Source organism: Hordeum vulgare, chromosome 2H, assembly GCF_904849725.1.
Source record: "Hordeum vulgare subsp. vulgare chromosome 2H, MorexV3_pseudomolecules_assembly, whole genome shotgun sequence".
NCBI classification, from domain to species: domain Eukaryota; kingdom Viridiplantae; phylum Streptophyta; class Magnoliopsida; order Poales; family Poaceae; genus Hordeum; species Hordeum vulgare.
The window spans coordinates 306,788,651-306,860,739 of NC_058519.1; the positions used below are offsets into that span (position 1 = coordinate 306,788,651).

At 48.4% G+C, this 72,089-nt stretch overlaps 1 protein-coding gene across 2 annotated transcripts; it reads right to left on the bottom strand.

Annotated features, from left to right (window-relative positions):
* Window positions 1-10,958: 10,958 nt before the first annotated feature.
* LOC123426145 (mediator of RNA polymerase II transcription subunit 33A) lies at window positions 10,959-35,082 on the bottom strand. 2 transcript variants are annotated; one of them, XM_045109919.1, is made up of 12 exons: window positions 34,624-35,082; window positions 33,640-33,750; window positions 19,675-20,019; window positions 18,392-18,702; window positions 18,197-18,288; window positions 17,788-18,118; window positions 17,488-17,698; window positions 14,162-14,276; window positions 13,605-13,766; window positions 12,828-13,500; window positions 12,472-12,678; window positions 10,959-12,340 (listed from the first exon to the last, which is right to left on the bottom strand). In XM_045109919.1, the coding sequence occupies exons 1-12, from the start codon at window positions 34,914-34,916 to the stop codon at window positions 11,226-11,228; spliced, it is 3,966 nt and encodes a 1,321-aa protein (XP_044965854.1). In that variant the 5' UTR covers window positions 34,917-35,082; the 3' UTR covers window positions 10,959-11,225. The 2 variants fall into 2 exon arrangements, with proteins under 2 accessions (XP_044965854.1, XP_044965855.1); XM_045109920.1 differs by lacking the exon at window positions 13,605-13,766.
* Between the last annotated feature and the right edge of the window lie 37,007 nt (window positions 35,083-72,089).

Sequence of the window (72,089 nt, forward strand, 5' to 3'; positions counted from 1 at the left end):
ATCGCCTCCAGATCATGTTGGAGATCATCCTCTGGCCATAGCTCCTTGTCGATCTTGCTTACAGCCACCCTCAGTTGCGTGATGTACTTCTCCACCTTCATCAGTCGGGAGTTCACACGGAACATATCCAGAGCCGGGTCGTCACCGAGTGGAGTATTGATAGGGTCAAGCGAGGGCTCGACCTCCTCAGTTTCCTTCCCCAAGTCCTGACAGAACTCTGTGAGGGAGAAATTTCAAGGTCAACATCGAAATAGCAAACAATCAATCACAACATTCACTCGACAAGACACTTACCAGTGAGTAACCCCGGCATCTTGGTGGCAAAATCTCCCACATATTTTTCTTGAGCATTCGCCATCTTGCTCATGTCCTTCAACTGGTTCATGCACTTGTACCGCTCTTTCTCCACCTCCGCCTGCAAACCCTTACTGGTTGCCTAGGCTTGCACCAACGCATTGTCCTTCTCCTCTAGTGTTTTCTTCAAAGCAACTACATCATTTGTAGCCACCTCCAAGTTCGTGGCCAGTTGAGTCTTCTCTGCGGTCAAGGTAGCATATGCAGAACCTACTTCACAAGCTTTCTGAAGCGATCACAAGACAAAAATCAGTCGACGCATAACTCACTTCCGAGTGATATACGGCCAAAATTATTTCACTTCCGAGTGATAAAGGCTTAATTCGATTGAAGAAAAATGTATGATTCCGATCAGACCCCTGCCGGTGCAAGCACTTGAGAGCGGTCTCGGGGACTACACCTAGTGGGTTCACTCGGCGTGACCCCACTAGTTTATCACTCGACCACGTCAGAGATTTGGATTTTGTCCGGAAAAAATCAATTCCGTCCGAAATTTGCCCATCTCGTTTGGGCCCGGTAATAGTTCAAACCGGTCAAAAAATTCGGCCTCATTTGAATTTTCCAACCGGCCCATAGTCCAAAAAGGCCCGCATGTATCCCCAGTCGTATAAATGCTGCAACCGAGCATCCCTAACCCTAACTTCCGTTGTTTTCTCCACCCCTGTTCGTCTTTGCGGGGGCTGTATGTCTGCATGCCTCCTCCTCCATCGCTCAACCTCCTCCTCCTGCTCCTCTAGCGATTCACCTCCTCGCAATCTCCTTCTTCTCCAGCCCAGCACCTCCTCATGCTCTACTCCCCGTTCTTTTTTCCCATGGAGGGTAAGGCCGCGGTCGTGATTAGGCATTTTTCTTTGGCTGGCTCATGGAGCACGATAGCGGCAGATTGTTGGCCTACTGGATTTTTAATGTAATGTTCAAATCTGGTCTATAATATTTTGATGCATGCATTGTATGATTTTTGCACTGTTTTTCTTAATTTGGTCAAATTTTTGTTAAGATTTGTTCAAAATTTAAATTTTTATTAGTCATTTTCGCCCGAAAATTTCTGAAATAAATCCGAAAATCCGAATTTCGCCCAGCCCCGGTAAATTTTGCAAAACGAAATCCAAAACCTTGGACCAGGTATGTCCTGACGAGCCAAAAAGATTGTACATTCAAGTGCTTAAGACTATTATCATTCACTAGCGATTAATAATAGTCTCGGGGACTACACCTAATGGGTGCATTCAGCGTGCCCCCACTGGATTCAACACTCAACCAGATCCGCTCTGGCTGACCGCAATCAACAAAAAGAATGTCTCTACTGATTAAGACCCCTGCCAGTGCAAGCACTCGACAGTGGTCTCGGGGACTACACCCAGTGGGTTCACTTGGAGTGACCCCACTTGAACAAAGATAACACAAGGACATTTCTACAAAACACCCACTGGGTGTGAGTCGGAATTCAAACTTACTGTCGCACTTACTCAGACGTTTTCTCGGAGCACCACGCTGTTGTTATACACCGAGACGATGGCGTCATAGGCTCCTTTGGCTTATTGTGTCATCAGCTCCGCCTGGATCATAGCTTCCTTTGAGGCACCGGTCTGGTCCTCAGGGATACAGCGCGTGGTATAAACAGTCGTGGGTGACAACAACCCTGAGGTTGCAGCAGAAACAACTGGAGTGCCCGACTGTAACCCAGTCGGCGTTGTGGTGACAACGACCGAACTAACAGGCGGAGCACTCACCACATGCATCTCCACCACGGGCACGTCAGACACAATAGGTACCACCTTAGCAGCAGGCTTCCTTTTATCATTGTCATCCAGTTGGATGACCTCTGTAGGCGGCGCGACTGGCAGACGGAAATGCCAGAGGTTACAGCCAGAAAATCATACACATGTAGGAATAACACAGAGCGAAAAATTAGTAATACCTAGATGTGAAGTGGTTGCGTTCGCGGTATCAACCTCCATGGGGTCTCCCCCCCCCCCCACGGTGGCGACGTCACAGAGGTAGCAGCTCTGTCAACGCAATTCCACTCGGTCATCACCAACCAGAAAAGTTCACTCGGATTAGATGGGAAGATTAAATACTTATGCAGAGGCGACTGGCACACCGATCCTCATTCTAGGCACAGCCTTCCGAGGTTTGGGTCCGCTGGGCTTGGATACCTTTGCAGGCTGCTCCACTGGTTCGCCAGATGTTCCCCTGACACGTTTGGCACTCCTTCCACTCGACGCCAAAGGTTTGCTCGGAGTGCCCGTAGGGTCATGACGTTGTTTGGACCGGGGCTCGTGGAGAGAAGGGGACGAGTCTTCCTCTTCGCTCACCTCCGACTCCTCCTCCTCAATCTTCTCACTGTCTTTGACATATTCTTCGCTCTCCGCGCTGTCCTCCATGCTCCCCTCCTTGATGTCGAGTGCATTGTCGTTCGGGACCGGAGAGTGCAAATTCGTCCATGCCTGCAAGATGCAACTCACAAGTTCAGTCGGCAAGGAAATCGCAAGCACTCGGTCGTAATGCAAATATATTCAACAGAGCAGAGCTAACCTTATTTGTCCACGGGTTTTGAGCAGAGAAGGGAAGGACTCTCTTCGCCCCCATTGGATTGCCGCAAGGGCCGGCTATTCCGCGGATCCACTTCGCTACCGTGTCTTCATCCACTTCCTCAGGATGAGACCGAGTGGAGTCCTCCGGGCCAGTGTAATGCCACATAGTGTGGTCCCGAGCCTGGAGGGGCTGGATGCGTCTTCCAAGGAAGGTCCCCAACAGATCCATCCCTGTCACTTCGTTGCAGACTAGACCAATCAGCGCCTTGACTAAGGGCTCCACCTGAGCTTTCTCCTCCTTCGTCGACATCAACGCCCTCGGAGCACTCGCTCGCTCTAAAGTAAAGGGTGGAAGTCCACTACATATTTGGGCAAGCGACGTCGCTACAATAGAACCAAGTGGCTTGCCAGTTGGGGACTGACTCGGGGAAAGTCATAGCAGGATAACTACTTTTGGCTCTCTTTTGAAGTCCTAAACCCCCCACACAACTGGATGACATGGGTCTTATCATCAGTCGGATTGACCTTCTTCACCGACTGAGAACGTATAGTGAAGATAGATTTAAAAAGTCCCCAATGGGGAGGACTGATACGTCCATTTTGTATCATGCTTTCATGTTGATATTTATTGCTTTTTGGGCTGTTATATTACTTGTGGTACCATATTTATGCCTTTTCTCTCTTATTTTGTAAGGTTTATTTGAAGAGGGAGAATTCAGGCAGCTGGAATTCTGGACTGGAAAAGGAGCAAATCCTAGTCCACTATTCTGCACATCTCCAAATGCCTTGAAAATTTACGTGGATTTTTTCTGGAATATATTAAAAATACTGGGCGAAAGAACTACCAGAGGTGGGTCACCAGGGCCCCACAAGCTTGCCCACCGCCACCCCCCTGGTGGCGCAGGGCGGGCTTGTGGGCTACCTGAAGGCCCACTAGCCCCCCTCTTTTGCTATATGAAGCGTCCTGGTCTGGAAAAAATCATAGGGGAGCTTTTTCGTGGTTTTGCCGCCGCCACGAGGCGGAACTTGAGCAGATCCAATCTAGAGCTCCGGCAGGATGATCCTGCCGGGGAAACTTCCCTCCCGGAGGGGGAAATCGTCGCCATCGTCATCACCAACACTCCTCTCGTCGGAGGGGAGGCATCTTCATCAACATCTTCATCAGCACCATCTCCTCTCCAATCCCTAGTTCATCTCTTGTAACCAAGCCTCGTCTTTTGTAGTTGCGGATGCTTGCGAGAGAGCTTAATCATAAGTGGGATGCTTGTCCAAGTAAGGGCAGTACCCAAGCGTCGGTCCACCCACATATCAAACTATCAAAGTAACGAACGTGAATCATATGAACATGATGAAACTAGCATGACAGAAATTCCCGTGTGTCCTCGGGAGCGTTTTCCCTCCTATAAGACTTTGTTCAGGCTTGTCCCTTGCTGCAAAAGGGATTGGGCCACTTGCTGCACCGTTGCTACTACTTGTTACTTGTTACTCTTTGCTTGCTACGTTTCACCTCGCTACACAATCACTTGTTACCGCTACTTTCAGTGCTTGCAGTTATTACCTTGCTGAAATCCGTTTATCACAGCCTTCTGCTCCTCGTTGGGTTCGACACTCTTACTTATCGAAAGGACTACGATTGATCCCCTATACTTGTGGGTCATCAAGGACACCCCAAGAAACACTCGCATAATGTGACAAAGGCAGAAAGGTGGGCAATGGCATTCGGAGGGAAGTGATGCAAATGCGCCCCGAACAAATTCAAGAACCCCCGAATGAAAGGATGAGGTGGAAGGAGAAACCTCTTTTGACGTGGGTCAAGAGGAGGGCCCGCTCTCCCTCGCACGACTCGGACTCGATCACATCACCAGGAAGCCTCCAAGACTTGTCCGCCAGCATACCATGCTCGACGAGATTGAGGAGGTCCTCCTTCCGCACAGTGGATCAGAGGAAATCACCCTGGCTCCAGCCCGGCGGCAGAGCCTCCTTCCTGGGCTTGGCGGCACCCTTCTTCTTCGCCTTCTCCAGCTTACTTGTTTGTCCTTTCGTCATGGCTGCAGCGTCGAGATTGGCTCCTCTGAGCTGCGCGGGTGGCTAATGAGAAGGAAGAGCAGAGAAGGAGGCGATGTTATTCCGAACCCTAGCGTCGGCGGCTTTTATAACCAACTGATTGGGTCTCTAGCAAGTGGGCCCTCAACTTATCCCCTCACTGGCCACCGCGAGATACGTGGCGGAGATAGGGGCGCGAGAATCGAGGCGGCGCGACCCACTTGATTGCGACGACATCATCGCCGCATAGCGCACGGCAACCAAAGTTTTCAAATCCCGAAAAATCCGAAGCTTACAGGGGTGACTGGTCACATCAGAAGATCCCATCAAACGCGCAGATTCACGGGTTCACTCGGAAACATAAATTCACTCAAACATTTCATTCCAAGAAGAGTTTATCAAGACGAATGACGAAGATTTCAATCGACATCCAATTCAGCAAAACTTTGAGGGGCATTCAAATTCAGTCTGCTATATCAAGATTTACACCTACACCTTCACCACTCGAACCTCGATCCATTCGGGGGCTAATGATGGGGTTATAGCCCTAGGGTAGGGTCATAGGTCTGACCTATAAGTCCTACCCAAGGGCACCTCATTATTAGCTTGAAGATCCCTAGATATCTACCGACTGGATTAAGACAACCTCTTGTCCACTCGGTAGGGAACAACTCGGAGGATTATCTTACACTCGACGACTAGATTCCACTCGGTGAAGACCAGAAGCCAGACGACATCGAAGGCCAGAAGTCGCCCCAGGGAGGCTAACGGACATACATTGGACTACTGTAGTTATTGCCATTAATAGCATACGTTACCTGTAACGTATGCATTTATTCTCACTTATTGCACCCTTGAAGGCTGGACACTTATGAGGGGCAGCGCACTCTATATAAGCCACCCCTCCCTTGTGGCACAAGGGTTCGCATTCTGTAACACCTATATTCCACTCGACACTAAGCTCCAGAGCACTGAGACGTAGGGCTATTACCTCCACCGCAGAGGGGCCTGAACTCATGCAACCTTGCCGTAGCTAGGACTCTGCCCTCTACTTTCGTACCCTGCTCATCTACTGTCAGGCTTTTCCCACGTCACTCATCATCCTCCCCTTTTTGAAAATAAAGTCGTTCTCGGCGCTGCTTAATCTGAAATGTGGCTAACAAAAGATACAAGGTGTACATGTTGTATATGTATATGTCATCCATTTTTACTTCCCTTTGTTTTTGCACATATGACACATGTATACATGAGTATCTTTCATAGGTTATGAAAAATAATGCCAAAATATTATCACAAGAAGTAGAACACATGAAAATATTGCAACTTAGTTTACACATATAAGTGAAGCTCTTATTTATATCAAAATGTTGACAATGTCATCACTAAACCATACCAACACTGGTGAAGAAAATTAAATTATTTCATATCTACTTGCTACAACAGGCTGAAATAAGCAAAGATGCAACATGTAATTTGACATAGAATCATCACCAAGATTGGAGGTCATATCAAAATAATTAAACATTGGCACAATTATTTTCAAACATATTTGATAAAAAATTGATTTATTCCCTTGTTCACATGGTTCTTTCTCAACAATAGTTGGTTCAATGGGTGCACTCAGAATTGTTGATATTGTAGTTGTTTGATCACACGGCAAAGTCAAATCATTAACGTAGTTCTCTAAAATAGGTGGTGTGATCAAAGTAATAGGTGGCTCATCACAGGGTGCATTCAAATTGACAAGACATTCATCATACTCATGTGGAGGTGGAAGATCAGTACCTTTGTCATTAACGGTTATGATCAACTCAGGTGATGTAGGCACTCTCGATGGTGATGTGCCGCATGGTGAAGGTGATGTAGTCGTCACAACGATTAATGTGGATGTCATAGTAAGCCTAGTAGTGGAAGGAACAATCATATCAACTCTTGGAATAAGCACCATGCACTCTTTCTCCTTTTGGGCAACACATCGTTTTATTTCCTGTTCAGCTTTGCAAGCAAGACGAAACAAACGATCCATAGGATAACACTTTTCATGAATTAGTATCTCCTGAATATCATGGTTTACTCCTCCCCAAAATCTATCCATAATATCTTCTTCACTTTCTTCTAAAGAGGAATGCAACAAGGTTGTTTGTAAATCATCATAATATTTTGTTACGGTGTCACTACCTTGTTTTAAATGTTGTAACTTTTTAATCATGTCACGAGTATAATAAGCAGGAACGAATGTGTGTCTCATGGCAAGTTTCAAATCATCCCAAGTAGTAGGTATATAATCAGGGTGTAACCGACAATTTCCACTCCACCAAACTGAAGCATAACCGGTGAAAGAACCAACCGCAACCTTAACTTTCTTATGTTCAGCAAAATTATGGGAAGCAAATATATCATTTATTTCAAATTCCCATTCAATATATAAAGCGGGTCTAAAACGTCCATTAAATGATGGTATAGAAACATTAACCTGATCATGTGCATTTGGATCTCTGTGCACCTCTCGGAACGTTTGTTTTGGTGGCACGTCTCCCACGATCGAAAAAGCCCATGGATTGACAACTCTGGATCTTTTCATGACTAGTACAAAAAACAAAATTCAAAAATATTGTTCCTATGAACTACTGGGAAGTGGTGGTGGTGGTGGTGTGTCTCAAATCCGTTAAGCCAATCTCAAATTTTTACCAATTCTTACTCAGCATCAGGTGGTGATCGGCAATCGGTGCAGTCAAAACTCTCAAAGCTTGGATAAAGCGATTGACAGGAAGCGTCAAACACACGATGTAGATGTATGTGGAGCTGGGAAGGCTTATAATATATGATAGCAAAAGATTACCAATAATCAATTCAGATATGCAATGTTGAATAAACGCTCAACGACGGTACTGTGTTGGTCCTAGGCTAGACCGAGTACCTCTCGATAGGAAGATATAAGTGAAGATCACAATGACAATAAAGATAGTGATGATAAATGACAAATTGTGTTCCTGGCGTTCGGAGGGCAAAAAGTCCTATCTAGAAACCAATTTTGAGGTGATAATTGTGAACTAGCTAGATGAACTATTCCGATACGGCTCGTCGATAGCTCAAATTTGAGTACTCGTGGAGGCAAAACGGACTTCGTATGAGGAAGATATGCATGTTTTACCGAACACTGCACAAAAAAGTTTTCGATCCGAATTCACATACGGGATTGACTCTAGATAGATCCGAAATTTGTATTATTTTCTCTTCTCTCTTTTTTTTCTCTCACTTTTTTATATTTTTTTCTCTCTCTATTTTTCTCTCACTTTTTTTTCTTTTTTTCTCTTCTCTCGAACAACCAATTAGGATGCAGATTAGATCAAGCGCAGATGCGAATGACCTCAACTATGACAATGACAATGAACAATTGGAGCACGTGGTAAATATTGATGGATGGTGGTGGGCGACAACGGAAGGGATGACGGCGGCATGGTGGTGGTATATGGCAGCAGCGATGAAGATGGTGCGGCGGCGGCGTGACAACTTGTGAACAGAACTCAAAACTCTAAAAGACTAGACGCTAAGACCAGCAACTTGACACGACGATGCAACCGATAATTCAACTATGCAAGCACTAAAAAGAAAATTGCAAAGGCTCACACTGGCGTGGACAAAGGATGACTAGATCTAACTCTTTTTTGTGGTTTTTTCTTGGGTAATAGGTAAGAAAAATAAATCTAAACTAGGGATAACTGGAAATTCTCACCGAGCAACCTGAAAACTAATACCACTTGATAGAGGGCAAGACTGTCCCGATCTTTCGGTGAGATGATAATTATCGATTTGGTGGAGGCGACTTTGACGATCCGACTACAAGCGTGCACGACGTTGCGCCTTAGCAATCGCTAAACCAATCTCCAAGAGGTTATTGACCACGCCGGAGCACGATCAACCTAACCACGAAGGTCTATTCCTGCAAGCAATCGAAGAAAAAGCAAGAATATGATATTGCAATCTGAATATTGCGAATATAGTTGACGTACTGATAAGGGTGGGGATCCGAAAGCGGTCTTAGTCTAGTCGTTGGAAACAAACGAAGTACACGAAGTTGCAATGGCTAACTTTTAACTAAACAAATCCCAAGCAAAAAACTACTAGGTTGATCTACTTATATAGGAGCAAGGGGTGGCGGCCAAGGAGGTGGGAGGACATCCCAAGGCAGCCTAAAACTAACCCTAGTTCGTACAAGGCCTATGGGCCCAAGTGGAGGTGGTGCAACACCTTTGGACTTGTTGTTTGACTCGGATTCTGGTGCAATGTCATATTGTTTGGTCGATATCTCCACGCTCCGGACGAATTTAAAGGTGATTCCAATTGGGCTGGAAAGCACATAAAATCTACTTTGCAGCCTAAAAAGAATCACCCAATTCGAAGTTCGAGTGTAAAAGTTGAAGGCGTTTTGGTACAGGTATGTCTGTGCAGTCCGAATGTGAGTCCAGAACGTGAAAGACTTGGACTCTATCTTCTCTTGGGCTAAAAGTGACGTGAGAGAACTTCTTGAACAGCAACTAATTATTTCCTATGACATGAGAGGACCTCTTGAATAGCGCCCAACCATTTTCTCTTCCCTTGTCATCACACATGGTTCATACAAGTGTTCGGTCATCCTGCATTTAAACATATGATAAAAACAGGTGAAGCATTTTTATTTTGAATAACATAAATAAATTATTGCATGACTTTTATCATAAATCAACTCAAATAAATACGCTTATGCAATGATTGTGATAATAACAAAGGTAGTCATGTCCTCATGAGATATAGACAGCTTATACAACAAAGTGTCTTTCTAGTTGTGTGTAACATTCAAAAATGAAAAAAAAAACTCCACAAACTCAGTTACTAATAATTTCAAATGCAAAACCATCATGCAAGTAATTTGCATAATCATGCCACCATGCGCAGTTAAACGTGAGAATGGTTATTAAAAAAACGGGTGTAATGGTTCGGTTCTTACTTTGGTTTTGATTGGTTCAGGTTTTATTGGACTGAGCTTTTTTTAGTTTGGTTTAGGTTAGGGTATGTGGAGAAACCAATTTGGTTATAGTTGGTTATGGGTTCAAACAATTTGGTTATTAGCGGTTTATAAACTATGGGTCCAAACCGGTTTCTAGGCATTGGTTATGTGCAATAACCAACGCCGACCGAGAACGAGAATCTTTGATCCACGTGCATGCTGTAATGCATTATTTAATTATCTATTGGGGAAACATCATATGAGAATCAGAAGTGTTTGCTTCTACTTTGGCTAAGCAATTTGGTTTTAGTACACTTGTGAGTGAGCTTTTCACCCGTGGGCTTTTTTTTTTCCTCTTGCTGTATGCTGACTATATCTGAAGGATAATTTTGTTCCCAAACTGTTTTAGATGCACTTATGCTTTTTCTATCTCATTTGCTTCTTAACATGTCAATTTATGCAATTATATGTACATTTAAGCAAACTCATATTTATGTATACTAGGTTTAAGCTCACGGTTATGTATTTGATTTAAATTGGTTTGGATGAAAAGAATAATGGGTTTAATTTTGGTTGGATTGAAAATGTCATTAAATGGGTATAGTGGATATGGTTCGAGTATGGTTCAACTATCAAACCATTCTCATGTTTATGCGCAGTACCAGCTTCGTTTCACGCAGCTCCTATGAAGACAAAATTTGTAAAATCAATCAAGAGAGGAACGGAGCAGAGAATGGATCGGTCCCAATTGCTAGCCCAGATCAGAACACTGGACTCAAATCTGAGAATGTTGCGGTTTTGACGAGCTGTGACATACTCGTGCTCTGGTGGTGGTGCCGGGTTGCGCCACCGCGGCTTGCCGCCTTTGTCCCCGAGTATCACCCGCGCCGATAGCATCGAAGCTCCCGATCGACAGTAATCAGACTCAGCAACAACTCTTTGGGCGAAACACAAGGTCTCTTCCTTCGCCGGTGAGGATTGATATGCTGGATCCTTGCATAGAGGAAAAATTGGGCATACAGTTGCAAACATCCTCGTATACATACAGTTGCAAACATCCTCGTTTATTTCTCTAAGTACCTCTCTAAGCATCTAGCATTGTACAAGGCCTAAATGGGTTAAATCTTGTAGAGCAGTTACTTCCACCATTCACATATAGAGATGGCGGTTAGCAGATGTTATTGGGGTATTAGGGAGAGTAGAACACCTAACAGTATTCCACAGAAACCAAGCATACACACGCTCGTCGTCTGGTTATGTACAGTCAGCAACATCGATAACGAAGAATATACCAGCAACTCCAGAGTCGGTCACCACTCGCTATCCAGTATCAACTCTGCGGCGACACCCATTGCCTCCGGCCCACCCCTACAAAGGATGGCCACCGCAAGCTCCTTCTCTTTCCACTGCCGGAGCCCAATGCTAAGCTTCTTGAGCACCTTGAGGTCGACCTCATGCAACAAGCAGTGGACGCGGTCCACTACCAGCTCCAGGAAGCCCGAAACGTAGGCACGCCACAGGAACATGTTGCAGCCTAGAGAGATCTTTCCGTCCAATGCGCTTGCTAGGAACTCCAGGTGCAACCCCATAACCCTCTCTCGACGGCGGGACACTGCTGTCGGGTCAATGCCCCAAGCGAACATCCCAGCGTACACTGCAAAGTAGGCAAGTGCATGTCCACCCAACCTGTATACCATTCCTCCACTGTCTCCTCCTCGGTCCAGATCCTGCACAGAAAGGAACCAAGAGGGCAATATCTCTTGAAACAGAGACTGGACAAGGGTGGTACCTCCTGATAACCACACGAGTGTCGCTCCAAGTGATGCCGCTACCTTAACTTGTGTCATTGCAGTAGCAAGAGAGATCTGTCCATGTCCCATTGCATACTTGGTCCTCTTTAGCTTGTCCGATCCATGCCTGGACACTGTTGTCTCAGCTATGTCTTTCACCGAAAGCATCAGCAGGGAAAGTATATCTTCTGCAAGTATAGAGCAGTCCTTGATGCACCGGAATATCCGGAGGTAGAGAATTCCTGGTGCAACTGGTGAGAGACCACCGGAGCAATGAGAGCCAAATCCGTGACCCAGAAGGCTAGCAACACCTCCACAACAGCATAATGATGTTGACGACATGCCAAGAATAGAAGTGAAGCAGCTTCGGAGGAGCTGGACAACTGCATCATTGTTATGGTAGAAGACCGTGCGTGATGCTGAAAAGACGAGAAAATCACTCCATCGCTTGACCTTTTGAGTCCACAGTGCTGCGACAATTGCCATGCTTGGCCAAGGGCAGCTAGCAGCAAGGTTCTCTAAAGCTGGACCAGCTAGGTTAAGGAAACGTTCGGATGCCTTGTCAAGCTTGTATGTGATGGTGAGGCTCACAAAAGCAGCCAGTGGCAATGGAAGTCTACCCAAAGTAGTTCCTCCTATGAAGTGATACAAAACCAGATTAATACTCTCTGAAAACTTACATGTAGCATGTAGCACGATGCATGGCAGGAACACTCCTAGTACGGCATAAATGCAAGAATTCACTTGAACTGACAGAAATAATAACCTGTTGCAAGTCTTGGAACATCAATGCCAGTGGCGGCTACAATTTTCTTGATATGCTCTTCAACCATGGATAAATTGGCAGCCGGGCTAGGCCAATCTGTTCCATTCATGAATGCAGGTTTCCAAACACCACGTGTCACTTCAGCTGAAAAGTAGCTTACGATTGTTGCAGTAGATGCAGGCAGAAAATCAGCTAGATCTTTGAGACCTGAAAATGAAAAAAGGTAGCATTCATAAACTGAGATGATCCCATAGGCCATAATAAATAGTGATGATTGAATACTGAAGCTCAACTTATCACTCTCATTTCTCAAACCTGATTGAGAAAGTTGTTGACCTTAATTGAAAACAACAAACCTGTAGCCAGTTCACGTGGAAATAGTCTTCCATGGGAGCAAGCAGTTAGAGCAGCATCAACCACAAATGGAACAGCTTCTAGTATTTCCCAAGCGGGCAACTGAGGCCAAAGATGTGAATCGTCGCCACCAGGACCAGAGGAGTTACTTATGCTGCTACTCCCAGATACAGAACCAATAGATGTACTTCCTTTGTTGGCCTTTGTGAACATCAAGTTGAGAAGGCTGTCTACAATGTTATGTACAGGTGTTCCATGAGCAAGTCCAGAGAGAGTCGAGGCCAGACAAGCTTGGTGCTGCCGGTACCACAATTTCAACTTCGGAAAAGAATCCATAAAAATAGGATTCTGAGAAGAACGACTTGAAGTAACAGGTAATTGCTTCTGGCTGCTTCTACTTTTGGATGAACTGCTGGCAGTAAGAACCTGGGAGTTTCTCAATAACAGAAGATACTCAGGAGTTAGTTGTGAACCAACTGGAGCACCATCTCCCATTATGCAATATTCAAGCGGTGGATGATTAAACTTCCATAGTCTTAACAGAAGAATGAACGCATTTGAGAAGACCGTGTGAGCAGATATTTCCTCCCCTGCTCCTAGCGTCCATGAAACACTTGGGGAAAGGCACCCATAAACTTCACATATCGCCATGAGCACAGTAGCCAGTTCTGGAACCTATTGATTGTTTGGAGCACAAATATTATTTCACAATAAAAAACTAAACATAAACTGGCAGCTGGAAGCATCGAAGTCATGGCAAGTTGTCGTATTGATCATACCAGACCATGGAATGAGAAGATTGGAGCATAGTCTACGGGTGATATTCCAGTTAGAATAACATTAAGCATTGGACCATGCTTTATTAACTGGCTCTCTCTACCAGCATAATCAGCAGGATCAGAATGTGAGAGCAGTTTAACGACTAAGCGAACTGTATGCTCCTACAAGATATCACAGTGTCAGAAAATTCATAAGTTAAAACAACCATAGGTTTAGGAAGCTAGTCATCATGACTAGGACCGACAAGTCATATTTGTTAAGCTTCATGCACTAGCCAACGCAACCAAAAGTCCGAACTGATGGAAAGGGCTAGGCAATCCACATATACACTTCAAAACCCCCTCTCACGTGTGACGCTCGTGGATAGACTCAAAGGTATGGCTCAAGAGGCCTATACGTGGACAAAGGGAGGGGGGGGGGCAATTTTTTAGATAAACTGCGATACCATGTTAAGCTTCATGCACTAGCCAACCCAACCAAAAGTCCGAACTGATGGAAAGAGTTGGGCAATCCACATATACACTTCAACAATTATGGGAAGTGCACAATTACTAACCTGAAAATTCCAACCTCGTAACAAGGTTGCTCCACAGAGAACAGTAGCAGCAGAGACCTTGTCGTCATCTGATCCGTTGACTGCAACTTCAAATAACTTTTCCAGCTCTGCTAAGCTTCCATCAAGTTTATGAGCTTCATTCAGTAATTTATTATTAACAGGAACAGTTTATGAGTCATTGTTTATAAGGCATCCCGCCTTGGACGCTTAGGCGCCTTGCATTTATGCCGTTTTAGGCCCTTAAGCGGCAAGGCAGTTGGTTGCTTCAGGCGCTTAGGGGCCTTAAGTCGCCTTACCCTCTTTATAAACAATGTAACAGTATCAACTAAATGACATGATTTGATCATACATAGCAATACAATTTACAGCAACACAGAGACAACATAAAGAGCAGCTAGTAGCATGGTACATCCAAATAATGAAACCATACGTCATACTGTTGCATGCCGGCGCCTTGCGCGCCGGGACCGGATGGCTTCACCGCGGAGTTTCTCCGTGCCTGCTGGGGCACCATTAAGCACGACGTCATCGCTGTCTTCCACCAGCTGTACCAGCTGAGGGGCAGAGGATTTCACCGCCTCAACCAGGCCATGGTTTCCCTCCTCCCCGAGCGCTCGGATGCCCAAGCCATCGACGACTTCCGACCCATCAGCCTCATCCACCTAATCGCCAAGGTGTTTGCCAAGACGCTCTCCCTGCGCTTAGCACCGAACCTGGACAGGCTGATCAGCAAGAACCAGAACACCTTCATCGCCGGTCGTTCCCTTCACGACAATTTCGTTCTCGTCCGGCAATCGATGCGCCTCCTGCACCAGCTGCGCGCGCCCCGGGTCTTGCTCAAACTCGACCTCGCGCGCGCTTTCGACACCATCTCATGGCCCTTCCTGTTCGAGGTGCTCCGTCAGCATGGCTTCGGGAGCAGATTCCTGGACTGGCTGGCCATCTTGCTGTCGTCCGCTTGCTCGCGGGTGCTGATCAACGGCGAGCCGGGGCCCCCCATTTGGCACCGCCGAGGGCTGCGGCAGGGCGACCCTTTGTCGCCCCAACTGTTCGTCCAAACCGTGGACACGCTGGGACGCCTCTTTCGGCGGGCTGCGTCCCTGGGCATCCTGGAGCACCTGCACCCACGCCGCCCCATCCCGGTCATCTCGCTCTACACGAACGACGTGGTACTGTTTTGCCACCCCTCCCCGAGCGACCTCGCCGCGATCAAGGCGATTCTGGAGCTTTTTGGGCGAGCCACGGGCCTCCATGTCAACTACAGCAAGAGCTCAGCCACCATGCTCAACTGCCCTCCGGGTGACACTGCGCTGATCTCGGAGCTCCTTGGGTGCAAGATCACGGACTTGCCGCTCACGTACCTTGGGATCCCCCTCACCATTCGACGGCTCACAGCGCCCAGCTGCAGCCCCTGGTCGACACGGTTGGCGGCATGCTCCCCAACTGGAAGTCCAGGCTCATGAACAAAGCAGGCCGCCTAGCACTTGTCAAGTCCGTGCTCTACGCCATCCCCATCCACCAAATCCTCATCTTCGCCCCTCCGAAAAAGACGATCAGGCTCATTGAGAAAATCGAGAGAGGATTCCTATGGAAGGGTCGCGCCGCCGCTAACGGCGGCAGCTGCCACGTCAACTGGCGTCGTATCTGCCGGCCCCTTCCCCTTGGCGGCCTTGGCGTCCATGGAGCGTGCTGGGCTCGCCCTACGGCTGCGGTGGCTCTGGTTCAGCCGCACTGACGAGGGTCGCGCTTGGCACGGCCTTGACCTCCAGTTCTCCAAGGAGGAGCACGCCCTGTTCTTCGCCTCCACCTCGCTCGCCGTGGGAGACGGCAGAACGGGCAAGTTTTGGGAGGACCGCTGGATCAATGGCCGCTCCGTCCGGGAGATCGCGCCCCAACTTTATGCTTGCATCCCCAAGCACCGGCGCAAGCAGCGCACCATTGCGGAGGGCCTCCTGAACTATGCATGGACTCGAGACATTCACGGAGACATGGGCATCCATGAAATCAGTCAATACCTGCTGTTGTGGCTTGAAACAGAAGGCGCTGCCCTCAACGACCAGCCAGACCAGCTTATCTGGAGGTGGACCTCGAGCGGCTCTTACTCTGCGCACAGCGCCTACCTGGCCTACCTGGCAACCTTCCACGGCTCCGCTAGCTGCGACTCATGGCAACTGACATGGAGGAGTTGGGCCCCGCCACGCGTGAAATTCTTCCTCTGGCTCGTTAGTCTGGACAGGTGCTGGACAGCGGACAGATTGCGCCGCCGCGGCCTGCAACACCACCCGCGCTGCGTCTTGTGTGACCAGGAGCCTGAGACGATGCGCCACCTGCTCGTCACCTACCCCTTCTCGTGACAGGTTTGGCATGAGACGCTCTCCTGGCTACGGCTGACATGCCGGCCGCTAGACCAAGAGGCCACGCTGAACGACCGGTGGACGCACGCCAAGCTGGAGACGCCAAAGCCCATGCGCAAGGGGCTGGCCACGATCACTCACCTGACAGCATGGATGCTCTGGAAGCACCGCAACTCTTGTGTGTTCGACGGCGAGCAGCCTTCCATTGCCCTGCTAACGACTAGGATCAGAGAGGAGGCATCCCTTTGGGTTAGGGCTGGGGCAGCTGGCCTTGGGGTGGTCTTGCCGCTAACCTGGGACGTTCACTAGTTCCTGTTTTTTCTTTTTTCCCGGTGAGCCTCCTCCTCGGAGGCATGTAATGCTAAACTATCTCCCTTTTCAATGGAACGAAACGTAGAGTCTTTGCGTTTTCTCGAAAAAAAAAAACGTCATACTGTTGTTAAAACTGGCTAACTGCTTATCTCGAAGAAGAAAAATAAATTGTATTGGACAACACATAAATGATGATCCTGAGTTGTTAAAATTAGCTTTCTTTTTAATGTAACTACATGATGCCCAGCATATTGTTGAGGGAATGTTTTGCAATATATTTTAGTGAGTTTTAGTTGTATGGAACATGAATATTTAGATAATAATATGATAATTAAAACTAATAGTACATATGATTTACTGTGTTTGATTATTGTATAGTTGAAAATAGTTATTAAATATAAATTACACAATAGAATGGAAATTCTGATGCATGTTTGCATGTTGAGGTGGGGCTTTTCTATGCATGGTTGCATGTTTGAGGTGGGCCTTTTCCCATGCATGTTGCATGCCAAAGTGGCATGCTTGCATGTGGACAGAAATAGGTTAGTGGGGGCTAGCTATTTGGATATAGAAGATTGGTGACATCTCTTGTGGAAGATGCCAATTCCAAATGCATGAAACATTATGTTCGTTTCTTTTCCTTTGAGAAGAAGTGCACACCTTGAAGCAGGACTTGAGACCAGCACCCTAACCAGTGACTGAGTTAATGGTGTACCCTTCATGAAGGCCGCCCACCCAGCAAGTTGGCTAGGAATTGCATGAGACATGGAGTTGACATGACCATTAATATAACCAGGCCAATAGTAAGCTGACGTATCCAATAAGTTTCTTGAGATACATGACTCCACAATCAAGTGCCTCATGTTTCCAGCTGATCAAAATTAAAATAAGTTTGTCAATTACTTAAAATATATGTATTTGAATAAAAAAAGAGTAACCAAGTAGAATAATTTAGCATACTTTCATTGATACTTTCCATGTAGCCGCTGCTACTGTTAATTCCTGAAACAAGCATTGCAGCTTTTGAAGCAGCCTGATTAGCTGCCGAGATGATACATGGAGGAGGAACAAGCAGACTCTCGTAATCGCCAAGAGCCTGTAAGCTTAACATCAATTCCTTACGCAGATCATCACTTGCTGTTTTTTGTTTCCAGTGACTGCTGAGGTCAGTTTCACCACGACGTGAATCTGCTTCCTCAATTATGTCAGCAACTGCAAGTGTTGCAATAGACAAAAGCATGCATAGTCGTGTTTCAAGGTGAGGCACAGGACCTTCAATCGGTTCTCGTTCCTGTTTGCTTTACAAGATCGAACATTAGAATATGAAAGGTTGTTTAATGATTAAACAAAATGAAGAGTGAAGACTCACCCTTTGTACAAGGCGAACTGATGCTATCCAAAGGGCCATGAATGCATCATGCCAGCTGGATCTATTGACTGCTTGAAGTGCCTTGACCAAACCTGCAAACCTCTATTAAATTGTAAAAGTAGCAGTGAAAAGAAAAGTATGGGAAGAAAATTACGATTCAATACAACCAAGGATTTCATAATTTAATGTATTTACCACTTAAAATCTCAATGGAATTTGTGGCAGCAATTGAGCCATCAAGGCAATCCTCAAGATACATATCAATAGGAATCCATAGTGCGGAATAACTACCACCAAGGCAATGTCCATTTGGAGAAGATAGAGGATTAGAAGCCACCATGGGGTGGAATTTTTTGTGCAAACTATGTTTATTTTCGCCATGGACATTGTGGTCATCTAGAATCAACTGCTGAAATGCTTGCAAGGACATCGTCGAAGCTTGTAAGGTGGATGAGTTTGCCACAAGCAATTGTAACCGATAAGTGAATAATCCCCACTGAGTTTGCCTGAACATTATCTTTTTGTTAACTGTGATATGTAACACAATACTATTGCAAGAAACAGTAGGTTTGACTGGTTGTTTTGCGTAAGTAAGAACAATTTACATAAACAATGAATGCTTCTACAGAAGGTGAGCCTTGGCGCAGCGGTAAAGCTGCTGCCTTGTGACCATGAGGTCACGGGTTCGAGCCCTGGAAACAGCCTCTTGCAGAAATGTAGGGAAATTGCTGCGTTCTATAGATCCAGAGTGGTCGGACCCTTCTCCGGACCCTGCGCAAGCAGGAGCTACATGCACCGCGTGCATAGGGATAATGATCCACCTTTAGCTTATTCTACAGACTAATTCTAAACATCTGAACAACTCCAACTGAAACAATAAATGTTATTCTGAAGTCTGAAAAATCAGCTCCAAATGCAATACTAAATGTTCGCATGCACGCATACTGTTTACGCCAGACTCTTCGCCGTTACTGAAGGTACAGCCAAAGTTGCTGATGCATAGAATCCCAATGATTCTAGAGCATTACCTCATGTTAGGATGGCAATATTGGAAGAAAAAAATAACAGCCATCCCATGGATACTTTTATATTTTAGCAGTCTATTGCATAATGTTGTGCTGGTTTAAAAGGTGAATCTAGCCCACTTGGTTAGGATAATGGATTTACAAATCCACCACCTAGGTTTTAAGTTCAAATAGATGTGTGTTTAGGTTCCTATTCACACTGCTGGGATTTCCCTTACAGTTTCTTACAAAAAGAAAAAAAGGTATGCAGAAACTTCACTTGAGAGCTTCAGACCCATAGAATTAACTATTTGGATTGCAGATGCATTTAAGATAGCCAAGTTATTAATTGGAACGAAAGTGGTTTTCAATTGATCACTCAAACCAAGAAAAAAAAGGTTACAGTCTCTTGGTGATAGGGAAAAAAAGCTGAAATAACTCAGTAAAAGAGCACGTAAAGTTCAAAAGCCATACATGTTTTCGCGTGCCAATGAGAGAATACGAGTAATTACTTTATTGTGAAGAAGATGTCCGATAAGCTCTATAGTTATCACACTATTCATCCTCTGTAATTTCTCAATTTTCTCTGGCTTTTGTTCAGGAAAAGAAACTTCAAATGCACTAATATCTTGAGGCCTAGTTGGCCATTGAGCTTTCTTTTCTGGGGTTAACTCTAACAGACTCTCATCGTCTAATGCGGTATCGACCAACTGCCATAAAATGCAAAGGACAAGTTCAACAATAAAGACCCCTGGTTCACATGCTGAAAAACCAAATATCTTGGAGAGGTTAAGGTTATCATCTATTAACTGCCTGATCCTGCAAAATAACGGAGAAAGCATTACCAAACTTCCATTAGATCGCCCCAGCAACTGTTTTCCCTTAAAGACGGGATTTATTTACCACACAGATATATGATACGGCTACAGGAATAAATTGAGTAATATAGGTACAAGCAAAATGCAAGGCATCAACATAGAATACTAAGTTGCTAACAGACTATACGGCTCACCAGACAAGACTTATAGACAAATATGAAAAAAAAAATATACATTGAACAAACACAAAGAATAACTGAAGAATACAATAACAAAGGAAATTTGTGGAGCACAAATTCTGAAGGAAATGGCACTTAACCAATTTAACAGAATAGATTATGTTCGTAGTAATGGCTCCGACCGTACTCAAGGTCCCACCCCCTACCCAACATGGCACGCCACATGGGCGGTCAGCAAAAGTCAAGGCCAGTCAACACAGGTCAACAATAGTCCAAGCAAAGGAGCAAAGAGGCCCAAGCCCAAGCAAGAGGGAATCACCCCCCCCCCCCCCCCGGTCTCAAGCAAGCCTTCATGGTCAACAAGTCAAAGTCAAAGGAGCAAGTAAGCCACCACGGTCAGCGAAAATCCAAGCAAGTCTTCATGGTCAACAAGTCAAAGGAAGATCTCGTAGCTCATAAAAGAATTAAGTCAAAGATCGAAGCAAAAGAGCAAGCAAGGACCCCGGTTCACGAAATCCAAGCAAGTCTTTGTGGTCAACAAGTCAAAGGAAGAAGAGTTCATAAAAGAATAAGTGCAAGATAGAGGCAAGAAAAGAGGCCCAGGCCCAAGCAAGAAGGCTTCATATGGTGGAGGGAATCTCCCCTGATGGGCCTCCACACACCCTCCAGCTCATAAAAGAATTAAGTCAAAGATCGAAGCAAAAGAGCAAGCAAGGACCCCGGTTTGCGAAATCCAAGCAAGCCTTTGTGGTCAACAAGTCAAAGAAGAGTTCATAAAAGAATAAGTGCAAGATAGAGGCAAGAAAAGAGGCCCAGGCCCAAGCAAGAAGGCTTCATATGGTGTTCGCTTCCGAGCATGGATGGCCATCCTGCTATCTTCACCAAGCACTAGGGTGCTGCTCAATGGCGACTCGGCCCCCCCCCCCATTTGGCATCGTTGTGGCTTCCGGCAGGGCGACCCTCTGTCCCCGCAGCTCTTCGTCCTCGCCATCGATGTCCTTGGCCGGCTCGTCAATCGGGCCACCTCGCTGGGAATCCTGCAGCAGCTCCACCCGCGGCGCACGGTGCCGGCGATCTCGCTGTTCGCAGACGATGCCGTGCTGTTCTGCCACCCATCGCCGGCCGAGATCACCGCAGTCAAAGGAATATTGCACCTCTTCTGCCACGCCTCCGGACTCCACGTCAATTTCGCCAAGAGCACGGCGACCCTTATTCGCTGCGACGAGGACGCGGCAACCGCTGCAGTACAGCTACTCGGTTGTCCTATCGCCGAGCTCCCAGTCACCTACCTGAGAATCCCACTCACAATCCGACGACCGACGGCGGCGCAGCTGCAGCCCCTGGTGGACAAGGTGCGGGGCCAACTTCCGTCTTGGAAGGCATGGCTCATGAACAAGGCTGGGCGCCTCGCGACGGTAAAATCCGTCCTCTGCGCAGTCCCCATTCACCAACTGCTCGTCTTCGCGCCGCCCAAGAAAACCATCAAGCAACTTGAGAAGATTGAGCGTGGCTTCTTGTGGGCTGGCCGCGAGGCTACCAATGGGGGCAACTGCCATGTAAACTGGCGTCGGACCTGCCGTCCTATCGAGCTCGGAGGCCTTGGCATCCCGTACCTCGAGCGCGCCGGGCTGGCACTACGTCTGCGCTGGCTGTGGCTCAGCCGCACCGACCAATGCAGAGCGTGGAGCGGGCTTGACCTACAGTTCTCGGCGGATGAGCGCGCCCTGTTCTTCGCCTGCACCACAATGACCCTAGGAAACGGCCTCTCAGCCCTTTTCTGGGATGACCGCTGGATTGACGGCCGATCCGTCGGCAAGATCGCGCCGCAGCTCCACGCCTGCATCCCCACGCGCAAAAGGAAGGTGCGGACCGTCCCGGAGGGGCTCAATGCAAATGCTTGGGCTCGCAACATCGAGGGCACTCTCGGCGTCCACGAGATTGGCCAGTACATCCGCCTCTGGAATTACCATCGAGCACACCATCCTGATCAACAAGCCCGACCGGCTCACCTGGAAGTGGATCATAGACTGCTAAGTCTTGCTACAAGGCTACCTTCCAGGGATCCCTCCCCCGCGCCTCCTGGAAGTTCATATGGAAGAGCTGGGCACCACCCCGGGTGCGCTTCTTCCATTGGCTCACTGACCAAGATCGATGTTGGACCTCAGATCGCTTGGCTCGGCGAGGGCTGCAGCACCACGACCCTTGCCTCTTGTGCTGCCAAGACCCCGAGATGATGGACCACTTGCTCCTCCGCTGCCCCTTCTCCAAGCAGGTATGGCAAGATGTCATCACTTGGCTTCGCTTGCCGTGCACACCCCCCAGCCACGAGTCTTCCCTCCTTGCCTGGTGGCATAGCGCCAAGCAGAGAATTCCGCAGCCCATGCGCAAAGGCTTCGCCTCCATGGCCCTGCTGACCCCGTGGATGATTTGGAAGCACCGCAACAGCTGCGTGTTCGAGGGCACCCAACCCTCGGTGAACGACCTGGTTGCGAGGATCAAAGACGAGGCGTTCCTCTGGACCAAGGCGGGAGCGGCTGGCCTCCGCGAGATCATCCACCAGACCTGGGACGTGCACTAACTCCGTATAATCATCATCCGTATTGTATCTCCTATGAGGATTGTAACATAAACTCTACCTTTTCAATACAAAGAAACGCATGAATCTCTCTGCGTTTTCTCGAAAAATTTTGCCAAGGATACCTAGGCTATATAACCCCCCCCCCAACCCATCGGCATGTAAATCACTAGCTACCTTCTTGAATGGATCATTCTCTTCTCCCCTTCGAGCTCTCTGGCGAGCTAGCAAGGCTTCTACGCCACCGTGAACTTTGTGACCGACGAGGCCAGGACGATGACTTAAATGTGTGGTCGTGAGAAGGTGCTTGCTTCTCTGTATGTACTTGCCACTAGTGCAGAAACCTTTATAAGTGTAGCTAGTTAGTGGCGCCAACCCAAAACGGCACGTCGCTGGTATTTTTTGGCGCCACTAGTGCAGCCTTACTAGTGTGCTATCCACGCCACCGGTATGTCAGCTCAAGCGGAATGACCAGTCAAAAGTAACTAGTGGCGCTAATAACAACAAACACCACTAGTACTTAACTTAGTAGTGCTGTCAGCCTCTTAACTCAACGCCGCTAATAACAACGAACACCACTAGTACTTAACTTAGTAGTGCTGTCAGCCTCTTAACTCAACGCCGCCAGTAACATGAATTGGGCCCACTTCAAGGAGCCACTTAATAGTGGCGTTGGGAAAAGGGCCGCACCACTAGTGTGCAGAACAATAGTGGCGCGTGCATTTAGACCAAGCGCCACTACATCATTTAGGTTCCCCTTGGTTGTTGAACTTCTGGGTCCCGCTCACTAGTGGCATGAGATCTATATCTTGTCTGCATTCTTTGCATTCTTTAACGTTATGGTACATATGTTGGTCCATGTTGATGATATCACGGGCCGGTATACCTGCACAACTTGTTCCCTCCCCAAAGGATGAATGGGTTCGTCAAGGGATACGTTCGTAAGAGCAACTCTAGCAGACCCCGCATCCCGCCCCGACCCGCAAAATAACCGCCAAAGTGCGGGTCGGGGCGGAAAAAGCTGCCCGATCAGACCCCGCATCCCGCCACGGCCCGCAAATATTTTTGTGGGGGGCGGCAAACCCCCCCCCCCCAACCTCCCCAACCTCTAGTTTCACGGGCCGGGAGGCCGACCCGAGCTCAGCCTCTATCCGCAGCAAGATTTGGCGGGAGGGACATTTCCGCGCAGCCTTTCCCGCTCCCCTCCCCCACCCGCCGCCCCCATTGCCTCGCCACCGCATGCTCCGGTGCATCCTCCGCGGTCGTCCCTCGCCGCCATGGACGCCTCCTTGCTGCCCCCCGTCAACGTCGAGGTCGCGCACGCTCCTTCCCCCCGGGCGGATCTCGTCGCCGGCCATGTTGGCCCCGCCGTCGCTCAAGCTAGCGCTGCGCCTGCCCGCAAGCGGCAAGGCAATGTGGTCGTGCCGGGCGTGCCCCCGCCGCCAAGCGGAAATCCGACAGCCCCCGCCGCGAAGGCTCGCGCTCCGGGCGCTAACGCTGTTGTGCGATCTCGGCCGGCGGCGGAGAAGGTCACCAAGGTTGCGGGCGTCAAGAGGAAGAGGATTTTGGCTCCTTCATCCTCTCACTCCGTCCCGGAAAGAGATGCCCCGGCGATGTCGTTCAACGGTGTCGCTCCCCCCGCAAGCGAGGTGTTTGACGAAATGGCCGGAAGGTATGCGTCTTCGGTCATGGTCATTTCCTTTCGTTTTCGCCATTTGTTGCAATAGCTCGTGACTTGTCAATCGTTCAATATAGCCAAAGATCGAAGAACTACACGATCTTGGAACATCAAGCTTTGATCCAAGCATGGAGTGCGGTGTCTCTTGATGTATGCACGGGTACTTCTCAAACCGCCAAGAGATATTGGCAAAGGATCGAAGATCAATACTTCCGCATTATGGCAAAGTATCCCAATAGGACTCCACGCACATTTCGGTCGCTTGAAGGGCGTTGGAAGAATATCAAGCCTATGTGCAGCCGTTGGGCAGCTTGCTTGGAGCAAGTACGCAATGCACTTCCAAGTGGGACCGTGGAATCCGACTATGTGAGTTTGTTTTGCCTTTGTTCAAGTTGTGCGTAATCATATTTGCATCATGAGAATTGATTACATCACTTTGTTTCGGAAGGCATGGAAGTTTGCCCAACATAGATAGAAAGACATGGAAGTTTCGGAAGGCAAATTCTTCAAACTAGAGCATTGTTGGGAGTTGCTCCAAAAGTGCGAGAAGTGGAAGTTGATCGACAAAGAATCTTTGTTGCTCGCCGAAGAGAACAAGATCATGTCAATGAACCGCGATGACATGGACGACCTCACCAAAACATGGCATGATATGGCAAGGAGAGAGATCTTGAAGAGGAGAATGGTCTTCTCTGCTCCATATGGTGGCAATGCCGATAAACTTCAACATGGACTCGATAGCGCGGAGTGAAGATCGACCAAGATGATGCAAGACCCTCTTTTGCATTTGTCGTACTGAACTTGGCTTTTATTTGCACGTAAAACTGTGTTATGTTTGTTTGAATTTGAACTTATTTATGAGAACTTATGTCAAATGCGAGAAATTGAGCGTTTTCTGTTTTCGGGGCGACGCGGCCGTGTCCGAACAGACCCCGCAAAAGCCGACCCGTATAAAAGCATATTCGGCGAATATACTTTTATACGGGCCCGTTTGGGGGTCTGCATCCATGCCAGCCCGCGCCGGCCCGCAAAAGGGGTTTTGCGCGAACTGCAAACGCGTTTTGCGCGCCGGCATTATGCGGGGTCTGCTAGAGTTGCTCTAACATGGCCCATCCAGATAGAAGCGTCATGCAGGCCGAGGAGTGTGTGTTCTGCACAAATTACATTGGTGTCGACAAATCTATTGTTCCACGCTCGAAGGATTTGATCACCCGCTTCTAAAGGATTTGCATGTGTACCCTGATAACCGATACGAAGAATACATGAGAGCGCACACAGTGCTTAAAGCATATAAAAGTGGTTGGACTCGCAACAAGCACAATAAAAAAAAAGTACGACGGCCTTGGGACTACAAGAACGCGACAGACATCATGAGGCTGCCTCCTGGGCTGAACGGCTATCTGACGTTCATGCAGCACACAGGCCTCGGCCACAAGCTGTTCAAGGCTGACTGGAAGTTCAAGCTGCCGGCAGGAATAGTTCCTCCGTGCAACAACTCCGCCGTGAGCTCAATCGTCGCCATGATGCCGGTGTGCAACGCCCACGGCCTCGACAAGACTTGGGCTGAGCCGGATGCAGAGCAAGCACAACACTTCTTCAACAACTTGACGGAGATAGCCATCCGGGAAGAGACGCACCTCTTTCGTCCCACCACTGATGAAGAAGTGGCGTACATCGCCAGCAGGGTCGAGGAGGCGGCTTTTGCCGCAGAGGCCGGCGGCGTTGGCTTCGTGGTGGGGGAGTCCAACGAAGACGAGACGGTGCCGGAGGGAGCGCTTGCGGGGCGGGATGAGTTTGCCGGGGAGCCCAGTGGCGCGGCTGCCGGGGGTCCTTCTACCGAAGAAGCAGCCGAAGAGCAGCCGCGTGAGGAGGCCCCAGTTCAGAAGAAGAAACGCGTCCTTCGGAAAGTCGCCTCCGGTGCCGCAGTCCAGCGGCCTTCCTCTCCTGCTGCAGCCAAGCGCCGCAGGGCCACCTCCTCCCGCGAGCACTGTAGCGAAGGTCGACTTCGACCTCTCTGCCTTCAGCTCGAAAGAAGAAGAGTAATAGCCCTGCCGCATCTTTTAACTTTCGCATCTCCGGCTTTGTTTGGTTTGTTTATCTTGCTCCAGCTTGTTTATGCAAGAATCCAGAGCCATTGGTGCGGAAGTCATCGAAGAAGGCGAAGATCTCGACGGGCGACGAGCCCCCGGAAAGCACCTCGGGTGCGCCAGAGGCTACTTCCATCAGCCCGGAGCTCAGCCCTCGACGCAGCCCCCAGCGTGGGTCTTCTACTCATTACCACTGGCGAGTGCTGGGATAGTTCTCTTTGCCACTGACACCGCCGGGCTTGCAGGGGAAGATCGGCGGCAAGGAGAGCCATCGGAGGCTGCCCCCGACGTGCCACCTCCATCAACCACGCCGACCAGAGATGGATCTCCGGCAAGGGCTACCGCCAGCGAACGCATCCTCATCGAGGATGATCCGGCAAACTCAGGGGTCGTCAGCCCTACACCGGCAACCAACGTTGCCGGGGAAGGGACAACCACCTCCCAGCCGCCTAGAGCAGGTAAGCCGTTTGCCAGTGAGTGCTTGTTATTTTGTTTGTGTCTTTTTTGTCTTCTTGAACTTCTATCTGGCCTCATCTTATCCCTCTTCTTCTGGCTTTCGGACCTACCTCTGATGGAAGACATGGATGTCGATCCGTCATCGAAGAGATCGCCAAGGAGGCTGCCGGCGAGGCCGACAGCGTTGCCGCTGACGAGGCCACCAAGGCTGTCCAGGAGGAAGCCGCCAAGGCTGCACAGGAGGAGGCCGCCGAGGAGGCCGCGGAGAGGGCCAGCAAGGAGCCCGGTGACCGTACTGACGGCAATCCTGCCGCAGGAGCGTCAGGCGCTACACCGGCCACCGAGCCCTCCGCTGTCGGTGGAGCTGGTGCTGAGGATCCCCCGTCAACATCCAAGCCCCCCTCTCCACGCGGATATCTCGAGGGTGGCGAGGATCTATTCGTCAGCATGCCGGAGCGATAAGTGCCAGGGAGCCCATCGAAGGGGAGACCTTTGATGGGGAGATCACCACCGCTGTCGGGCTCAAGATTGTTGGCGACTCAAGGGCCGGTAGCAATAGATCTAAGGAGGAACAGCTCCTCCAAGTCATGAGTGATAACTTCAGCCAGCTCCAGGCACTCCATCGTGCCCGGAAGGAGAAGCTGGACTCCAGGTTAGCAATCATCGACGCAGCGGAGGCGGACTTCCAGAAGCGCTTCGAGGAGACACAGGCCTGGTTCGCCGAGGCTCATCAAGAGCTGCAAGCTGACCGGGTTCAGTTGAACGAAGACCGAAACGAGCTTCTCCTGCATCGCGCTGACCAAACGGTCTGATATGGAGCAGGCGCAAGAGGAGGACTCAAAACGGGTTGCCGCGGAGGAGGCTCGCCTGACGCAACTCCGCATCGTGCTGTATGCCCAGGAAGAGGACCTTGCCGACCGCGAGGAGGCGCTCGCCGGCAAGCTTCGCCGCAAGGATGAAGAAGTCGAGAGGCTCGCCGCGCAACGGACCCAGAAGCTGGAGCGGAAGCATCAGGAAGCCCTCGCGGCTCAGGCCACAGACCACGTCGGCAAGCTGAAGGCTGCCACCGATGCCGCTGCTGCCGCAGAGGCTGCCAGGAACAAGCTTGCCGGCAAGGTGGCAAGGCTGGAGATGGACCTGGAAGACTTCTACAAGGAGATCTCGACGCTCAGGACCGAAGGAGAGAAGACTCTCCTTAGCCTGGCGGAGATGCAAACTGCCGTAGCCAACAAGACCACCCAGCTTGACGCTGCCAACGCCTCTCTTGCCGATCTAAAGCTGGCTACTTTGGAGGAGGCCCTCGAGAGCGGCAAGGATCGCGAGAGGGCCTTGACCAAAGACCTCCAGGACGAGAAGACCAAGCTCGATGGTGCTACCACTGCCCACGACGACAATGTGATGGGTGTGCAGACCTAGACCGAACGCCTTGCCGATGTCGCGGCAAGGCTCAAGATGCAGCTATCCACCATGAACCTGCACAACTTCCGCTACTCCTCGACGCAGGGACGTCCCAGAGTGCCAGGTTGACTCTGTTCTTCGACAGCTTGATTGTCGCCTTGGAGCAGCTCCATTCCAGCCACGCAACCCGTTTGGCCAACGAGTCCCGCAAGCTCTGTCGGGTCGTCCTCCTCAAGGTGCTCACCAAGGTGGCGCACAAGAATCCTGGCCTCAACCTCACCAACGTATTTGAGCGCTTGCCGAAGGACGTGGACCTCAAGGCGCTCGAGGAGCTGGTCATGCCTATCGTCGACAAGGTGAGCCAGGTCAAGAGGATTGAAGGCCAGCGTAGGGAGTAGCCGCTCCACTTTGTTTTGCCGCTGCCAATTCATGTAACATATAGATTTACCTTAAGTTAGAACTGTGGCGGCTATCAATGTATTATATTTTGTTATGTTTTGAATGAATGTATGATATTTCCCTTGCTTGATTTCTTCTTGTGTGGTATATGGCCTACGCTGTATTGGAAACTTGCCGGTGCGCACAGCCCTGCCGCGAGCGCTTCGAGGAACGGGTCCTTAACAGCCTGCTGGCGGTGCCGCTGCCGGCAAGATACCTTGGCGCAATCAAACTTGACGATGCACAACCTTGCCGCGCGCGCTTCGAGGCTTAGCAGCCTGCTGGAGGTGTAGCTACCGGCAAGTTATCTTGGCGCAATCAGTGCAGCCACTTAGGTTGTTGAGCGGGCTCGAAACAAAGTAAGGGCGCAACCGATTTTGACAAGGTTCCTTCGCGTGCAGGTTTTCCACATAAAAGTCGAAATTGCCCAAGGAAAATAACTTTACAGTCCAAAATTTATTCAGAGTTTTTGCAACTTAGCTTTCTGTTGTCGTACTCCTTTCTGTGATCGCCTATGGGTGTCCATACCATCACTCCCCCCGGCAAAATTGCATGCGAGGGAACCTTCTGTCCTTTAAGAAAAAGAAAGAAGAGAGATAGGGATATGGAACCTTGGCGGTCCGTTAGCACTTGCTGGGAAATAAGCGTAACACAAAACTTCATACAAACATGCATATAAATGAACATGAAAATCGACAAGAATTGTGAAACACTAAACTTTATTGAACTACGCACATGATCTGCGCCTGGCTTTGCACAAAGGATTACATGCCTTGCCGACAAGACTTGTACAAAAGGTGGTTGCCGGGAGCCCAGCAACCGCGCCTTACGGGTAGAACTTACGAAGATGCTCGATGTTCCAGGAGTTGCTCACCAGAATGCCATCCTCGGTCTCCAGGCGGACTGCGCCAAGCCTAGTGACTCGAACTACCCGATAAGGGCCTTTCCACTTTGGCGTCAACTTGTTTGAATTCTTGGCCGACTGAACGTGCCGAAGAACAAGGTCGCCTTCCTCATGGCTTCGGGCTTGAACCTTGCAGCTATGGTAGCGACGCAAGGCTTGCTGGTAGCGAGCGGCTCGCACAGCAGCCTGAAGACGATCTTCCTCAAGGAGCGTTGCGTCATCTTGCCGCAACTGCGCTTGCTCAAGCTCATCGTAGGCGAGCACTCGAGGTGATCCGTATACGAGTTCTGTGGGGAGAACTGCCTCCGCCCCATATACTAGGGAGAAGGGTGTCTGGCCGGTGGCTCAATTTGGTGTCGTTCTGAGTGACCAAAGAACCGCCAGCAGCTCATCAATTCAGCGTCTTCCGCACTTGCGCAGCTTGTCGAAAGTTCTTGTCTTGAGGCCTCGCAGCACTTCAGCATTTGCCCTTTCCGCCTGGCCGTTGCTCCTTGGATGAGCAACGGAAGCAAAACAGATCTTGCCGCCAAGGTCTTGGACGTATTGCATGAAGGTGCGGCTCGTGAACTGCGTGCCGTTGTCAGTGATGATCCTGTTTAGAACACTAAAGCGGCAAACTAGTCCCTTGAAGAACCTGACGGCTGATTGTGCTATCACCTTCCTCACTGGCTCCACTTCTGGCCACTTTGTGAACTTGTCGACTGCAACGTACAAGTACTCAAAGCCCCGGGCAGCGCGAGGAAAGGGGCCGAGGATGTCGAGCCCCCAGACCGAAAATGGCTAGGAGAGAGGGCAATGAGCACGCTTTCCTATTTGCTGTCGAGGGTGGAACTTATGGTGAAAGTTCCTCACGTACCATCCTCCTTGGCGGGCACCTTCTTGGTCTCTGGTGGAGCTGCCTTGGACTTCTTGCTCCTGGCGTTGGAGCTCTCTGGCACATCGTCAACGGCAGCGCAGCACTCCGAGGAGGTGCGCTTGCTGGAGTGTGCGCCAGAGGTCTTCTTGCCGGTCTTCTTCCCTCCAGCTCCAACGGCAAGAGCGGGTGCCTTGGCGGCAAGCGCTGCAAGTGCTTCCCGGTAGAGCTAGTTGGTGCAGATGAGCCCATCCTTCTTGTCGGAGTTGATGACAATGACGCTCATCGGTCTGGGCATCTTCAACGTGTTGTATGCATAGTACGATGCCGCCATGAACTTGGCCAGCGCTGGGCGGCCAAGGATCCCATTATATCCCAATGGGATCTCGGCAACGTCGAAGACAACCTTCTCCGTCCTGTAGTTCAGGTCGCTGCCAAATGTCACCGGCAGCGTAATCTTTCCTTTCGGCTAGATCTTCCCTGGACTTATCCCTTAAAACGTGCTCGTTTCTTCGAGATCCTCGTCAGGGATTTGTAGCCTCTTGATCACGTCGGGCGAGATCATGTTCATGTCGGCCCCACCATCAACCAACATCTTTGTCCCTTGAGGTTGCAGATTGTTGGTGAAACCAACAACGGCAGACACCCGACCGCAGTTGTGCGATCAAGGTGATCCTCAGCATCAAAGATGATGGGTGTGTGGGACCACTTCAGTGGCTTGCGGGCATCAACAGATGGCTCTGTTGCATCACTTCACACGCCACTTTTTAAGCCGGCTGTGGGAAGAATGCAACGAGGCGCCCCCATCAACGCACATCATGTTTGTAGCCTTCTGGAACTCTTGGCCATTAGCGAGGGCGATGAGGCTCTGAATCATAGCCCTCCATTCCTCCTGCTTTTCCGCTACAGGAGGATAGTCTAGGAGCATTCGTGCTCGTGCTAGTGCTTCCGCTAGCGTACGCGCCGGCGTGAGGTGTGAGGTGCTCTTACTTCTAACTATGTTAGGAGGAGCACCATCACGGTCCCATGGTTGCATGCCGCTTCCACCAGCCTCTCGACGTGCATGGTGGCCCTGCACATCCTGAGAGGGATGCTCAAGAGATTTTCCTCGGCGACGCCGCTCGTCGCGTGCGGCCTGGGAAGGCCGCGGTGTATGCGTCGGCGTGGGCGCCTGAAATGGCGCCCGCCCGTCCTTGGAGTTCGCCACGCCACCCGTAGGTCGCGCGGCTCCGTCCTTAGACACTCCGGCGCGCAGGTCGCTGTTGCAGCTACGAACAGCGCCGCTAGCTTGGGTTTGTTCACCGAAGTGTCGTGGAGGCTCATGACCTCCGCTTCCTCTGGCCATGCCTGCACCGTCGCCTGCCTGCGTAGTCGCAGGCATATCGGATGCGGGTGGATCAGCCGCCGTTGCACCCCTTCTCTTGGGAGCCATGGCGATGAGGATGATGAAGAAACTGACGCACTGATGCTAGATCAGGTTAGCGCACCCTCGATCCCCCTACCTAGCGCGCCAAAGATGTCGGGGCGACGAAGCACGACACCTATGGGATCTCGCGGATCCCTTTGTGGTTCGGCAGGGGAAGAGGAATGCACCAAGAGCAAAACCAACAATCAAGCGCGAGGGGAGTTTTTACCCAGGTTCGGGCCGCTGAGAAGCGTAAAACCCTACTCCTGCTTTGTGTGTATTTTGTGTTCTAGGGTTCGAGCTACAGGAGCGCTATGCATGCAAGGCATCTACGTACTGAGCGTCTAAAACCCCAGGGATTCGATAGTCTGGATCCCCCTCTAAGTTGCGCCTTGGGCCTCCTTTCATAGGTCAAAGGGGTCACAAACAATGGCGGAACAGGGCACCCACGGGGTGCACAGTAGTACAGTGCAGTGTTACTGGCGTCTTAAGACAGACGCATTAAATGCTTTTTCAGGCGTCCCTGACATGGAACAGGGATGCGTTCCATCGACGTTGTTCACCCCCAATTGTCGCTCGACACGTACCCTGGAGGATCGACACGTATCAAGGAAAAAGGGGGACAGTTGGTCGCTGCGCTGGAGCGGTGACGGACTGGGACCTTGCCGGGAGCACGTCTTGCCGGGGCTTCGATAACTCCCCCGCCAAGGATCTTGCCGGGGCCTCCACCTTCGGTCTTCGGGTTGTAGACATGGTCATCTTCGGGTTTGTCTCCCGCAGCCTCCCGGCAAGCCTTGTCGCAAGTGTGGCTACAACCGCCCGTGCACAAGTAAGGGGCACTAAAGGCTCAAACTTTAGTGCACCGACACCCAGCTTAAGCACGTCTCGATGCGCCTTTTTGAAATATGCCTCCAAGTGGACCTTTGACAAGAGCTTGCGCACGTGCTATTGAATACGAGGAGAACTCGCTCCTCTTTGAAATCCCTTTATATTCAAGAGACATGGTTAATACCTAAAGTCGGAATGCTAAATGTCATCAGGTGTGACGAAATCAAACATGGAGAAGCGTGGACTGAAGGCCAAGCTATCATGAAGAAGGAAAGAGAATGAAGGCCAAGCTATCATGGAGAAGGAAAGAATCCCAAGGGAGAACGAGGAGCAACACATGGAGGTAAGGCTGGCTAAAGCTGCCAGGTCGGACAATGGGTCGGAATATCCGACCCATCCTCTGACCCAACCTTCGACCTGGCATCGACGTTATGTCTTCGGGTCAAATACTCGACAAAATCTCCGACCCAATGTTCGACATGGTCAGAATGTACGATCCATGTCGGAATATTCAACGTGCCTGCACGTAGAATGGTGGGGCTAATGACCCTTGTACCCCTAGCTCGTGCCTTACCTCCAGCGCCCTATATATTTCGTGCCTCCTACATGTTTAAAGAACACATTCTTGCAAATCCTCAAGGATATGCCCGGTCTGGATGTGTACAATACAATGCATAAAGGGTGAAGACTGGTATACATTCAAATTGTAAGTACTTCAGACTCAAACATACATATGCTTCTCATGTAATTTCAAAACTTACTAACACCAAAAAATTGTATTGACTAACTATAGCATGCAGTGACTGTGGGATAAGGTTACTTGTTGGAATTTGCCGCTTTCATCTGAAAACATAATTTGAATCCATGTCTCCGCAAGAGCTCCAAATAAAGTCGATACGCTGTTGGCCTTGCAACCCGTTGAGGAATTACCCTTCAAGGAGGAGGAGCACAGTGAACCCATCAATATAATACTTGCAAACAGTCTATTTCTTTCATTCAATATTCGGTGGCAAATTGCAGAAATTATCACGTGCTTGATTTGCTCCTTTCATCTAAGAGCAAGTACAATAGTAGGCTATAAGCCTGCCTACATGGCAATTTTGCTTATGTGAAGGAAAGAGACATGAAAAAGTAAGGAAGTGGGCTCTTATGCAAGAGCCTTAGCTCTATACGGGTTCTAGACAGATGCAATAAATGTGAAGAAAGAGACAGAGAGAAGATGAGAAAAAATACTAATCTTATAGCTAACCTTATTGTATGAGTGAATGTACGTATTGGCTATAGATAATATGGCAACATCTTACAGCCAGCAGTTGGCTATATCATTAACCATGCTCTAAGCACACAAAACTTCCGCAAAAAAAAAGTACTCTGAAACACAAGTTAATTTCTGGTATAATTCTGCAAGTATGAACTTGAATAGTCAGTATTGATTAGAGAGGCAAGACAATACATTTGCCTCTACTCATCCGCAGATGTACATTGTGCATTTTTCTCACACGGCAAAAAAGAAAATCTACTCCCTCCGATCCGAATTAAATGACGCAACCTATATATGGTCAATTAATTCGAATTGGAGGGAGTAACATTTTGGGGGAACGATATCACCTGCCTACAATAAGGACGGCAAATAAAGTTTTCTTCCATTTCCACGTCTAGAAATTCCTAGATCCGAACTAGCACTGTACCGGTCGCGATTCGAAAAATGGCAGGTTCCATCAGATACCCCGCAGGGACCACAAGCGCATTCGCCTCTCCTACCACCCTCCCATCCAGCGCGCACCGAAGGGAAGGTTGTATGTACCTTGAGGAGAGGATCGCGAGGAGGAGCGCCGGTGACGCGAGGCGCGCGGCGAGGGCAGCCTCGGCGTACTTCCACGCCGCGGTGGGGGCGGCGCTGCTGATTTGCCCAGAGAGGAGCACGCGCGCCAGCATTTCGGCCAGCCCTGCCGAAAACTGTACGTCCCCTCTTTCCCCCGCGACCGCCGCCGCTGTGGCCACCCGCGCCGCCCACTCGTTCGGCGGGAGCGCCTCCGCTTGCGCCGCCTTGGTGTACTCCCCGGCCCATTCAACCCACGGCGAGGACAACGACGCCATATTGAACGGCGGGCCCCGCACCCTAGCCCTCGGTTGCGGCTTACTCTCGCCGGGGGTGGTGGCTTCGTTCGCCGTCGCCAACGTAGTAGGCGCGAGGTGATGATAAGAAAAGGAGTATATGTGTTGGTCCTGTTGTTTGTTTGTTGGTGTACCCACTTCGCCCACCACGCCACGAGTGAGTCTACTTTAGGGCAACGCTCTCCGTAACAGTTGTTTTTTTTTTTTATAACAATAACAGTTGTTTTCTGTTCGTGTGTGGACAGAATTCGATGTTATTTGTATGGAACCGGTTATGTTACATGTAAGGTATTTTCTTCGTTTTTAAATATATGTTTCTTTAAAGATTCAACTATAAACTACATACAATGTATATTTACACATTTTAGAATATATAGATTTATTTATTTTGCTCTATATGTTGTCCTTAGTGTAATCAATAAAAATACTTATATTTAAAAAACGGAGGCAGTATGAGCTAGGCATTTATGGTTCCACTCCTACCAACCTCCCTCACAACGGAACTGATTATAACACAAGTATGAGTAGAAGCCTCATCCTGGGTAGGGGTTTACACTTTAAGGAGTAGGGTTTTACACTGCAAGGTGGCTCGAACCTGGGTAAACGGTGCACGTGTTCTTGTTCATCTTCCTTAGCTCGAGTCACCGGAGAGTCACCGTGAGGTTGAGAGGCAGAACAGGGTAGGAGAGCAAACACACCCCTAGTGTTCGAACCTTTATGAGTCTGGGGAGCCCCGATTCCGACATTTGGCGTGCCAAGTAGGGGTGCGCAACCGTTGTCTAGCTCCAGTTTTGGCTCCAGCTTCACCGACCCCATGACCAACGATCGATGTGCGCACCCCGAGCGCTTGGTGACGGACGACCATCACCGATCCACCAGCATCGCGGCCACCACCGTCGTCTCCCGCGCCGCCCGCGAGCAACAGGGCTCCCCGCGGCCCCCGGTGTGGCAAGGCGGTCGCTTCACCGCGTCCCTCGCGGCATCCTCCTCGACTTGTGTAGACGTGGGAGATCTGAACATGCAAGACGCGCTGCTCATGGCGAGCGAACTGCTCTGCCACTGCCCGACGGATGGAGGCTACGACGCCTCGAAGGACCACATCGCCAAGCTCGACGTTGTCGTCAAGAGGGCCCTTGCGCCCTACGTCCCGCTTCGGCCCCCGACGCAGAAACGGGGGCTTGGCTAGCGAGCCGCCTCCACCACAACGCGGTGACTCGCTCAGTCCCCAGCCAAGGGCCCGAGCAGGGTCCACCTCATGTCGTACTCCTGCTCCTTCAGGTCCCAGTAACCGGCTTTGGGCCACCGTCGGGCCCCAGCGAAAGCGCACACGAAGGAGTCGGCGGGGTGTTCTCCGCTCGCCACAACGCGCACGCTCACAACATGGAGGACTGCTCGGCACTCGGATCTTTCCGCAGTGAGCGCGACATCCGCCACCGGGACCGTGTCGCTGCTACCTCTTGAGCTTGCGTTGGTTTTTCCTTGAAGAGGAAAGGGTGATACAACAAAGTAGATAAGTATTTCTCTCAGTTTGTTGAGAACCAAGGTATGAATCCAGTGGGAGGAACAAGCACGGGCCCAATGGTAGTACCTACACAAAGAATCAAACACTTGCACCCAACGCTATAAAGGGGTTGTCAATCCCTTCAGAGTTATTTGCAAGGATGAGATCTGATAGAGATAGATATAAAATATTGCGGAAACAAAAGTAAATAAATTGCAGGAAAATATTTTTGGTATTTTTGGTTTGCAAATATGAAAATATTATGGAAAATAGACCGGGGGGCATAGGCTTCACTAGAGGCTTCTCTCATAAAGGAAAATAATATGATGGGTGAACAAATTACTGTCGAGCAATTGATAGAAAAACGAATAATTATGACGATATCTAAGGCAATGATTACGCATATAGGCATCACGTCTGTATCAAGTAGACCGAAACGATTCTACATCTACTACTATTACTCCACACATTGACCGACTCATGTTTGCATCTAGAGTATTAAGTTCATGAAGAACGGAGTAACGCACTAAGTAAGATGACATCATGTAGAGGGATAAACTCAAGCAATATAATGAAAACCCCATCTTTTTATCCTCGATGGCAATAATACAATACGTGCCTCGCTACCCCTACTGTCACTGGGTGAGGACACCGCAAGATTGAACCCAAAACTAAGCACTTCTCCCATTACAAGAATTACCAATCTAGTTGGTCAAACCAAACCAATAATTCGAAGAGACTTGCAAAGATATAAAACATGCATATAAGAATTCAGAAGAGACTCAAATAATATTCATAGATAATTTGAACATAAACTCACAATTCATCGGATCTCGACAAACACACCGCAAAAGAGTGTTACATCGGATAGATCTCCATGAAAATCATGAAGAACATGGTATTGAAGTCCAAAGAGAGAGAAGAAGACATCTAGCTACTAGCTATGGACACGTAGGTATGTGGTGAACTACTCACACATCATCGAAGGGGCAATGAAGTTGATGTAGATGCACTCCGTGATCAATTCCCTCTCCAGCAGATTACCAGAAAATGCTCACAGATTAGATCTCTCGGGAACAGAGGCTCCCGGAGGCGTAAAAGTATTTTCATGTCTCTTTTTGGCGATACGGGAATATTTGGGAAGTTATAGGTCAGGAAATTGGGTTAGGAGACCTGCAGGGGACCCACAAGCCACGAGGGGCGCGGCCACCCCCTAGGGCGTGCCATGTAGGCTTGTGCCCTCGCGGCAAGTGCCTTTCCCCCTACTCCAAATCTCATCGGTGTCTTCTAGTCCAAGAAAAATCTTTCTGGAGATTTTGTTCCGTTTGGACTCTGTTTAATATTCCTTGTGTGCAATATTCAAAAACGTGGAAAAAACAGAAACTTGCACTAGGCTCTAGATTAATAGGTTAGTCCCAAAAATAATATAAAATAGCATATTAATGCATATAAAACATCCAAAACAGATAATATAATAGCATGAAACAATCAAAATTATAGATACGTTGGAGACGTATCAGTCGCCGCGCTGCCGGGCGCGAAGGTGACCGCAGCAACAACAGAAGGGACGACCTCGGTGGCAACCCTCGCTAGGGTCGGCGCGACCAACCCCGTAGCGAGAGCAGAAACGGTCCGCCTCAAGAAGACGCTCGGCGCAGGCGGCCTCGCGGAGCGCGCCATGAGGGTGGCGCCGTCGTGCCAACATGACCGCGACCCCTCGGGAAGGTGGGCCGCAGCTCGCACAATGAGGGGCTTGGGGTGATCAGGAACCACGCGTGGTGGCCTGCATCCCAGGTGGATCCCAAGCCCACTCTGTGAACCAACGGTTTGAGCGCTCTCCCGCGCGGTATCCACCGCTCTGCGAGAGTTGGAAACCGCGCGACCCCTGAGGAGATACCAACACGGTGCCTCTTTCAACTCCAGAGATAGCCCCAAGTTTGTGGTTGTCGCGGGCACGCTTCCCCTGCTGTGCACCCCCATCATGTGCAACGTCTGTGTCATCAACACCCTCGTCGGGAGTGGCGTCGGCCTCAACATGATTTCTCCGTGGACCTTCGAGGTTGTTCTTGGGTGCGGCCGACGGCTCCACCCTTCCTGTGGGATAGGTCCACCTCCCCGTCATCTTCATCACGCGCGACAACCACCACAACGGGCTCATCGACTTTGATGTGGCACACATCGGCCTTCCATACAACATGATCTTGGGATACCCAGCCCTGGCCAGGTTCTTAGCAGTGGTCCATCACGGCTACAACGTCCTCAAGGTGTCGGTCCCCGACGGCGTCATCACCATCGCTTGCAACGAGAAGGACGCGATCCGCTCCCTCGAGTGCGCTTACAAAGTCGTCACGACGGAATACTCCAACGACGTTGGGGGCACTGGGGCCCGAGGGGCCGCACCCTCAAGGAAGAGGTAGTTGCTTAAGACAGCCCGAGACCGACGCTCCAGAAGATTCCCCTTTTATTCTGTTCTCGTCGTGTGGTTCGTTTGTCTGTCGCATTCATCATCGCATCATTCACATCATCAGCATCGCATCGGCACTCCGTTGCCGCTGGTTTTCAAAACCTTCCATCCGTTATCAGTTGTCGGTTCTCTCCATTTTCGTCGTTGTCCGTTTTGAGCCCGACTACACACGCACGCGCCCGCGGCATCATCAAACCCTTGTTTTTAGAATTGCGTATAAAACTTTTTCTGATCGGGTTGAAACTTGGCGTGTGGTCTTATATAGTGTATGTAGGCCGCGTGTCAATTTTCGTCACAATCGGATTCCGTCTCGTACCCGCACGGTCGACCGTAGCGGCACCGTCTTCGGTTATCGTCGGACATTTTCGGTGTTTTAAAACTGTGTTGCCAGGTGCCAGTTTTCCTTCTCATCTCCACCTATCCCCCTCTACACAACCCACCATTTCCATCCTAGCCAACCCCGCAACCGGAGTCGTCCGATCGAGATCGAACGCTCCGAAAACAGGCTAATTTCCCTAACCCTAACCCCCTTCCATATTTAAACAAGCCCACATGCCTAATTTGGACAACAGCCAGCCCGTGCCTCCAAACCCTAGCCAGCGCCACCCGGCTCCTCCTCTCTCCTGAAGTCGTAGAGCCCGCTCTGGCCCGGATCTGGCCCGCCCGAGCCCATCTGGGCCCGAGGCAACCGTAGCCCCGGCTCCCCGAGCTCCTGCCCATGGCGTCTGAGGCACAACCTCCTCCTGCTCGCGCCCTTGTCTGCTGGTCGCCTGAGGCGTCGCCACAGGTCTGCGTCCCTACGATGCTCACCGGAGTGCCGCCACCGGCGAGCACCTCCCCAAAGTCGGCGCCGTTGCGACCCCTCTCTCTCACTCTCTTTCCCCGCCGGTTCCCTCTCCCTCTAATCCTTCTCCGTGCTTGTTTTTCCCCGCAGGATCCGCCATGAAGGTCGTCGCCGCCTCCCGCCGCCGGCAAGGCACCGCCTCCCGCCGCCGCCCTCGGTTCCTGCACCGGTAGGTCGCCCTCCTTCCGTCGCGTGCTCGGCGCCGCCATCGCCACCTCGCTCTCGATCTGGATCGGGATCCAGGTCGAGGGGAGCGCTCCCCGTTGACCGTAGGAGCCGAGTGGGTTGGCCACCCTTCGGCCCACTTCGCCAGCCGCCGGCCCAGGTTGCCCCTCCTCTCCAGTCGGCCCAAGTGGCCTTGGTGAGCCCAGATTGATGGCTATGTGATGATACTGGATCATGGAACTACAACCGGTTGAAATTGGAATTTCATCAAAAGTTTTATCCTATGCATCTAGTACATCGTGATCGGAATTATATTTATAATTTTTTGCCTCGTGACAGAGAAAGCATCGCTCAAGCTTGGGGGAGGCTTAAATCAATGTTATATTCATGCCCCAACCAGTTAGCTCTCGAGATAAATTATCATTCAGAACTTCTATGCTCAGCTTTCTCATGATGATCGCACCATGCTCGAAACTTCTTGTACCGGTTCTTTTATGAAGAGAGGTATTGACTTCAGATGGAATTTATTGGAAAGAATTAAACGCAACTCTGAAGATTGGGAGTTTGATTAAGGTAAGGAGTCGGGTATGAATCTCAAGTTTGATTGTGTTAAATCCTTTGTTGAAACAAATACTTTTCGTGATTTTAGCGCTAAATATGGACTTGACTCTGAGATGGTAGCTTCATTGTGTGAATCATTTGCTGTTCATATTGATCTCCCTAAAGAGAAGTGGTTTAAATATCATCCTCCCTTAGAAGTCAATGTAGTTAAACCCAATCCAATTGAAGAGAAAGTCATCGCTTATATTGATCCTATTGTCCCCAGTGCTTACATTGAGAAACCACCTTTCCCTGTTAGGGTAAAGGATCATTCTAAAGTTTCAACTGTGATACGTAGTGGTTACATTAGAACACCTACACCCCCTGAGCAAATTAGAGTTGAATCTAGCATTGCTATTATCAAAGATCTCCTATCCAACAATGTTCATGGCCATGATATTCACTTCCGTGAAGATGCTGCTAGAATTGCTAAACCTCATGCTAGATACAAACATAGGCCTGTTGTGGGCACGCCTGTTGTTTCGGTTAAGATAGGAGATCATTGTTATCATGGTTTATGTGACGTGGGTGCTAGTGTTAGTGCAATACCTCAATCTCTATATGATGAAATTAAAGACGAGATTGCACCTGTTGAGATGGAACCTATTGATGTCACTATTCAGCTTGCCAACAAAGATACTATCTGCCCTGTGGGAATTGTTAGAGATGTTGAAGTATTGTGTGGTAAAACGAAGTATCCTGCTGATTTCCTCGTTCTTGCTACCACACAAGATAGCTTTTGTCCCATCATATTTGGCAGACCTTTCCTCAATACTGTCAATGCTCATATTGACTGTGAGAAGCAAACTGTCACTGTTGGCTTTGAAGGTGTGTCACATGAGTTCAATTTCTCCAAGTTTGGTAGACAACCCCATGAAAAGGTGTTGCCTAGTAACGATGAAATTATTGCCCTAGCTTCTATTGTTGTGCCTCCTACTGATCCTTTAGAGCAATACTTGCTTGAGCATGAAAATGATATGCATATGGATGAAAGGGATGAGATCGATAGAGTTATCTTTGAAGAATATCCTATCCTTAAGAATAATTTGCTTGTTGAACTGCTTGGAGAACCACCCCCACCAAAGGGTCATCCTGTGTTCGAGCTTAAACAGTTGCCTGATACTCTTAAGTATGCTTATCTCGATGAAAAAGAGATATATCCTGTTATAATTAGTGCTAGCCTCTCAGAGCATGAAGAAAAGAAGTTACTAAAAACTCTGAGGAAGCACCGTGCTGCTATTGGATATACTATTGATGAGCTTAAGGGCATTAGTCCCACTCTATGCCAGCACAAAATTAAAACCGATCCTGATTCCAAACTAGTTGTCGATCATCAACGGAGATTAAATCCTAAGATGAAAGAGGTAGTAAGAAAAGAAATACTAAAGCTCCTGGAAGCAGGTATTATCTATCTTGTTGCTCATAGTGATTGGGTAAGCCCGGTGCATTGCGTCCCTAAGAAGGGAGGTATTACAGTTGTCCCTAATGATAAGGATGAATTGATCCCTTGGAGGATTATTACTTGCTATAGGATGGTGATTGATTTTAGGAAATTGAATAAAGCCACTAGGAAAGATCATTACCCTTTGCCTTTTATCGACCAAATGCTAGAAAGACTGTCTAAACACACACACTTCTGCTTTCTAGATGGTTATTATGGTTTCTCCCAAATACCAGTTGCACAATATGATCAGGAGAAAACCACTTTCACCTTCCCTTTCGGTACCTTTGCTTATAGACGCATGCCTTTTGGCTTATGTAATGCACCTGCCACCTTTCAAAGATGTATGATGGCTATATTCTCTGACTTTTGTGAAAAGATTGTTGAGGTTTTCATGGATGACTTCTCTGTTTACGGGTCTTCTTTTGAGGATTGCCTCAGCAACCTTGATCTAGTCTTGCAGAGTTGTAAAGATACCAATCTTGTCTTGAACTGGGAGAAGTGACACTTTATGGTTAATGAAGGCATCGTCTTAGGACATAAAATTTATGAAAGAGGTATTGAAGTCGATAAGGCTAAGGTTGATGTGATCGAGAAAATGCCATGCCCCACAGATATCAAAGGTATAAGAAGTTTCCTTGGTCATGTTGGTTTCTATAGAAGGTTCATTAAAGACTTCTCTAAGATTTCTAGGCCTCTTACCAATCTCTTGCAAAAGGATATTCCTTTTGTTTTTGACGATGATTGTGAGGAAGCCTTCGAAATACTTAAGAAGGTCTTGATAACTGCACCTATTGTTCAACCACCTGATTGGAACTTACCTTTTGAAATCATGTGTGATGCTAGTGATTATGTTGTTGGCGCTGTTCTAGGATAAAGAGTTGATAAGAAGTTGAATGTTATTCACTATGCTAGTAAAACTCTAGACACTGCCCAAAGGAACTATGCTACTACTGAAAAGGAATTTTTAGCAGTCGTGTTTGCATGTGAAAAGTTCAGATCTTACATAGTTGATTCCAAAGTCACTATTCACACTGATCACGCTGCTATTAAGTACCTCATGGAAAAGAAAGATGCCAAACCTAGACTTATCAGATGGGTTCTCTTGCTACAAGAATATGATTTGCATGTTGTTGACAAGAAGGGTGTTGAGAACGCCGTAGCAAATAACTTGTCTAGGTTGGAGAATGTTCTTGATGACCCACAACCTATTGATGATAGCTTTCCTGATGAGAAACTGAATGTCATCAATACTTCACGTAGTGCACCGTGGTATGCTGATTATGCAAATTATATCATTGCCAAATATATACCACCTAGTTTCACATACCAGCAAAAGAAGAAATTCTTCTTTGATTTGAGACATTACTTTTGGGATGATCCTCACCTTTATAAGGAAGTAGTAGATGGTGTTATTAGAAGTTGTGTACCTGAACACGAACAGGGACAGATCCTACAGAAGAGTCACTCCGAGGCTTACGGAGGACACCATGCGGGAGATAGAACTGCACACAAGGTATTGCAATCAGGTTTCTATTGGCCCACTCTCTTCAAGGATGCCCGTAAGTTTGTCTTGTCTTGTGACGAATGTCAAAGAACAGGTAATATCAGTAAACGTCAGGAAATGCCTATGAACTATTCACTTGTCATTGAACCATTTGATGTTTGGGGCTTTGATTATATGGGACCTTTTCCAAAATCCAACGGGTATACTCATATCCTAGTTGTTGTTGATTACGTTACTAAGTGGGTAGAAGCTATCCCAACTAGTAGTGATGATCACAACACCTCTATCATGATGCTTAAAGAAGTTATTTTCCCTAGATTTGGAGTCCCTGGAATTCTGATGACTGATAGTGGTTCACATTTCATTCATGGTGCTTTCCGTAAAACGCTTGCTAAGTATGATGTCAACCATAGAGTTGCATCTCCCTATCATCCTCAGTCGAGTGGTCCAGTAGAGCTAAGCAATAGAGAGATTGAACTAATTCTGCAAAAGACCGTCAATAGGTCTAGAAAGAATTGGCCTAGGAAGCTCGATGATGCACTATGGGCTTATAGAACTGCTTATAAGAATCCCATGGGCATGTCTCCGTACAAAATGGTTTACGACAAAGCATGTCATTTACCTCTTGAGCTAGAGCATAAGGCTTATTGGGCAATCAAAGAGCTCAACTTTGATTTCAAACTTGCTGGTGAGAAGAGGTTATTTGATATTAGCTCGCTTGATGAATGGAGAGCTCAGGCATATGAAAATGCCAAATTGTTCAAAGAAAAGGTTAAGAGGTATCATGATAAAAGGATACAGAAACGTGAGTTCAATGTAGGTGATTATCTTGCTATATAATTCTCGTTTAAGATTTTTTGCACGCAAGCTTCTCTTTAAATGGGAAGGTCCTTACATTGTTGAGGAAGTATATCGTTCCGGTGCCATCAAGATCAACAACACGGAAGGTGATTTTCCGAGAGTGGTAAATGGGCAGAGAATCAAGCATTATATCTCAGGTACTCCCATAAATGTTGAAAGCAATATTATCAATACCATAACTCCGGAGGAGTACATAAGGGATATTTATCAGCCTGTTTCAGACTCCGAAAACGAAGAGGTATGTGATTTGGTAAGTAAACAGACTCCAAAACTTTTCCAGTAGGATTTTTTCTCCGTTTTGGAATTTTTAGAAAAATATAAAAAATTAAAGTAGTCCAGAAAGCGCACGAGGAGGCGACAAGCCTGCCAGGCGCGGGCCACCCCCTGGTCGCGCCTGGGGGGCTTGTGACCACCTCATGTGCCTCGCGGACTCCGTTTTTCTTGCGGAGTACTCCTTCTGGTCGAAAAAAAATCATTATATATTCTCCCGAAAGGTCTGACCCTCGTATCACGCAATTTTCCTCTGTTTTCATTTCGAGCCTTGATCGAGCTCTTGAGGTTATGTGAAATAACTCGTGTTCGTAATAATTATCTCACTCGTGAAGTTGTTTTGCTGGAGAAACATATCACAAAGCTCCAAGGTATAAATCAAAGATTGATGGCCCTCTTGGAATCAAAGGACAAAACAACTCCACCACCTTCACCATCGAAGGAAGACAACTAAGCATGGGTATGGGCAATCCCCTTGGCTTGTGCCAACCTTGGGGGAGTTGCCCCGATATCGTATCACCATCACATCTTTTGCCTTTACCTTTCCTTAGTTCGATCCTTTTTGGTTTTATCTTTCTCTAGTAGAATAAAGTTCTTGGTGTTTTAGGCTTGAGTTTTGCTTTGTGTCACCCCCGATGTATTCGAGCTCGTGAGCCATATAATAAAGAGAGTTTTAGTTAAGGGCCTTGCCTCATGCCATGATCAAAAGAATGATAATAGAACAAAAGCATGAAAGATCATGTAATGATCTTATGGGAAGTGATGGCTTCACATATAAAAAGAATGATGATTGAAACTTGTTGAGGGTAAACAAACATAGACCTTGGTCATTGTTGCAATTAATAGGAAGTGATAAAGAACGAGAGGTTCACATATAAATATATCATCTTTGACACCATCTATGATTGTGAACACTCATTAAACTATTACATGCTTAGAAGTAGATGTTGGACAAGGAAGATAACATAATGAATTATGTTTGCTTGGTTCCGAACAATGATTATATGACTAGAGATCCCTTAGCATGTGACGATTGCTTCTACCTCATATCATCCAAAACTTCCGCACTAAGTAGAGATACTACTTGTGCATCCATAAACCTTCAGCCCCAGTTTTGCCATGAGAGTCCACCATACCTACCTATGGATTGAATAAGATCCCTCAAGTAAGTTGTCAACGGTGCAAGCAATAAAAATTGCTCCCTAATTATGTATGTGTTAGGGCATATTTTATGCCTAAGTAATTTTGGTGATTGATGACAGTACCGCAAAGGACTAATCGTCTGTGTTGAGATTTCAGAGAACACATGTCAATGGCACAAGAGGACTCGCCCCCTTTCCATGGAACAGAAGCACGGTGTACTCTACGATTCTCTTTCTTTGAGTCATAGGAACGTCGTACTATTAAGAGGGGACCCGTAGTGGAAAGGTTTGGGTGGAATCAATTTTGCACGCACACACTTTATCTCCTTTCCCTTTCCCTACAACTTTGGAGTGGCTCCCGCCTTTGGTTTATCTCCTCTAAGCAAAAAAGGTCTCCCAGCGGTAGTACCGCTGTCCCTAGTGGTAGTACCGCTGGAGCTGGCGGTAGTACCGCTAGTGTTGGGGATATTATCTTTTGATAACCCGCCCTAGTTGGGTCGGGTCACCAAATCTGGCGATTCATTTAAGCATGGTTCGGGCCTTGGCCTGGCAAGACCGAAGGTTGTATGGCGGTTTACAACCGCCGGAAGGTTTCCAAGCTTTGGAAAGATGGCGACTTAGAGATCGTAAGAGTGACGGTTTGTAGAAAGGAAAGTACCCTTGTAAACCCTAGGGACTCGACCTGTATATAAAGGCGAGTCCCAGGGAAGAAGAGGGCAGGTTAGAAATCATCGAGTACTAGGTCTTGCGAGTTACGCCCTCCTTGTAATCGAAACTCCATCAATACAACTCAAAGCAGGACGTAGGCCTTTACCTCCTCACGAGGGGCCAAACCTGGGTAAATCGCCGTCTCACTCCCGTTCAACCCCTTTGAGTCGCCACCAAAGTGCGATGGCTCGAATACTAAGTCCTTTCACGAGGACATCTGCCGTGACAAAACCACGACAGTTGGCGCCCACCGTGGGGCCTGCGCACGGTGGAGTTGAGTTCTCAAAGGGAGCCCTACCAGGGTTTGGGAGCTACGCGACGGGGCTCATGACTCGGAGCCGCCGTGGGAAGTACTACATCAACAACCTGCTATGGGGGCCCGAGGTGGATTCGATCGAATCTGGTTACAGGGTCCCCTTCGGCAAGATCAACGTCTTCATCGGCATGATCGAATCATCCGTGCCTGAGCCGGACATCTCCACCGACATCGTCGAGCCGGCCAGGTACATCTGTCCAGTAATGACGTCAAATCTAACTCGCCCGGTATTTGTTGTGTTCACGCAGGGATCGGAGGAACCAGAACACTCAGCGACCCAGGAAACCACACCGATCAACACCGATGACGAATCGTCCATGGGCGATTCAGATTCAATCCGGTCTCTACATGGGGATTGTCTTGGGGGCTTGTCGCTGGCCGTGGACCCCGAAGTCCTTGACCGAACCCGCCGCCAGATCGCCATTTACATGGCTGGGGCGACTCAACCCTCGCCAAACCCGACATGCGGGGATGGAACTGGCGAGACATCTAGAAGCCCGGCCGCTATCTTGGTGGAATTAGCAGCGGAAATTGCAAGGCTTATGGCGACCCCCATCACACCGGAAAACCAGGAGGCAGTAAACACGGAATTGGCGAAACTAAGAGAAGCAGTGGCAAAGGCTCATCGGGATGCCGAGGTGGAGTCCGCCAGGATCGAGACCCGGCAAGCTCAAATTACCACCGAGAGAACTCGCTTAAATACTGACAATTGGCGGCTCGAAAGACACCAGCGCGCATCTGACGCCCTCCATCAGCGGAGGCACCAGGGTCGCCTGCCCCTGATCTCAACCCGACCCGCCTGTTTGATACTCCGCGAACTCCCGGGGCGGGAGCCGCCCCAGGGGGAGAACCGGGCCAACCACCTAACCCGCCGGTTCAACCAATTGAGGATCGCATTCCCCGATTCCAGACACCTCAAGGTCACTTTTCCAACCCAGTGGACAACGTCCTTGCCGCAACTCGCCATTTGGAATCTCTTCCGATTCACGGCAATACTCGTGCCGAGATAGAGGCAAGGAACGCCATTGAGATGTTGAAGATGGCGGTGGTTCAAAATGCCCAGTTCTCACATAGCCTAGATAGGCTGCATTCCACTCCCCAGGCGAGTCACACCAGGAGTCGGCCAGAGGACTAGCCCGCTGTAAATAGCGGACCGCGACTCATCCCCCAGGACAACCCGCCTGATCATCAAAACCCGCCGGGCCGGGATCTCCCGAACATCCAAATCGCCCCAGCCCCTCTCGTCGGGAGCGGTGGACGAGTGGGGGTGTCGTGCTTGGCCCCCGCCCTTCGCAACGAACAAATGCCCAAGGATTTTAAAGGACCAAGAAAGGTGCCTAACTACACCCCGGACCTTGAGCCGCGTCGTGGGTCGAGAGTTATGAAATCGCCATGGACATGCTCGACGTAAACGAAGCAGTTTGCGCCAGATACTTCACGATGATGCTCGAAGGGTCAGCACGTACTTGGTTAAAAAACTTACCCCCAACTCCATCCAGACCTGGGATGAATTGAAAGAGCGCTTCATCAAAAACTTCCGAGGAACCTGCAAACGTCCAATGACGATTGTCGATCTGCAGCACTGCGTTCAGCGCCCCGATGAGTCGGCCCACCATTGGTCATGGCGGGTCGCGGAAATTATTCATTCCTTAGATGGCATTACGGCGGCTCAGGCGGTGTTGATCCTCGAGCAGAATTGCCACTACGAACCTCTCGTGCAGAAGTTGGGGCAACTCAAGCGAAAGGTCCAAGACATGGGGGAGCTAATGGATACCCTCACTAGATACGCTGAAGCGGACGACACCAAAGATCCCGGTGAGGATGGTAAAGCTAACTCGTCAAGGAAGGGCGAGTCATCCAAAAATCATACCCGTTTCCAGGGACGTAACCGCCACAATGAGGGAGCCAATGGCAAGAGAAGGCAGCAGGAGGAATCTTCGGATTTAGTCGCCAATACCAACACCAACAATGGCAACCAACGCCAGAAGAAAAACAGGGGATACAGTGGTAAAAAGCCGCGTAACTATGAAGAGTTACTCAAGGGCCCTTGCCCGCACCATGCCATGGCAGACGGACCGACGACTCATTCCTGGGAGAACTGTTACGTGATGCGGGAGTTTCGGGCAGAGGCGATCAAAAAAGGGCAAAACCCTGACCCGGACCAACGGCAGGAGCAGTTTGCTGCCCCCCAACCAATGTCAGAACCCCTTTGGCGGTTTTCCCGAGCCGGGGGCTCAGGGGGGCTCGCAGCCGAGCAGCGGCCAGTATCCGTTGCATCACCAGCGGCGGTATAACCCGCCCGGAGTTTTTCAGCAACCGCCCCCACAGGGGGCTTCGCAGGGCCAGGATGACAACGGCGGCTTTCGCAACAACCCCAAACAGTTAAGCAATGGGCAGTACCACGTTTTCACCACCAATGCTTCCAGGCGTGATAAAAAGGTGAGTCACCGGGCGTACAGTGTGTCTGAGCCGGCACTTCCCAGGTACCTCCACTGGTCCGAGCAGACCATATCATGGAGTAGGGAGGATCATCCGCCAAGAGTTGACAATCCTGGCGACTTAGCGTTGGTCATAGCTCTCCAAGTTGGGGGGTACACCCTGTCGAAAGTACTAATGGATGGTGGCAGCAGCATTAATATCTTATATTTTGACACTTTCCAAAGGATGAACCTATTGGAAAAGGATTTGATGCCTTCAACCACGGTATTCCACGAGATCGTCCCGGGTAAGTCGGCGTACCCCATAGGCCGAGTCAGACTCACAGTTGCATTTGGAACAGCATATAACTACAGGAGTGAGTCGCTGATGTTTGAGGTGGTCAAACTGAAAAGCCCCTACCATGCACTATTTGGGCGACCGGCTTACGCCCGGTTCATGGCTCGCCCATGCTATGTTTACCTTAAACTCAAGATGCCTGGTCCTAAGGGACCCATCACGGTTGATGGTGATAGAAGGATTGCAAAGGAATGTGAAGAAGGGGACGCGGCTTATGCGGAAGTCGCCTGCGCTGCAGAGGAGCTCAAACATCATCGGGCCAATGTTGATCCGGATGACATGTGACCCTTAAAGAAGCCAACGACAGATGCCGAGTCGCCTCTCAAGTTCAAACCAACGGATGACACTAAAACGGTTGATTTCGTTCCTGGCGATTCATCCAAGTAGTTCACCATTGGGACGGGTCTGGATCCCAAATAGGAAAGCGCGCTCATCGAATTCATCCGTGAGAATCGGGACATCTTCGCATGGAAACCTTCTGACATGCCTGGTGTGCCGAGAGAATTCACTGAGCACCATCTTAATGTTGACCCAAAGGCAAAACCTATCCAGCAGTATCTTCGCAGGTTTAACGAGGAACGGCGCAAGGCAATCGGGGAAGAGGTTGCCCGTCTCTTAGCCGCCGGATTCATCGTAGAAGTTTTCCACCCCAAATGGTTGGCTAACCCGGTCTTGGTACTCAAAAAGAATGGTACCTTCCATATGTGCATTGATTACACGGACCTCAACAGAGCTTGTCCAAAAGACCCTTTCGCTCTTCCTTGCATCGACCAGATTATTGTCTCGGTGGCGGGATGTGAACGTTTGTGCTTTTTGGACGCCTACTTTGGATATCACCAAATCAAGATGGCCGTGGAGGATCAAGAGAAAACAACTTTTATAACCCCCTTTGGGGCTTTTTGCTATGTGTCCATGCCGTTTGGGCTCAAGAGTGCAGGGGCAACTTATCAGCGTTGCATCCAAAATTGCCTCGCAGCCAAATCGGATGCAACGTCCACGCCTATGTCGATGACATTGTGATTAAGACCCGCCAGGGGGAGACGCTACTGGAGGATCTCAAGGAAACTTTCGATAATCTGCGGGTGTATCAGATGAAGCTGAATCCCCCCAAGTGTGTTTTTGGTGTTCCTGCACGAAAATTGTTGGGCTTCTTGGTGTCTGAGCGTGGCATTGAAGCTAACCCGGACAAAATCGAAGCAGTTACGTCCCTTGGAAAACCGGCAAATGTTAACCAAGTCCAACGAATGGCAGGTCGCATTGCGGCTTTAAGTCGTTTCGTAAGCCGCCTAGGAGAAAAGGCGATTCCCCTTTATCAATTACTAAAGAAATCAGACCATTTTGTTTGGACAGATGAGGTAGATGAAGCTTTCGAAGCCTTGAAACACCAACTGGTCAACCCGCCGGTCTTGGCCGCCCCGACTGAGAAAGAACCCATGCTTTTGTATATTGCAGCAAACTCTAAAGCAGTAAGTGTGGTGGTGGTCGTTGAAAGGAAGGAGGAAGGGAAGGAATACCCAATGCACCGCCCGGTGTATTTTGTCAGCGAAATGCTAACTCTTTCCAAGCAACGGTACCCACATTGGCAGAAGTTAGTGTATGGGGTGTTTATGGCGAGTCGGAAGCTTAAGCATTATTTTCAAGAGCATCCCATCACGGTGGTTAGTTCCGCCCCCCTCGGGGACATCATCCAGAATCGGGAGGCAACAGGGCGGATTGCCAAGTGGGCGATTGAACTTGGGCCGCATCACGTGCGATATACCCCTCGCACAGCCATCAAATCTCAAGCCTTAGTTGATTTCGTCAATGATTGGACGGAGTTGCAGGCCCTGGAAGACAGGCCCGATCTTACATACTGGACTATTTATTTTGATGGATCCAGACAGCTGGAAGGCTCGGGGGCTGGTGTGGTACTGGTGTCCCCTCAAGGAGATAAATTCTGTTATGTCCTCTGACTCATGTTTCCGTGCAATAACAATGCCGCGGAATATGAAGCTTTTCTTCACGGCTTGCGACTCGCCAAGGAGATGAACCTTACGCGGGTCAGATGTTTTGGCGATTCTGATCTGGTGGCGCAGCAAGTTTCAGGCACTTGGGATTCTCGAGACCCCGTGATGACGGCTTATAGAGTGTCCGATGTGGCGGGTCATTTCCATGGCTATCAGGTTGATCACATTGACCACGCCTTAACGAGGCAGCTGACGCCCTTTCACGTCTTGGTTCCAACGAAAGCCGGTTCCCCCCAATGTTTTTCTGGATATTTTGCATAATCCCTCCGTAAGTTTGCCGTCAAAGGAGGAGTTGGCGATACCAGATCCTGAGTCTCAATTCGTGGCGGCTCTCCACGTCACGCCGGATTGGGTTCTTCCCTATCTGGCCTATCTCGCCTGGGGCGAGTTACCAACAGACGAAGTTTCGGCCCGCCAAATTGTTCGGCGAAGCAAATCCATGGTGATCATCAATGGCAAATTATATAAGTGGAGTGCCTCTGGGGGTTTTCAACGATGTGTTTCCTCCGAAGAAGGATGCATAATCCTAAATGACATTCATTCCGGAGATTGTGGGCATCACGCGAGGTCACGCTCTTTGGTTTCAAAGGCATTCCGTCATGGTTTATTTTGGTTGACGGCTCATGCGGATGCAGAAGAGATAGTTCGTCGATGCGAGGGATGCCAGTGTTATGGACGACAGGCTCATGTGCCGGCTCAAGAACTAAGAATGATTCCCATCACTTGGCCTTTCGCGGTCTGGGGGTTAGACATGGTTGGCCCCTTTAAAATGTCATCCAACAAGAAAACCCATTTGCTGGTGGCGGTTGATAAGTTCACCAAGTGGGTTGAGGGAGAGCCTGTTGGAACTTGCGATGCGGAGACGACGGCCAAATTCTTGAAAAAGCTGATCTTCCGGTTCGGATATCCACAGAGTATCATTGCTGATAATGGCACTAATCTGTCTTAAGGGGCGATGCAGGAGTTTTGCCGTCGAGAGCATATCCGGCTTGATGTTTCTGCGGTCGCTCACCCGCAATCTAATGGGTAGGCGGAACGGGCGAATCAAGAAGTTTTACGGGGAATCAAACCCCGGCTCATGGTTCCCTTGGAAAAAACCCCGGGATGTTGGGTTGAGGAGTTGCCTTCAGTGTTATGGAGCATCCGGACCACCCCGAACCGGTCCACGGGTTTCACCCCTTTCTTTCTGGTCTATGGAGCAGAAGCTGTTCTTCCCACTGACATGAGGCATGACTCGCCCAGAGTCGCCGCTTACGTGGAATAGGACAACGAACTTACGCGTCAAGACTCTTTGGACGCCTTAGAGGAGGCGCGTGACTTGGCTGCGGCCCGATCGGCTATTTATCAGTAGGATTTACGGCGTTATCACAACCGTCGGGTCAAGAGCCGAACCTTTCAGGAAGGCGACTTAGTGCTTCGGCTGATACAGGATCGTGCTGGCATGCATAAGTTATCACCACCATGGGAAGGACCGTTCGTCGTCAGCAAAAATCTTCGCAACGACTCTTACTATCTGGTGGATCTCCGGCCTAACCGGCCAACCACGGAGGCTGAGTCGACTCGCCCGTGGAATATTGCCCACTTGCGGCCTTATTACACTTGAGCTTTTAAGCTCTGCATTTTGTAAGTTTTTCAGTCCTTATTATAAAGCAATAAAATCAAAACGCCTCCCGACTTGGGGGCTTCCTCTCATTGAGATCAATTTTATTATCCATTTGGCCTATGAAATTATTGTCTTGGGTGGCGCTTGAGCTTTTTGACTCGCCCTATCCTGTCGCGACCTTATGAGCCGACGAAATCATTATCTTGGGTGGCGCTTGAGCTTTTTGACTCGCCCTATCCTGTCGCGACCTTATGAGCCGACGAAATTGTTATCTTGGGTGGTGCTTGAGTTTTTTGACTCGCCCTATCCTGTCGCGAGCTTATGAGCCGACGAAATCATTATCTTGGGTGGCGCTTGAGCTTGTTTGACTCGCCCTATCCTGTCGCGACCTTATGAGCCGACGAAATCATTATATTGGGTGGCGCTTGAGCTTGTTTGACTCGCCCTATCCTGTCGCGACCTTATGAGCCGACGAAATCATTATCTTGGGTGGCGCTTGAGCTTTTTGACTCGCCATATCCTGTCGCGACCTTATGAGCCGACGAAACTGCTATTTTGGGTGGCGCTTGAGCTTTTTTGACTCGCCCTATCCTGTCGCGACCTTATGAGCTGACGAAATTGCTATTTTGGGTGGCGCTTGAGCTTTTTTGACTCGCCCTATCCTGTCGCGACCTTATGAGCCGACGAAATTGCTATTTTTTACCTTCCTAGCACTGCCGCAAGGTTTTTCAGACTTTTTTCTGATTCGTCTCAAAATATTTTGGGGCGACTGCTATTTGTTATCACTTATTATTCATTGAGATGGTTTCATATATATTTTTCAAGCTTAGAACAGGTTGATGATCAAAATCACTCTATCCATGGCGGATTAAGCATCATAAAAAAGGCCTCAATGGCGGGTCAAGTATTATGATAAAAAAGCTTCAAATGGTGGATCAAGCATTTCAAAACGCCTTAAGGGCGACATAAGGATGTTTTAAAGGTGCCACAAAAGCAGTGTCGATTCCTAAAGGAGACCTATTACATGGCTCTCATGGCCAAATCAATGAAATTTTATTCTGCTGATGCCCTTGGATCAGCTTGCTGCGAGCTTTGGCCAACCTCAATCTGCAAGTCGCCGAGTACCCAGTTACACTTGGATAGAGCGGCAAATTCATCTTCATCGGTCAGGATTGATGAGAGGTCCGCGTCCAAGTCAAAAGGATTCTTGGGTCGACGCGGAGTTAAGCTGGTAGTCACAAAGGTTGGCGGGTTGACCTTCTTGTTCTTATTGTCATAGGCGGCTTGATATTTTGATAAGTCCAGGCTTGCAGCGAGTTGAGTCGCCGCCAGACGGGAGTCCTTGACAACACGCTGGTAGTCCTCTTCGGCGAATTCTGACCCATCATCCTTGAGCTGAGGAAAGCCCGCCGCTACTTCTTCTCGGTTTATCTCTTTAGCATATGCTAAGCATCGACTTAGTGTAGTCAGCACTCCTTTCTGGGCGGCTGACCGAGTTAACTCGCCAATTTGGGGAGGAAGCGTGGATAGGAAGCCAAGCATCTTCTTTATTGATGTTATGGGCTCCTTGGCGCCCATCACCGCTTTCACAGTCAGTACGCTGCTGGTATATAGCTGTTCCGTCAGCGTGTAAATTGCCTTCAGCGTCAGGACGCAATCATCTTGAAGGTTGGCGGCTCTCGGACCTGTATAAGGGGTAATGATAATGAGCGACTCAGATAAAAGTCATTTGTTTACAAAGGTCAAGAGTTAGTCTTTTACCAAAGACGGCTTGTGCCATGTTTGAGATATGTCGTTTTAAGACGGACAACTCTTGTTGCACAGTCGCCAGCTTGTCTTCAGCCTTTTCTGCTCGCTTTGTTAAAATATCTTGGTCAGCTTGAGCCTTTTTAAGTCGGCTTTTAGCTTTTCCATCTCAGCTAAGACCAGTCGATACTTCTCCTCTGATTTGGCCCGGGCATCCTGTTGAGCAGATAAGCTTTTCTTCAAGTCGCCAAGTGCTGATTCAGTCTGGATAAGAGATTCCTGTTGAAGCATATGGTTAAGGGGCAAGTCTCAGAACTATTGCAAGCAACATCCTTGACACTTGGGGGCTAATGTATAATTTTTTCAGACAAAATTATACAGTATCAAGACCCGGCTCATCTTTTTACTGATGACCCGGCCCTTGGGGGTTACTGGTCGAAAGTTTTTCAAGTCATCAAGACCGAGCTCATCTTTTTACTGATGACTCGGCCCTTGGGGGTTACTGGTCGAAAGTTTTTTAAGTCATCAAGACCCGGCTCATCTTTTTACTGATGACCCGGCCCTTGGGGGTTACTGGTCGAAAGTTTTTCAAATCATCAAGACCCGGCTCATCTTTTTACTGATGACCCGACCCTTGGGGGTTAATGGGGATAATATAGTATACAACAAAATGTACCTCATGTTTGTTTTTCAGCATCCGAAGCAGGCTTTTCTCCATCTCATAACTCGCCTCCAGGCGACTTGCAAAACCAGAGCAAAGTTCTTTGAATTCCAGATGTTCATATTGAGAGAGCTTAGCCTTGGAGAGTTCATACTCAGGAACAGTCTGAGCTGATGATGATGCATGCTTCGATAAAACCGTTGTGGCCGGTTTAGAGAAGCTAGTACCAGTGATAATTACAGCGTCCGGGTCTTCTTCTGTTGTCAATGGACTTGGCGGCTTGGGGGCATCCATTGTTTCCTTGGGAGAGTTAGGGAGATCCACTTGATCCTCAGGTTTGTCTTGGTCCGGGTTGTCTTGGATCGGCGCCGTCTTTTCGATAGGCTCCGAGATTATGATGGGAGTTAACCCGCCAGTTTTTATTTTCTTCGCCTGTGCCCTGAAAGGAGAAGGGGGTGCGTTTAAAAGGACTGAAAACTTATCACCATCAGATTCAAAGTAAAAATTATCAAAAGACTTACCCAGGGACACAGATCATTGGCGGAAGTGCCGACATTACTGAGTCGCCAGATGTAGGAGGAGAACTCTGCAAGAATTGTATCTCGAAGATATAAGCAGGTTACAAATGCGATACAAAAAGACGAGAAGAAGTGTTGTTAAAGGATACCTCATTTGGCCTTTTCTTGTTCCTTGCTGGTAAACCGGACACCAGATCGCCGGAATGACTTCGGGTCTTCCGATTTGAAGTGTGTTGTGCTTTCTTCAGAAGAAAATTTGGGTCCAAACAAGCATTTGGGTGTGAGAAGGGAACTTTCCCACAAATTCGCCTGGCCGGCTTAGGTGGAGAAGGAGATGAATCGGAGGAAGTATAAATTACCACTACGGAATCCTCCTGGCTTTCGTTGTCTTCATTCTATTCAAGAGATGCAGAGGTATAAATACAAAGTTATCAGTAATGTATGGCGAGTTAGGAAAGGATAGGTTTTTACCTCCGAAGGTGCGTCGCCGACTTGGGATTCATCGGCCTCGGATGGTTCGGTCATAGCAGCTTTGCCCTTGCCCTTGGATTTCTTCTTTGGAGGCGGCCTAGCTTGCTTCATGGCTGACTTTTTTGGCCTCTTGGACCAAAAATTATCACCTTTCTGAAATAGCATATTCTATAAGAGGCCATAGTTCGAATGAGACATAAGAAGTAAAAGACAAAAGGCGGGTTAGAGTTGGTTACCTTGGGTGCCGGATTAATCTTACAGAAAGGTTTGAGACCTATTTGGCCGCATTTTCCCGCGGGCTCGCCGGTCAGCTTCTTGATGATAGTGACAATATCAGTTTCTGTTAGGGCCGTGTGGAAGTAGCATTGAGGATGATCTAGAGTGCCGTCGAATTCACACATTAACCCGTCCCGGCGACTTAAAGGGAGGATGCGCCATTCGACCCAGCAGCGGATCAAGTCAACTCTAGTAAGGCCGTTGTTTGTCAAAGATCTTAACTCGGACAATACTGGGATAAAATATGACTCCTCCTCCTCGGTGAGCTTGTCTGGGAGCTTGAAATTCGTTGGAAGGCGATCTTCCCTATAACCCAGAAGTTTGTTTTCACCTACAGGCGAGGTTTCTTGACAATAGAACCAAGACTCGCCCCAGCCTTTGGGGTGGCTTGGCATGGCGAGTGACGAAAATGGGCTATCCCTGCGGCGCTGAACATTTACACCGTCGAGCTCCAGGCTGGGGCCATTGTGAAATTCTGTTTGGCGATTTAAGTGGAAGAAATACCAGAATAAGGGAACTGAGGGTTCCATCCGTAAGTAAGCCTCACAAAACACCTGGAACTGGCATAGGTTGCTTATCGAATTGGGCCCTAGATCCTGGAGGCGGACATTCATGAAAGCCATGGCGTCTCTGAGGAACTTCGATCCAGGCGGCTTAAAACCCCGCTCAAGGTGTTCAACGAAAACAACTATTTCCCCTTCTTTGGGATTGGGGATTTCCTCTCCGAACCCGGTACGCCAACCGATAACATCCAGAGGGTCCAAATTTCCCGTTTTCACATAATCCTCTAGTATGGCATCATTGACCTTGGTAGGGAGCCAGTCACTTTTGAAGACGGCGCCCATGCTACAAAGGGATAAAGTACGGGTGAATTGACACGCCAAAACATCTACTGTAAGAGGTGAAACGATTTCATTTGACTCGCCAAGTAATTTGTCTGCGGGCTGAGGAATTTTTTTGATCCGCCAATGAAGGCCTGGGTACGGTTGCTATGGCGACTTACGAAGCTTTGACTACTTAAAGGAGCGGTGTTTCAAGGCGTCAGAGGCATTTATCCAAAAATGGCGAAGTATGAAGACTACAAACAGTTTTCACATAACAAGCGGTAGATTATGGATCTACTGGACAGATGAAAATTAATGCGGAAAATGACCGGATACGGCAACCTACGACTAAGATGGGATAATGCTGTTGATTTGGTGAAGTACTACTCTAAGTGTGCAAATCAAGAGCGGACAGATGAAGGTATCAAAGACATTGGTTTTCTCGTCATCATCGCCATCAATTAATCAGGAACAAAGTAACAACTATTCGGGAAGCACCAAGAACGAGGCAGTAATGAACTTCGAAAGGAAGTTGGATATGTTCTTGAATAATGGAAACCTAACCTGGTGGATTCGGCTGGAGATGGTCGGTGGCGACGAAGGCTTCCGGACGGGCGCGGAAACCTCGGACGGGCACGGAAACCTCGGGCGGCGTCGAAGTATTCGGCGGCGGTGAAGTGTTCGGCGACGACGAGGTGTTCACCGACGACGAGACGGACGGTAACGGTGAACTGCTCGGCCGCGGCGAAGTGTTTGGCGGTGACAAGGTCCTCGGGCGGCACTGAAGCTTTCAGACGGCGGCAAGAACCGCGGTTGGTGGCGGAGCTCTCGGAAGACGATGAGGGTTTTCGCTGTGATAATGAGGAGAAGGGCGACAAGACTGGTGGGTGGAATTGCTCCGAGTCCTTCCCCCCACCTATTTAACAGGGCAGGCGCTGGAATCGAGGCGCCTCGAGCGGGAACCACCAAAGGATAAAGATTCGCCATGATGGCGCTCCGAAAATATGGGATAGCGATACCGAAGGATCCGTTGGGATTGTGTCATTATCTTTTCCGGAATTCAAGGGATAAGAAGGTACCAACGAGAAATGGTTTGGCGACTTAAGTTTTTCCGCGACAGATGGCGGGTTAAGTTCATGGCATATAAAAGAGGATGAAAAATGAATCGCCCTTAATTGAGTAAGGGTATTCGCGTGAAGAAAATTCAAGTCAATCTGGGGCCTAATGTTGGGGATATTATCTTTTGATAACCCGCCCTAGTTGGGCCCGGTCACCAAATCTGGCGATTCATTTAAGCATGCTTCGGGCCTTGGCCTGGCAAGTACGAAGGTTGTATGGCGGTTTACAACCGCCGGAAGGTTTCCAAGCTTTGGAAAGATGGCGACTTAGAGATCGTAAGAGTCACAGTTTGTAGAAAGGAAAGTACCCTTGTAAACCCTAGGGACTCGACTTGTATATGAAGGCGAGTCCGAGGGAAGAAGAGGGCAGGTTAGAAATCATCGAGTACTAGGTCTGGCGAGTTACGCCCTCCTTGTAATCGAAACTCCATCAATACAACTCAAAGCAGGACGTAGGCCTTTACCTCCTCACGAGGGGCCGAACCTGGGTAAATCGCCATCTCACTCCCGTTCAACCCCTTTGAGTCGCCACCAAAGTGTGATGGCTCCAATACGAAGTCCTTTCACGAGGACATCTGCCGTGACAAAACCACGACAGCTAGCCCTAGCGGTAGTACCGCTAGTGCTGGCGGTAGTACCGTTGTGCTGGCGGTAGTACCGCCCCTGGTCAGCGGTAGTACCGCTCGAGGAACTTAGTACCGCCTTCCTAGCGGCTGTACTTCATCGGACTTTTTGCAAAGACTTTCTTGGCGGTGGTTGGCCCGGTAGTGCATCTGCACTACCACAGGCCCAACGGTAGTACCGCTGCAGCCAGCGGTAGTACCGCTGGAGTGCTAGTGGTAGTACCGCTGGAGTGCTAGCGGTAGTACCGCTGCAGCCAGCGATAGTACCGCTAGGCTCATGCTGTGAGTGGGAAAACGGTTGGATTTTCCCCCCACTATATAAGGGGTTCTTTTGCTCTAGAACCCTACCTTTGACCCTCACAAGCTCCATTGTTGCTCCCTAAGCTCAAAAGTGCCCGATCTCTCTCCCTAGCAAATCAAACTTGTTGATTCTTTAGGGATTGGTTGAGAAGGCCTAGATCTACACTTCCACCAAGAGAAAAGTTGATTCCCCCACCAATCCCTTGCGGATCTTGTTACTCTTGGGTGTTTGAGCACCCTAGACCGTTGTGGTCACCTCGGAGCCACATTCCATTGTGGTGAAGCTTCGTGGTCTTGTTGGGAGCCTCCAAGCTTTGTGTGGACTTTGCCCCAACCTTGTTTGTAAAGGTTCGCTCGCCGCCTTCAAGTGTGCCTATAGTGGAATCACGGTACCTCGCATCGTGTGAGGGCGTGAGGAGAATACGGTGGCCCTAGTGGCTTATTGGGGAGCATTGTGCCTCCACACTGCTCCAACGGAGACGTACTTCCTGTCAAAGGGAAGGAACTTCGGTAACACATCCTCGTCTTCATTGGTTCCACTTGTGGTTATTTCTAACCTTTACATTGTGTATGCTTATGTCCTTGTGTATCTCTTACTTGTCTTAGTTATCCTTGTTGTTAGCATCATATAGGTTCACCTCTTTGTTGTCATTTTAGTGAACCCTTATGTTGCTTACCCTAACTTGCTAAGATTAATTAAAAAGTGATCGTTGCCTATTTACCCTCCCCTCTAGTCAACCATATCTATCCTTTCAATTGGTATCAGAGCCACGTCTCTTTATTAGGGGTTTCACCACCCGAAGAGTATGGAAGATGATGAGGGAGTTCCCCGTGTGCATACCGAGGCCATGGACTTGACTTCGATCACAAGGGACGACTTGAATACGGCTATGGCCGCACTCAAGACGTCCTTGACGAACGAGGTCAAGACCATGCTTAAAGATTTAATTGAGGGAATTAAAAGTTCTCCCGAACCGGCTTTGGTGGTTAAACCCACCAACACGGATTTGGAGGCCAATTCCTTTAGGGAAACGGCTAAAGGTATGCAACCTTCCCCTCCTCTCGAAAATGATGGGAATGGGACTTATGCATCTGTTCCACCACCCTTAGTCTATGGAGGACCGGTTCTCACACCGCGTCTTAATCCTGTTGGTCCTCCTCCTAAGCTTGTAAAAGGTGATTTTGCTAACTGGGTATTTTCTATTAAGTCTCATTTGAATCACAGCTCAACAAATTTGTGGAGAATCATCGAGCAAGGCTATTATCCCCATGACCCAAGCAACCTCACTCCAAGAGAAGAAGCGGACAATCAATATAATCACTCTGCATTGTTTATTCTCCAGTCCGAAGTGCCACCTGAAGATCTTCCTCACTTGTGTCCCTTCACTTTGGCCAAGGAGTGTTGGGAGTACATTATGGTGTTGTACAAGGGAAGCTCAAGCATTCAACGGTCCAACTATGCAGTGGTACTTGATAAGGCCGATGAGTTTGTGATGAAGGAAGACGAGGACCCTCGGGATCTCTATCGAAGGGTGACTGCTATTGCTGTGGCACTCAAGGACCATGGGAGCAAAGATGTGGATGTTACATGGGTCAAGCGCAAATTTCTCAAGGCCATCATGCCTTCCAATAAAGCCATGTCATCTGTCATTCGCCTATGACCAGATTTCCACTCCTTGTCTTCCAGTGAGGTGTTGGATGAATTCATTGCAATGTCAATCATGAACGAGACAACTCACAATGCACTTGCTCGTGTTCGCTCAAAGACACCTTCACCCAACCTTGCATTAAACGCAAAAGCGGCTTTTGAAGAAGAAGAAGAGGATGAGGAAGAGGAGAGCTGCCCTGAAGACACGAAGTATGCTTATCATGAGCACATGGCTCTTGCGTCAAGGCAATTCTGGGGCAACAAGAGGAACTCAAGACCCACCTTCACCAAGAACAACTCAAGTGGGTTCAAACCCAAGCAACGAGTGAGGACATGCTATAACTGTGTTAATGTGAGTCACTTCGTGGCTGAATGTCCCTATGAGAAAAGGGAAGACAACGGGGGCAAGCTCATTCGCAAAGACAAAACCAAGTCATTCCCAATCAAGAATAACTTTGTGAAGAAACCCCACCCAAAGGGTATGGTGGCCCTTGAAGAGTACCCTTCCGATGATGATGATGATGATATGGTGGCAACTGCAACTGTTGCTATTGCCACCCCCTCTCCCACGAAGATGTCTCTCTTCAATGGCCCCAACGAGAACCACATCGCCAAGTGCCTCATGGCAAAAGGTATCGATCAAGTAACCCCCATCATTAAGACCAACATCGCTACTGCCCCTTCATTGTTGGATTGTGTTGATGATAGTGATGTTGGGGAACTTAATGAGCATGATCTTGACAAATTTCTGTGCACTATTAAGGGAGAATCCAAGAAGCACTTTGTTGCTCTCATGGAACAACTGGGTGAGGCTAATGGCCTCATCGAGTCTCATGAGGAGACCATCTCCGAGCTTCACGGACATAGACGTTACTATGCCGATGAGATTGCTGAATTATCTATTGCACTAGAAAAGGAGCGCACTCTACGTTTGGCTCTTGAGGAGTCATACAACGATGACTGCGCTAAAATGCAAAATAAACTAGATCATGATACTGTTCTTACTCGTATGCTTAAGTCTGAAAAGTATGCTCTTGGGGTTGGCCATGACAGACTCAAAGTGGAGTTTGACACACTTGACAAGGCTCACAAGGTCTTGAAAGGTGTTCATTTATCTATGAAAGAGTCTCATGATCAACTCCAAGCAAAGCTTACCAAGGAAATCTCTACTTGTCCTCCCTTTGTGTTAATTGATAATGCTTGTACAACTAACCCTTGTTGTGAGCATGTACATCTTGTGGAGGAAAATGCCAAGTTAAAGGAGAGACTTGAGAAGGGCCGTGTGTCATGCATACAAGGTGAGAAGAGCCTGAACGACCTCTTGAGCAATCAAAAGGGTGTAGTAGGAAAGGAGGGACTTGGACTTACCTCCAAGTCAAAAGGAAAAAGGAGGAACAGGAACAAACGATCCCCTACCCTCATGGACATCTTTTTTAAAGAGGGCGAAGTGACTCAGGAGGTGAAAAAGAACAAGGTGGACGATGGTAACATCAAGAAGGGCAAAACCATTCCTACTAACACAGCCGGCAAACTCAATCCTTCCCATGGTTTATGTCGTGCTGGTGATGGGCATGTTTATGCAAGATTTGTTGGTTCTTACTATGAGTCCATTGAATGGGCTATTTGGGTTCCTAAGACCCTTGTCTCTAACATTAAAGGACCCATTCAAAAATGGGTACCTAAAACCAAGCCTTGATCTATTGCAGGAGTTTGCTTCCGGTGGGGTGTCATGGTTGCTCGATAGTGGAGCAACAAATCATATGACCGGAAGCAAGGGCTTAGTGGTGGATGTGCATCCTTCTCCATCTATGCCCACCCATGTCCAATTCGCCGATGCATCCTCATCAAAGGTATTGGGATTTGGTAAGGTGGTCATCTCTCAAGAGTTATCTATTGAGAAGGTCATGCTTGTTGAGTCTCTTGCCTACAATTTACATTCGGTTCGTCAACTTGCAATTATGGGTTTTTCCACTTTCTCTAATCTTGATATTGTGGTCCTCTTGTGGATAAAGACTCTTAAAGTAGCCTATGTTGGATATGTCGAAAATGGTCTTTATGTGGTGAACTTTTCAAAGCGACCCACTAAGACTGCGACTTGTCTAATGGCTAAAGTTGATGTGGGCTGGCTTTGGCATCGCCGACTAGCTCATGTCAAGATGAGATCTTTGCAAAGTCTTCTCAAAGGGGACCATATTCATGGACTAACAAATGTGAGTTTTGCTAGAGATCGTGCTTGCAGTGCCTGCATTGAAGGAAAGATTCATGAAACTGCTCATCGTCCAACAACTCTCATTTACACTAAGAGGCCATTGGAGCTCCTCCATATGGATCTTTTCGGTCCTCCATCATTTGACAGTCTTGGAGGCAGAAAGTACTGCTTGGTGATTGTTGATGACTACTCAAGATACACCTGGGTATATTTCTTCAAGAGGAAGAGTGAGACTCAACAAACTGTCATCAACTTTGCTAATGAAGCTCAACGTCAACATGAAGCAAAGATTTTGATGATTAGAAGTGACAACGGCACCGAGTTCAAGAACTACACCTTGGATGAGTTTCTAGGTGATGAGGGAATAAAACATCAATATTCAGCACCATATACCCCTCAACAAAATGGTGTGGCGGAAAGGAAGAACCGGACTTTGATGGATGCTGCAAGAACAATGATGGCGGAATTCAAATCTCCATATAACTTTTGGGCTCAGGCCATCAACACAGCATGTCACGCATCCAATCGGCTCTATATCCGCAAAGGCTTGAACAAGACTCCATATGAGATTCTCACCGGAAACAAACCCAATCTCAAGTACTTCCGGGTATTCGGTTGTAAGTGTTTCATTCTCAAGAAAGGTGCACGTTTAGCTAAATTTGATTCTAGAGCACAAGAGGGCATCTTTGTTGGTTATGCTACAAACTCTCATGCTTACCGTGTCCTCAACAAGGCCACCGGACTCATTGAGGAGACATGTAACATGGAGTTTGATGAAAATAATGGCTCCCAAGTGGAGCAAAGTGGTCTTTTTGATGTAGGTGATGAAATTCCTCCCCAAGCCATAAGAAGAATGGGGATTGGTCAAATACTCCCCATTGAGGAACCCCTTGTGGCCGAAGGAGAAGAACAATGCTCTATTCAAGTGGAGCCATCACCCTCACAAGCCCCACACGCTTCCGATGAACAAAGAGAAGACCCTCAACAAGTTGAACAAGCTCAAGGTCAAGATCAATTGCCCAACGATGGTGATGTGTCCCATGATGTTCAAGCACTTACCCAAGGTTCCGAACCTGCTGAAGATCAAGATCAAGTGCAACTACAAGATCCAGACCAAATAGAAGCACAAGATCAAGATCAAGAGCAACCACAAGTATAAGGACAAACAAGTGAACCCGCTCAAGTGGAAAATCAAGTTGATCAGGATACTGTCTCGCAATTCCCTTCTGCAGCACCAAAAGCCGGTGCCAAGGGAGGTTCAAGATGCAAGGGCAAGCAAAGTAAACAAGTCGATGCTCCCCAGTTATCCAATGAAGAACTTTTGGAGCATCGAGCAGCCAAGATTGCGAACAAGCTGAGAGTCAAGTCACATCTTATGAAGAATGTACTTGGCAGTTTAAAAAGGGGAGTATCCACCCATCAACAGATTTGGAATTATTGTGAGCATCACGCGTTTGTTTCGTATTGTGAACCTCAACAGGTACAGGAAGCACTCGATGATGAGGATTGGCTTATGGCCATGCATGAAGAACTCAACGACTTCGAGCGTAATCAAGTCTGGGATTTAGTGCCAACACCAAAGGAGGAACATAATGTCATCGGGACCAAATGGATTTTCAAAAACAAGCAAGATGCCAATGGGATTGTGATTCGAAACAAGGCAATATTGGTGGCTCAAGGCTACTCCCAAGTCGAGGGTATCGACTACGGTGAAACCTTTGCCCCTGTTGCTCGTCTAGAATCTATTCGCATGCTGCTTGCATTTGCTTCTCATCATAATTTCAAATTATAGCAAATGGATGTGAAAAGTGCTTTTCTTAATGGTCCTTTAAATGAGTTGGTCTATGTCAAACAACCCTTGGGATTTGAACATCCCAAGCTCCCCAATCATGTGTACAAACTTAATAAGGCACTCTATGGCCTTAAACAAGCCCCACGTGCATGGTATGAGTATCTTACTGAGTTGTTACAAGATCGTGGGTTTGAAATTGGGAAGATAGATCCCACTCTTTTTACTAAGAGGGTTAAAGGGGATTTGTTCATATGCCAACTATATGTTGATGATATCATTTTTGGTTCTCCTAACATTTCTTTCAATGAAGAATTTGCTGCACTAATGACCGAGAAATTTGAGATGTCCATGATGGGAGAGTTGAAGTTCTTCCTCGGATTCGAGATTAAACAAGGCTTAGAAGGGACCTTCATCAAACAAGCCAAGTACACTCAAGACATGCTCAAAAGTTTCGAGCTCGAAGATGTCAAGCCGGTCAAGTTCCCCATGCCAACAAGATGCAAGCTTGACAGTGATCCCAATGGTAAAGCAGTGGATCAAAAGGTGTATCGCTCCATGATTGGATCCCTCCTTTACCTTTGTGCATCTAGACCAGATATTATGTTGAGTGTAGGGATATGTGCACGATTTCAATCCGCACCAAAAGAAAGTCATTATATGGTTGTTAAGCGAATCTTTTGATATTTGGCTCATACCCCAAACTTTGGTCTATGGTATCCCAAAGGAGCAAACTTCAACCTAGTGGGCTATTCTGACTCAGGTTGGGCAGGAGATTGTGTGGAGAGGAAGTCAACTTCTGGAGGATGCCAATTCCTTGGTCGCTCACTGGTAAGTTGGTCTTCAAAGAAGCAGAATTGTGTCTCACTATCACCCACCGAAGCTGAGTATGTGGCAGCTGCAAGTTGTTGTGCACAGTTGCTATGGATGAGGCAAACTTTAAAGGCTTACGGTGTCACTTTTGACAAAGTGCCTCTTCTATGTGACAATCAATGTGCTATCAAGATTTCCCTCAACCCGGTGCAACATAGCAAGACCAAGCATATTGATATTCACCATCACTTCATTCGGGAACATATCAAGCTTGGTGATATTGAGGTTCACTTCATCCACACTGAAGAGCAACTTGCAGATATTTTCACTAAGCCCCTAGATGAAGCAAGGTTCCGAGAGTTAAGGCATGAGCTAAATATCATTGATTCAAGTAATGTGGATTGAAGCTAGGACTTTGCACCTCACTATGCATTAGATCTTGTTCTAGATGTAGGCATGGACATAGGGGGAGTGTTGTTCTCTCGATGAACTTTCCCTCCCCCCATTATGCATAAATTGATCAAGTCTTTCACTTTAGCCATTACTAAATGGCACTTGTGCTTCAAAGACGAGCGTTGGTCATGAACCCAAGGATAATTCTTCGCGGTGTCATACCTTTGCCTCAAACATAGGTGGCCTCGGCCACCGCCCCACCTTTCTCTCATATGGAAGAAAGGATACAAAATGACTAGTCAGTATATCTTGCTGGTGCTATCTTTTTATTACACTGACTAGTCGTTGCCCATGTATTTTTCATGGAATCCTATGTCTCGTTGTGCCATTTTGAGCGGTACTACCGCCAGGGGTAGCGGTACTACCGCCAGGACCCCAGTCTACCACGACTTGTCTAGGGCTTTTAGGGCTGTCTCAAGGGGAGCGGTACTACCGCCAGGACCCCAGCGGTACTACCGCTACAGGCAGCGGTACTACCGCTAGGACCTCGGCGGTACTACCGCTACAGGCAGCGGTACTACCGCTAGGACTAGCCCGTACCCCTTGGGCTATATAAAGGAGGGGGAGCCCGTTTTTTCTGCCCTCTTTCTTCTTCCTCGTGGCTCTTCCTTCCTCTACCCCGAACTCCCCCCATTTGTATCTCTATCTGCGGAGCCCCTTCTCTCCCTTGAGTTGGAGGGTTTGCTCCACTCCTCCTTCCTCAATCAAGTGCCATGGACACCGGTAAAGCTCCTCCCTTTATTCTCTTGATTGGTGTTTTCTTGTTCTAGGGTTAGGAGCTTGGTGATTTGGATCCATGGCTATGGTTTGTGCTTTGTTCTTGGATGAAACGAAGGGGATATTCTAGGGGAGTGTAGGTCCTATGATTCATTGCTTTTATCTTGACATGCCCTAGGTTCTTCATGTTTTAGATCAAGTACTTTTTCTCTTATTTTGGATTAGATCTCAAACTTGAATCCTCTTGACTAGGCATGTCTCTATCTAGATGTTCTTGAGGTCCTCATGTGATTAGGGCTATGGTGGTTTTTGTAGTGATTCTATGCAGTAGCCATGGCCCTCGTAAATCCAATCTAGCCGTTCTTATGGGTTTTTCTCTATTCAGATCTGAAAGTCAACTCCCTAGCGGTACTACCGCTAGCCTGGCGGTACTACCGCTAGCCTGGCGGTACTACCGCTAGCCTCGCGGTACTACCGCTAGGACCCCAGCGGTACTACCTCCAGGGGTAGCGGTACTATCGCCAGGGGTAGCGGTACTATCGCCAGGGGTAGCGGTACTATCGCCAGGGGTAGCAGTACTACCGCCAGGAGGATATTTTTTCGCTTTGTTTGGCAATGTGAGTTTATTCTTATGCTTCTTTTTGCTCATTTCCTTGACTCCTCCTGTCGCTCTTTTTCAGTGTGTGTCTTGTGTGTCACAGGTGGTGCTCGCCGCTCGAATCCCCCACGGGACACCCAACCGAAGCAGTATCACACTCCAGATGCTCCAGAGGGCTCCGCCACTTCCGGTCTGAATCCCGAAAAGAAGTCTTTCAAGAAGACAACTCACACGACCAAGGGGATCAACGTTCGCAATGTGCCCCCTAAGGTGTTTTTGCGGTTCCGCACCCGCAATCACTATCTAGAAGAGAAGGCTCAGATCAAGAATGTCGAGCATGTTTGGTCACGGGATCACTGCATGATCTATCGCAACATCATCAAGCACTTCAAGAAGATGTTTGTTCCAGTACAGTGGATTGACTTTGCTCACCTTCAGCGGAACCCGGATTACTTTGGTGAGGCTCTCTCTTTGATTGACAAGCTTTGCATTAAGGAGATCATCACCTTCAAGCGCGACTTTGATCCAGATGTTGTGGCCCAATTCTATGTCACTGTTCACTTTGCACCTGATGACGAGCGCACCATGACTTGGATGACCGGTACTCAGAAGATGACATGTTCCTGGTCAGAATTCATGAAGCTTCTCAGGGTCGACTTTCAGGGAGATGAAACTCCTCTTGGGTTGCGTCCTCATGCTCCATCTTCATCTACTGCCACCCCCAAGGACAGACTGCAACAACTTTATGTGAAGAAAGGTGTGCTCCCCAAGCATCTGGATATCATGCATCAGATCTTCCGCAATACTCTCTTTCCCCGCATTGGCAACTTTGCCGAGGTGCATGGTCATCTAGCTGAGATGCTTCTGCTCTATGAGGAGACTAAGACTAAGGAATCTGCCCCTCTCGATATTGCCCACGTGATGTTTCATGAGCTCTGGAACTGCATCATGAACCACAAGGTTCCCATCTACGGGCTCTACTTGTTTGCCTATATTCGCCAGAGGTGGCACGAAGTCTATCTGATCGATGAGTTCCCTATTCAGGCTGATTACTTTGTGCATGATCCTATCAAGCTCCGTATCAAAGACAAATGGGCCAACCCATCCACTTCGTCTCAGCACATGGACACTGACACAAAGACTGCTGCTTAAGGAGGTCCCGCTTCTCAGTCCCGCTCTTCTGCTATGCCATCTTGGGCAGTGAAACTGAAGGATAAAATGAAGACTCTCTTCTATATGCAGGCCAAGGGACAATATCAGTCTCATGTGGCCCAGAAGGAGAACCGTCAGAGGCACAAGCGTGTCCTGAGGACACTTGATGTTGATATCTCCAGCGGCTCAGAGGACGACATCACTCCAGAGTCTGATTGGATGCGGGCTCAAGGTTATCAGTGGTCTGATGCAGAGGAGGAGGCGTCTGAGGAGGACAATGAGGAGGAGCAGGACGATCCGGATGCCACGGACGAGTCTGGGGCTGATGAGGATGCGGAGTGACCACGTGTGTCATTAGGTGTTGCCCTTTTTGGTGTCTTGTGCCAAAGGGGGAGAGAGTCTAGGAGCTGGATTTGCGCTTTGCTTTAGCTTTGCTTATCTTTATCGTGTTTACTTTGAACTTGGTTTGCTCTTATCTGCTATCTTTGCTTTGTGTGATGTGAGACTTGGACTAGTGTGAGACTTATTTCTGTCATATGATGTGAGTCATATGCTCCTTAATTTTCTCTACCACTATCTTTATGTTCACATGCTATTCACTGTGCAAATCCGGTATTGTCATCAATCCACCAAAAAGGGGGAGATTGTTAGGGCATATTTTATGCCTAAGTAATTTTGGTGATTGATGACATTACCGCAAAGGACTAATCGTGTGTGTTGAGATTTCAGAGAACACATGTCAACGGCACAAGAGGACCCGCCCCCCTTCCATGGAATAGAAGCACGGTGTACTCCACGATTCTCTTTCTATTAGTCATAGGAACACCGTACTATTAAGAGGGGACCCGTAGTGGAAAGGATTGGGTGGAATCAATTTTGCACGCACACACTTTATCTCCTTTCCCTTTCCCTGCAACTTTGGAGTGGCTCCCGCCTTTGGTTTATCTCCTCTAAGCAAAAAGGTCTCCCAGCGGTAGTACCGCTGGAGCTGGCGGTAGTACCGCTCGCCCTAGCGGTAGTACCACTAGTGTTGGCGGTAGTACCGCCGTGCTGGCGGTAGTACCGCCCCTGGTCAGCGGTAGTACCGCTCCTGGAACTTAGTACCGCCTTCCTAGCGGTTGTACTTCGTCGGACTTTTTGTGAAGACTTTCTTGGCGGTGGTTTGCCCGGTAGTGCATCTGCACTACCACGGGCCCAACGGTAGTACCGCTGCAGTGCTAGCGGTAGTACCGCTAGGCTCGGGCTGTGAGTGGGAAAACGGTTGGATTCCCCCCCCCACTATATAAGGGGTTCTTCTTGCTCTAGAACCCTACCTTTGACCCTCCCAAGCTCCATTGTTGCTCCCTAAGCTCAAAAGTGCCCGCTCTCTCTCTAGCCAATCAAACTTGTTGATTCTTTAGGGATTGGTTGAGAAGGCCTAGATCTACACTTCCACCAAGAGAAAAGTTGATTCCCCCACCAATCCTTGCGGATCTTGTTACTCTTGGGTGTTTGAGCACCCTAGACGGTTGAGGTCACCTTGGAGCCACATTCCATTGTGATGAAGCTTCGTGGTCTTGTTGGGAGCCTCCAAGCTTTGTGTGGAGTTTGCCCCAACCTTGTTTGTAAAGGTTCGGTCACCGCCTTCAAGGGCACCTATAGTGGAATCACGGTACCTTGCATCTTGTGAGGGCGTGAGGAGAATACGGTGGCCCTAGTGGCTTATTGGGGAGCATTGTGCCTCCACACCGCTCCAACGGAGACGTACTTCCTGTCAAAGGGAAGTAACTTTGGTAACACATCCTCGTCTTCATTGGTTCCACTTGTGGTTATCTCTAACCTTTACATTGTGTATGCTTATGTTGTTGTGTATCTCTTACTTGTCTTAGTTATCCTTGTTGTTAGCATCATATAGGTTCACCTCTTTGTTTCATTTTAGTGAACCCTTATGTTGCTTACCCTAACTTGCTAAGATTAATTAAAAAGTGGTCGTTGCCTATTCACCCCCCTCTAGTCAACCATATCGATCCTTTCAGTATGATCTATTAGTGTGTGGAAAATAGGCTTTGTACGAACGTGTGATGAGGAAGACATAAAAGCGACGGACCGCATAATAAAGTTCTTTATCGCAGGAGGCAATATAAAGTGACGCTCCTTCACACTAAGAGGACACACATCCAAACCTCAAAAGCGCATGACAACCTCTGCTTCCGTCTGCGAAGGGCCTATCTTGTACCTTTGATCTACACCAATTCGTTATTTCGCCTTTTTCTTGGCTAATGTCATATGCTAGGGAAAGATCTATATTCATATGTCAACTTGGAAGTAAGTATTCATGAATTATTATTGTTGACATTACCCTTGAGGCAAATGGTTGGGAGGCGAAACTATAAGCCCCTATCTTTCTGTGTGTCCAACTGAAACTTTGATCTCATGAGTACCACGTGAGTTGTAGCAATTGTAGAAGACAAAAGGATGATTGAGTATGTGGATTTGCTTTACAAACTCTTACTTCACTCTTTCTGATGTTATGATAAATTGCAACTGCTTCACTGACTAAAGGCTATCGGTTGTTAATTCTCATTAAGTTTCTTGATCCTTACTTTACTTTGTGAAGGAATTGTCACTTTAGCGTGAGAGATTATATGATGATATTGCTGTTCTGACTATGATCATGATGCCTGCATGTCCATATCTTGTTTTGTCGACACCTCTCTCTCTCTAAACATGTGGGCATATTTATTGATCTCAGCTTTCGCTTGAGGATAAGCGGGGTCTAAGCTTGGGGGAGTTGATACGTCCATTTTGCATCATGCTTTCATGTTGATATTTATCGCTTTATGGGCTGTTATTACACTTCACAGTACAATACTTATACCTTTTCTCTCTTATTTTGCAAGGTTTACATGAAGAGGGAGAATGCCGGCAGCTGGGATTCTGGCCTGAAAAAGGAGCAAGTTTGAGATACCTATTCTGCGCAACTCCAAAAGCCGTGAAAATCAACGAGGATTTATTTCAGAATTTAGAAAAAATACTGGGCCAAAGAAGTACCAGAGG

Bases quoted from the DNA above. Each gene is read 5' to 3' on its own strand.
- LOC123426145 (XM_045109919.1), bottom strand. From the start codon at position 34,916: ATGGCGTCGTTGTCCTCGCCGTGGGTTGAATGGGCCGGGGAGTACACC. The intron at 14,277-17,487 runs GTGTGCACTTCT...ACTTGATGGAAG, and splicing joins GTCTCAAGTCCTGCTTCAAG to CTTAGCAGAGCTGGAAAAGT. The intron at 12,341-12,471 runs GTTATTATTTCT...ATCACTTCATAG, and splicing joins TGTTCCAAGACTTGCAACAG to GAGGAACTACTTTGGGTAGA.